This window comes from Anopheles marshallii, chromosome 2, assembly GCF_943734725.1.
Source record: "Anopheles marshallii chromosome 2, idAnoMarsDA_429_01, whole genome shotgun sequence".
In the NCBI taxonomy this organism is placed as follows: domain Eukaryota; kingdom Metazoa; phylum Arthropoda; class Insecta; order Diptera; family Culicidae; genus Anopheles; species Anopheles marshallii.
The window spans coordinates 1,548,178-1,609,125 of NC_071326.1; the positions used below are offsets into that span (position 1 = coordinate 1,548,178).

General features: G+C 43.2%; 6 protein-coding genes across 6 annotated transcripts; 3 read left to right on the forward strand and 3 right to left on the reverse strand.

Annotated features, from left to right (window-relative positions):
* Window positions 1-15,385: 15,385 nt before the first annotated feature.
* On the forward strand, window positions 15,386-32,510 carry LOC128718857 (uncharacterized). Its single transcript, XM_053812473.1, has 8 exons — window positions 15,386-15,590; window positions 20,719-21,220; window positions 29,079-29,290; window positions 29,369-29,552; window positions 29,631-29,949; window positions 30,021-30,505; window positions 31,129-31,496; window positions 31,565-32,510. Exons 1-8 carry the CDS (start codon window positions 15,412-15,414, stop codon window positions 32,508-32,510), a joined length of 3,195 nt encoding a protein of 1,064 aa, XP_053668448.1. The 5' UTR covers window positions 15,386-15,411.
* LOC128718864 (protein flightless-1-like) lies at window positions 15,759-16,933 on the reverse strand. Its single transcript, XM_053812480.1, has 2 exons — window positions 16,914-16,933; window positions 15,759-16,857 (listed from the first exon to the last, which is right to left on the reverse strand). The coding sequence occupies exons 1-2, from the start codon at window positions 16,931-16,933 to the stop codon at window positions 15,759-15,761; spliced, it is 1,119 nt and encodes a 372-aa protein (XP_053668455.1).
* Window positions 32,511-34,802: 2,292 nt separating the features above from the next.
* LOC128718865 (glycine N-methyltransferase) lies at window positions 34,803-35,794 on the forward strand. Its single transcript, XM_053812481.1, has 3 exons — window positions 34,803-35,142; window positions 35,212-35,468; window positions 35,525-35,794. The coding sequence occupies exons 1-3, from the start codon at window positions 34,803-34,805 to the stop codon at window positions 35,792-35,794; spliced, it is 867 nt and encodes a 288-aa protein (XP_053668456.1).
* Window positions 35,795-39,878: 4,084 nt separating this feature from the next.
* Window positions 39,879-41,644, reverse strand: LOC128709448 (probable cytochrome P450 313b1). The gene is made up of 4 exons (XM_053804445.1): window positions 41,095-41,644; window positions 40,951-41,020; window positions 40,309-40,874; window positions 39,879-40,228 (listed from the first exon to the last, which is right to left on the reverse strand). The coding sequence occupies exons 1-4, from the start codon at window positions 41,642-41,644 to the stop codon at window positions 39,879-39,881; spliced, it is 1,536 nt and encodes a 511-aa protein (XP_053660420.1).
* A 2,117-nt stretch (window positions 41,645-43,761) lies between these two features.
* On the forward strand, window positions 43,762-46,101 carry LOC128718860 (cytochrome P450 4c21-like). Its single transcript, XM_053812475.1, has 5 exons — window positions 43,762-43,933; window positions 44,554-44,751; window positions 44,819-45,004; window positions 45,064-45,681; window positions 45,746-46,101. Exons 1-5 carry the CDS (start codon window positions 43,762-43,764, stop codon window positions 46,099-46,101), a joined length of 1,530 nt encoding a protein of 509 aa, XP_053668450.1.
* Window positions 46,102-48,108: 2,007 nt separating this feature from the next.
* Window positions 48,109-53,126, reverse strand: LOC128710384 (inositol-trisphosphate 3-kinase B-like). The gene is made up of 7 exons (XM_053805435.1): window positions 52,296-53,126; window positions 50,166-50,342; window positions 49,985-50,057; window positions 49,515-49,645; window positions 49,298-49,438; window positions 48,732-48,842; window positions 48,109-48,663 (listed from the first exon to the last, which is right to left on the reverse strand). The coding sequence occupies exons 1-7, from the start codon at window positions 53,124-53,126 to the stop codon at window positions 48,109-48,111; spliced, it is 2,019 nt and encodes a 672-aa protein (XP_053661410.1).
* Window positions 53,127-60,948: the final 7,822 nt, after the last annotated feature.

Sequence of the window (60,948 nt, forward strand, 5' to 3'; positions counted from 1 at the left end):
GTGATTGCCCGATCCGATGGAGTGGGCCGCCTGTGCGTTACGGTGTGTAAGCCTTAGAAGGTGAGGTGAAAATGAGGCAACCCTGCGCGATTAGGGAAGCCACTGTTGGCACACCAAGCAGCCGAAGGTGGCGTAATATGGACAGTAATGCAGCGAAATATGTCAAGGTCCATAGGATGCGCACTGCAGTTACCTCGTTTTTTTCCTCTTTCTCTTTCTCCATTTCCTAGCCAAGCAGCCCTTTTCCATGGCTTCGATGAGCCCGGCGGTCCCGTTACCAGTCACCGCGTACTGTTCAATTGTGGACTGCGGTTTCGCCTGACAGGCAAACGGTACTGTCGGTGCGCTGTCGATCGAGGCATCACTTCACGTTGACGCTACCGCGAACATAAACACTTTGTTCGCGCAATGACAAGTCGGTGAATGAATGGAATGGAACATGGAATTGCGGACACGATACGGACATTACGCGACGCCGATCTAAGCCCAGGGAAGTTATTCCCGCTTTCCGACAGCACGATGATCGATGTAAACAACAGCGGTTTTATGGAAGGAACAGGGCAAGGCAAAGTGGACGAGGCAATAGAAAGGAAAGCGGTTGCGTAGTAAAATGAGGCACAGCAACTGGATCAACGCTACTCGCAAGGCTACGGAACACGAGCGGGACAGTTTTGTGCTGAAGTGCCCGTGTCGGTGTAACAATCTCGTATCGCAAGTATGTTGATGAGATTGAATAATTGATATCATTATCTGGCTGAGGAGCAGGTTGTTGGTGCTTCTTTTGGCTTGTAGTGTGTAGGGATCGAGAAGAGCGATCGTCGCTACGAACCGGAACCAGATGGAAAGTAACCTCCGAAGCTCACCAAAGGTTACTCACAGCCAGCCATAATATCGATCGCTATCAAAGTGGGCAGACAAAGTTCGTCGACGGAGTTCCCGGGGGCAGCAAGTGCTGCTTCATCTCTTCCGCTGAGAATAGACATAATTGCCGGCAACGAATCGAACCACAGCCGAACCGCATTATCATTAGTTCGGAAACATTTTCGTAAGTAATTTCCTGTACACCCACCCAGGGTAGTACGTGCAAGGTTGTCTGTAATCGGTTTGCTTACTTTAAAAACTAAAGCAGGTCAATATACTACCGCCGGATAAGAGCGAAGGAAATTATTCACCAAACCAATCCAATCGATCGAACGCTTGCCCAGCGTACGATGGTTTTCCCTACCTGCGCGCATCTGGTCGGATGAATTTTAATTTCCTCGCGCCGAGCAATAAAATCCGACCAGTTTATGCGTTTATTTTTCACCGCATTTTTACGCACCACCACCGCATCAGACGTGAGTGTGGTTGGCAGCAGCTCAGCAGTCCATATTGCGTTGGAAAAACAATACATCTCAGCGATCACATCTTCTTACATCAGAAAAAATAAAAAATGCCAAAATCGCGACGAATGTTTGTGCCTTTGGTTTTCCTCGTCACACGGAATGGAACTCACCACACGCTCATCTCACCTGCAAGAAAGCTCACCTCAGCTTCACAATGAGCAGCTACCGTCTCACCATGTCTTTCACACGTGTCTGGAGGGGGAGTTTGTTGTGGTGGAGTGGCCCGGTATCGACACGATGGAGGCAACTTTCTTTGCAGTGGTTTCTTGTGCGCAGGGTGCGGGTTGTGCCGGCTCGCCAGAGTTACGGTTGCGTCAGTCTTCTTCGAGCTCGGCTCGCGATCAGAAGCGTACGGGGGCCATTGTCGTTCGGGCCACCTTCCCTCACGGCTTGTGTGTGTGTGTGTGTTTTGTGTTTTTACCTTCCTCATTCGCATTCGCGGACGTGTTTTGGTTGTTTAGTCCCGCATGCACGCACGGATCACCTGTCAGTTGTGATGTAGGCAGGGCACTGTGAAGCACGCCGTAGACAGTAGTTTTTGTTTCGCTTCATTTAACTACGACCAACGGTGATCAGTGATCGGGTTTATCTTAACGCGTTCGACCAGCCATTATATCCGGTTGCATCAGGAGAGAGAGCCTGCGAGTGTGTATGATTAAGTGAGGAAGCAAAAGAAAACATAACAACAACCTCACGCCCGGAGGGATTTGAATATTGAGCCCTGTGTTTGTGACCGTGTATCTTGTGGGTCTTTCCTAGTGATTCTCTTGATCGGAGCAACGTGAACAGGAACTGACAACCTGCATTAATCGCTCATCGCCTCAAGTGTCCTCGGTGTTTGCTTCAGCTACTACAATGGTGCATAACGTGCTGCAAGCAAACACTATTTGTGTGGTGCAAACAAGCTGTTGGTGAAGATTTCCTCCAAGAAAAGTTGCACAAATTTCCGTGCACAACATATTGGTTTAAAGTGTATGTAATTGCAAAATTTTAGAAATGGATCATTAGAATTGGAAGTGCGAAGCAGATGTACTTCACACTGTATCAACCACGATGCTCGCAGCTAATAAACAAAGTCGTAAGTGTCGATACGAATTTCAGCTACAAATCTTTCAAATGCTCAAATTGGAAAATATTTATCAGATGACTCCTTAACCTACTTTCTCTCGCTAGAACAAAGCCCCACACACTGAAAGAATGTCAGCGATCGATTAATTAGCCTTATTTTGATCGCAAACATTCCAGCGATCGTTTTATGAGCAACATAACAAACTATAAAAAATGATGTTGACGATGTTTGAAGCGAATATTCCTATGACATCCACTCTGTTTGATTGCTTTGAACGACACGATTGAGCAGGTGGCCGCTTTTGTTTGCGGGTTCTATAAAGTTTTACTATCGCCATAATGTTGAAAGTTCCCTGTCAACCATCAGACAACGAACTGCTGCACTCGGTCCGGTGAAAACACGATGAAATCATCGTACCTTCTAATTGAATTGCAGATTGTGGACAAACGTTCGGAATGATACACGTTATAAGCACGTCTAAACAAACGCAAAACGTACTTTTCGTACCCCATAATAGGGCTACCAGCCGGCATGGCATGAAGCTGCTAATCTTAGTGTATGCTCTGTAGTTTGCAAATCACGTACAGCTCGGGGAGGAATTTCGCTTTCGTTTCTTATGTTACGATCTGATTGCGTTCCAGCAGAGCAGTTGCCTTGTCTTACCTATCGGTACATCAGCGTCAGCCGGGTTGGTTTGGAGGCGCAGTCGGTCGATAAATTCGCAGCTACTCCCAGCCGGAAACGCCTCCTAGTTCACGCCGGCGGAGGACGTTTCACGCGCCGGTTTCACTCCGGCCCACAATATCGTGCAAGGGCTTTATATTGTGGGTTCTGCTCTGGAAGCTTTCGGTCCGCGCTTTTGGACGAGTTTCGGTATTTGGACGAGGAAGGAAGACCGTAAAGCAACAAACAAAACAAAATCACACAGATCGTTTCGATTGGTGTGTTACAGCCGTCAAACTGCTTGAAGCAGACAGGTCTGCTGTGGTATGGTTAGTCTGAGCGCTTTCACGAAAAGTTGCCACAAAAAAAAGGTGGACTTTGGGAAGTTTTTTTGGGAGTGCCACGGTGGAGGCCACGAAGCTGGCCGCAATTAGCCACAGCCGTTTCCGAAACATTAAAACACATAGAAAATTGTTTCGATAGGAAAGTGTCGAAATTCTTGCCAGCGGGTAAAGAGCTGCAAATAATTTCACTTTGCCGCCATAACCGGAAACGATTAGTTGCGCCTGTCAACGTGATCGAATTCGGCCGTACCGTACCGTGAGCTGGGCGAGACTGGTCTGGTGGTCCGGTGCAGGCCGAAGAAGGTGATTTATAGATACAGCTCCATGGGAGTTGCATGCTGTGGAAATCACTTTTCCGGCAAACATTTTAATTTTCGCTGCATTATGCTTTTCGCGCAGAATTAAAACATTGCAATTAGACAAGTGACGTGAAGTTAATCAGTTGAAGTGGATTGTTTTTGCAAAGGTGGAAACATACAGATATAGAAAATACAAAATTTACAAAAAAGTCAATACTGATCTCGCAGCAAACTCCACTTTTACTTCAGTTTACGTCAACTATGAAGAAGCAGCAGCTGAATAAATATGTTAAGGTAGAAAGCCCTGTACAAACTTAACTTTACATGATTATCTTCCTTGCTTGGTGGAGGTGTGAAACTCACACAGCAATTTCAAATTTCACAACTCACCTGACCTTCATAGGAGAGTCTTGGAGTAGGCTTGGAACAACATATAATACGCGTGTAATTAGCGTGAGTGTATATTAAATTCAGAAAAATAATTGGTTGAAACAAGCTTGTACGTGTATTTGTGTTTGGCATTCTTGACCGTTCATTGATCGGCAAAAGTTTACATCAAAGCGGGGAGGTCATAGGCAACAGAACTCGCCGCGCAAGGGGCGAAACAATTACCAGCCTCAGGAAAAACTATACTGTTGCGCTTGATCTTGCCAGGCTTCCCAATGCATTCCATCCATGCACGGGTAGCGCCTGTGTACCGCTAGCTAATAGTTGCTCAAGCGGAAGGCGTTCGGATTCGGGATAATCAATTTTCCCAACAATCGATGAAAGGCGCTGAAAACAGAAGATTCATCACTCGTGGTGTGAATTTTCGATCGCGCACCTTAAAATAACTGTGGCTTGAAGAAGTAAAATGCCTAAAAGGAAAAAAACATTGGAAAGAGTAAAGAAAACATACCTTGAAGATGGGAAAATAATCAAGATCGATCAAGAATGAACGCAGAAAATCGGCTTAGCGCCCAAGGCTTTCAACGTGCCGGCGAAATCAATACGGAACGGACACAGCAAATAGATCGTCAGTGTTAATTATCGATAGTTCTAGGATGTAACGGATTAGTGTGAGAGAAAATAGGAACTTCTTTGGTGGAAAAGCAAGGAGGAGGAGGAGGAGGATTGTTGCGATTAAAAGCTCACGCTGAGATACATCGACTTTGCGATAGTAATTTGTTTACTGACCCCATTACGGAAACCACTGACGTTGAATCAACACCTTCCCCGGAAGAGTGCTTCGTTCATAAAGTTAAAGTATTTGCGCATATTTGCAAAAAAATAGTGTGCTAAATAAAGGCACTTGCTCTCTGAAAGCTGCCGTGAATAGAGTAATTTACAAATTATTGTGCTATAAAATTCGCTGTCCTTATTCATAGTTCCATTCCCCCTCACGGCGATGCTGCAAACAGGTTGGAATGCATAGGAATGGCTATTGAATTCGGCACGGTACATTACCCGGTTGTGGACAGCGGCCACAAAACCAAGCGTGGCAGACAGTCACTGCAGCGTGACAATAGCTGCAGGTGGTTAACAATATTAACACATTAGTTCGCACTAGTAGCTGGGGCGTAGTTAGGTGTATCTTGCTAGTTGCTTGCTTACACCCATTTTCCTCATTTACACGTTTTTTAACCCAACTAAACTAGATGTGGTCCATTAAGTTCCTATTTACAAAAGGAACAAACTTAGCGTCGGGCGGTAAGGAGAACTGTTATGCTTTGATTAAGGAAACATCGTTTAATCTCAATATATATGCCGGTATTCTTTGAAATCATTAATGATAGATCTTTAAAAAATATATTAATGGTATAACACAAGTTAAATAGAGCGAGATGTTTCGTAGCAAATTGTGTCCTTCGAAAGTGGCATGTTACAAGAAAAACTTAAAAAAGATGGCGGTGATGAAAAGTCCCAAAAGTATAAGAATGCCAACATCTGTACAACATGGACTATGAAAAACATCCGTTGCATCAAACAGAGGGGCTACCCACATAAGTGTATACCTCAAAATATCTTTAAAAGGGTTGACAGCAAGTTGTAGAAACTTCCCGGATCCTCGTCAAACGGCCAATGACTAAACGAACCAAACAAAACCGTTGGGTTGACAAAAATAGAGTGGAAAAGAAATTTGAGAAGTACTTTTACTTCCAACCAGATCGGAGCTCGTAGGTAAATCGCAGTAATGTAGTATCTCTCCTTAATACAAACAAAATTCGTAACGAAAGATCAGCAGTCGAAATTCGAAACCCTGTCTGTCTCGCAGGTTCATAAAATCTGTTACATTTTCTTCACGTGCGTCATTTTCATGCTCTGATACTAATCAGCGTTAGTGGTTATGAAACATTTTGGGCAACATCAATCATCTTCCACATGCGTGTCACTGCACGCACGGTACCGTGGTGGTGGTGTGGCTTAAGCAAATATTAATTAAAACGTGATGAATGAAACTAAAATAATGTATTCATTTCGCCACATGCGTCAAGCGATGTAGCGCAGCGCATACAAACATGCTGGACTCGGCGGGATATTCACTGGTAGGGGTTTGTTTCCGTTTCTCACACAGGCATGAAGAAAAGATGTTTTTTTTTTCAACAAAACCAATTTCTACCGTTGCTAATAGTTCATTTTCTTCCAAAGATATGGGTATGATCGAATATCTTAACGGGATGCTGACACCTTTTAACCATCTTTCGTACGTGTTGAGCATACGCACCTGCGAATAATTTTGAGTGAGTTTAGCAAAAATTGCTGGCAATGGGTGAAAGAAAAAGCTAATCAAACAATTTGTTTTTCGCAACGGTAAAAACTTCCGCTACCACATGTTCCCGGTGTTTGGGTAGACGTTGCAGTGTAGCGAATAATGGTTTTGATTAATGGTGTGATCTTTACGGTGCAGGTCGAAAGGGCGCTTTCTGCTTCGTCCAAAACTTATTGCACAGTAATCAACAAGATAAGGTCAACAAGAGATTTGCTGAGTGGTTGGTGATGATGGTGACTATATTAAGTTGCAAAATCTTGTGTAATTTGTTTGAATTTACTACATAAAACAAATTTGTTTCCTTTGATGAGTATAATGAAAAAGCAGTTAGACAAAACATTTGCCCAACAGCTGTGTTTAAAACGATTTTCTGATTAGATAAAACGATCTTTCATGCTACAATATGAATTTCTTCTAAAATTTATGCAACCGTGCATAAAGTGTAGCCGAAAACGGAGCCTCAAGATCAACACTGTAATTAGAAACACTTGTTAATAAATATAGGACGCTTTTTCCTCAGCCAGGTATGCAAATAGCCACATTATCCCGTTTAGTGTTAATCACCATCAAATCATGCAGTAAATTGCCTTCTCCTAAACGGATCGCTTTGCCCTTGGGCTACTTTTTGGCCGAACAGGTGAAAGGATTTAAGTAATTTGAATTTTATTCCATGATGCCTCCGAGCGCCTCAACGGCACAATGGCACAATCGATGCCGCCTGCGTTGGGTTATGAGAGATTCTTCATTCTTCTGGTCGGATGCTTTGCTTCCATATCGTCAAGAGTGGTTGCTGGGAACGGTAACGGACAATTCAAACGTAAGACGGGTAAAAAATGGAACACGCTAGAGCCACTTGCTTGCCCAATCAAGCAGAATCATCCCGGACGAATGATGAGTTTTCTCTCAAAAGTTGATCACATATGGTTTCTGCCGGATAGAGCAGATTGGGCGCCCGGCCGGGACCCGGCAGCACCGTTTGTTTTTTATTCTTCTTCAGTGTATGTGTGTTCCCTGCTTTCTAGGTCCCCCAAACAATGGAGCATCCCGATTTGGGAACTCTCCCAATAGCGGTTCGATGATAGTTGATGAACAAGTGGTCAAGAAAGATGATTTTCGATTGGTTTCTGAGAGTTGCTTTAGATGCGTGCTTATGTCCATTTTTTTGTTGATGTCCGATCCAACGGAGCCTGGAGCGAAATCATGCAACGAAAGGCATTTATACCCGCGCTACAGTGTTTGGAAGTGGGTCAAACGATTTATTTTCACCCGATCTCCTGTTGCGGAAGCGCAGGAATATATCGAACACAAATCCCCAGGCCTGCGCATCACCGACAGGTGGCGTGCGGAGGGATGCGGGATGCTTGAAGTGGTTCCTATTTGTTGTTTATGATTACACCAAATGATGATCCCGCGGATAGCCGTCTGTCCCGGGGTCGTACGGGAATTTGTTGAAAGTTAATGAAGATATTGAACGTAGAGCATGGCGAGCGCTCCAGCAGGCTACTACAGACCGAACGTAATAATGTGTTGCTTGCGAAAACAGTACTTCCTACCGTTGTGTTGGCGAATCTTCCCACCTCCCTTGAATTGTTCGGGAACCTGAAAATTGGCCAAAACCCGCAAATAACAACTGCTCTAACTGTTCAACGCATCATACTGCCAGCGCGCCGCAACATATGCATACTTTTGTTAATTTACTTTCGTCAATGCAACACCCGGTTGATGCTGCATACCAAGGCCTGATAACAGACTTTATGAAATCAACGTTTCGGAGGTGCGTTAATTAAATTTCTTTCACCTACTTCCGACCGATAGCGTAACATAATTTGCACCGGCTGGTCAATTATCACGACCAATACGGTGCCTAAGCATGATCGGAATGCATGGCTATGAGATGCATAAACTAGATTTTATTTAATTTTTCATTATTGCGATAACCATGGGGAGAGTCGTGTTACTTGTTGAAGTACGAGTTTGATCTATGTCCGATAAAAATTTTATGATTATGATAAGAAATCGTTAGGAATTGGAATCGAAACACTATAATAGTATCGCTACCTGATATCAGTGAAAAATATTTTAAATCTGTAGACAGGATTAAAAGACAGGATTCAGATTAAGGATTGTAGACAAGATTCAGATTTTTTTAATGAATTTGACCGACCCTTCCTCATTTTAACAACAGCTTTCTAAAGCTCGATTGCAACTTTGAGTTTTTTAGTGCTAAGACCCGTTTTCTGATCTATGTAAATTAGTTCTAAATTACTAGAAAATCTTAAGAGGATCTGGAAGGCCTTGAAGAGAAAAATATTGCAATTTGTAAAATTTTAGTTTCAGAGTCATTTTATAATACATAAATCGATTTACTCCATAATGTTATAAGTTACTACATTTGCAAAACCATATTTTATAAAACAACAAAAAATCGCCATTCCTTACCAAAAGTTTCCATCTTAATTTTTTTTTAAGTTTTAAAAGTAATGCCTAAATCGGAATGATTAATCAAATCCTTGGCGTAATTTGTGCATAATTAATCATATGCATAATGTTTGTTTAAGTAAATAAATATACTATAGATGCCACATGCTATACAGGCTTCATCCAACAGACTAGGCTCGCAACCATAAGAAAAGAAGAGATATCGTACGAAGAAAATATACTCATTTAAATGGATTATCTTTTCTTTCTGATTTACTTTACACGTCGATGGCTCGGCCAGTAAATGGCAATGAAAATCCTCACTTTAATCTGATCGTGACGTGAATAATTACGTTATCGACTAGACACATACATCACCCTAGCATTATCAAACTCCACGTTGGAGCGAAGCTCTGGCACGATTTCATACCTCATCAGATGTGGTGTGCCTAATTTGTTCGTGGAGAAACGCGGCTGTCTTTTCATTTATTTTGTTCATTTTTTGCTCACGCGCATTTTAAGGGCAGGAAGGTTTACATTAGCACGGTTTCTTTAATGTCTGTTGTGTGGTACGATGGTGGAAGTGTAATTTGGCTTTGTTAGCGCCGATTTGCACTTACAGCATGTTCGGCATTTTAAAGAGCTAGGAACACCAGTTGCTTATCAGCTGGCTGATGTTACGTTGTGCTCTTTCTGCGTACGATTTCCCTGAGATAGCTCCCATTCGAAGGGCGGTGGCTTGTAAATGCACAAAGCTTAATGTGTATGTGTGTGGTTTAAAGCTCAATGAAGCTATAAAAGCAAACGCGTATGTAAATCATGCGCCAAGTAGCTTCCTCAAAGAGAATCCCTCCTTACTGTCCGGTGATTGATAGTAAGCACGACAAGACCGACTATTGCATTACAGGTATTTCCGTACTGTCAGCAATTGTGAGTAAGAATGATTTGTTTGCATAATTTTTAAACGCATGCGAATTAAAAATGGCCACTTCGCGACGCAACGGAACCAAACTAGACTGACAACTTTTCTATGCTGTTTTATATGAAAACTCACTTTATACGTGACTAGGCGATGGAGGGAAGTGGGGTAATCAGCTGGCAACGGGCGACAATTAATCATCGTTTTTCCTTATCCGCCCGTTTCGCACACAATCTCACGGGGCGATTTCAAGACCGATGCACTTTCAAGCTTCACATCCGACGGAATGCAGCTGCCGGTGGTGGTATGCTTGCCGCAGTAACAATAGAACCGTGGCGCAATTTCCCTGAAATTATGCAGCAACGCATTAGCATCTGCACCGGTACCGGTCGAAGTAACCGATGCAAAAACATTGATGCATCGCCTTTCACTGCACGTTTCTCACTTGCGCTTTTATTCTTCTAGTGAGCATTCAATTCCCTCTATGTGATCACGGTGATTATTAACGTAGTAAGCGTGTAAGTATGCGTAGTGATTCGTTGAGTATGTGTTTTTTTATTTGGATTTGAAAAGCTGCGATATAAATGGAAAAGAAATAAGAAAATGATAGTTTCTGTGCCCCGTAGGCTATTTATGTTTTCCACCATTAAACACAGTGACATTCATGGGATGTTTCACAAGTTTACAAGTATGATAATTATACATTTTTTTGGGTAAAGTTGTTCTGCAAATATTGCGTGCTCATTTCAACATGACTGCTTTATATTATCAAAAATACACGGTGCTAGGTGATGTTCAACCTGTTTATAATACTAAACCGCCCGGGGAAGTGGTTCTCTTGGTTAAGAACCAGTTCCATTAATACGCAACTTGATGTTGTTCTGCCAGATTTTACAGCACAAGCTATGTTTGACTGGTGAAAGGCGATGAAGATGCTTGTGTTGTAAAATGAGCTCAATCGGTCAACGATGTGATTATGTAGTTTATTAGATCACAGCCAGCATGAATGCAGCAGGATTTTATTCTGTTTGTCTGCAGAAACACATACACTCCTGGTCACATCAATGAAGATGGTATTTAAAGTAAGCGGATTTTATCCTGAATGTCATAACCAGTTCAGAGCAGCTTAAACCTGACATTTTGAAACTATTTTTATCGCAAATTATTTTACAAAATTCAGCTCCAAGTAATTAATGGCAATGTTGGCTATGTTATCTTAATGCTCCTTTTTTGGATACACTCCTAGTATCAAAGTTTAATTAGACCTGGATGAGATTACAGTTAAATTGTCAAATAGATTTAAGCTGGACAAAACAGACCAACCTCACAAATTTGTCCTCCCTTTTTGTGTCCTTGTTGTAATATTATACAAATTATTTATAATTTTCATCCACCTTAACCATCATCACACATGACAGTGATGTAGTGTTGAAACGTATACACAATATAATAATCATTATAACTAATTACAATACATGTACTCCTCTCTATGAAAGCTTTAAACAACAGCTTAATACGTACTAACCCACACCTTTCAGCTGACGATTTAAAACCATTATCATTGTGATTCGCAAAAACTCCGCCAAATGTGGACTCTGCCACTGCGGTTACCTCCAATTGTGTGAGGCTGTCATGTGTAGGCACGTTGCATAACGCTTGCGGCCACGCTTTTTTTCTTTGACAAGCGCTCACTTTAGCAATCGTGAAGCCATTTCACCTGACGCGACCATACGCACGCGTGCCGATAGTTTTCGCGTCCGTACGAGCGCAGCAATTGTTGCAACACAACTGGACGGCCACTGCCAACAGTCCGGCCAACAGTTCCGAGTTTCTGAGCACAAACCCTTCTTGAGCAAATCCAGGGCCTGATGCAATTCGAACAAGAAAGCCATGCAAGCGTAGCCACGCTGGTCATGGAAGGGAAACTGTCGGTGAATTATGCATAAGCCCTCAGCCCTCTTCTAAGTTGCACACCAACTACTAACCTACTATCAGTGGCGTTCGCTGCACCGCTCTGTCCATCGTGAAGATATTAGGAGCATTCAGAACGGGTCTACGAACCGACCGCTACGATGTTTACGTCTGGTTGCCTCGGCAATTCTGATGAACGGTTCACTACAGTCATAAACGGTCGCTGTATAAATATCTAATTAGTACGCGAAGACACACGCTCACCAACCGTGCGTTGATCATCTTCGACTGTCCGACGATCCCGCTATGGCACCCGGGACCAGCGTTCCGATATGGTTCGCGGATCAGGTTGCTCCATCAGCGGCATCTCGTTCCAGTTGAGAAGCGCAACTGCGCATTTTGATCATCGATGCCAGGAGAAAAAAAAACACCGTTGGCTACAGGGGTCATTTCTAACATGACCGTAACTCTGGTGACTGTGCCGTAATAATCCTTAGCCATTCCCGAGTGACGGAGCTGACCTTGGATGGCTAGCTCTTGAGCACACAACGAGTATTCCGACTGACAGGAAGGAATATCTGGAGTGCAACATTGGAACAATTTGAAAGTTTTCCCCGCGAAGCGTAGCCGCTGTTTGGAAAATGTCCACATTACGCAAGGACTTTCTTTTTATTTAGCGCTTGCTTATGCCCCAATCGCCGGTCACCATCGCGATGCAGGTTGTCCGAGCAGCAAAGTTTTTATTATGCCTGCAGGGCCTGCGATAGTAAATGAAAATGTTCAGCATCTGCTCTGTTCGCCCCACTGCTCGATTACACAAATTGTATTCGAGTTGATAGCCGTAGAAATCCAAATTTCGTCGTAGCAGTGTTTGGTAATAACGAACGCATAGCGTCGCGGAACCATTTTCCAAGTCTCCGTTCCGAACTGGCTGTGGAGATTATTGGTTGGTCGGTTGTCCGTGGAGTAAAACGGGTGAGTAAAGGCTTTGATTGTTTCCGTCTATTGACGCCATCTAACTGGTTGCTCATTAGTACATGGAATGCATATGCACGACATTGCCGTGCACCCATAAGAATGGGTGAAAGTAGGCGGACAATCAGAAACCCGCCACCCAGCCAAGTTGCATCGGTATTGTCTGTGGGTCGATAGATGAGCCTCTTGTCGTAATATGAAGCGCGCTCCAGACATGGCTCTGTAAGCTGACTAGCTAAGCGATCGTGCCCGAGGGGATGTACTGGTACTTTCAATAACAACACAACAGCTTTCACTGTAGGAGGAAAAAAGTAACAATGCGGATCGCATTGTGCTACTCCATGTGTCACCTGCAAGAAATTACCCGCTTCACGATGAAGAAATACAATGTCAAACACCACTTAATCTCCCACCACAGTCTAAGTAGCATGCACGTGTGAAGGCTCAAAATAGTATAATGCCCAACGTAACCTTACGGGAGGCACGACACGAGTCGCAGTAGTGAGAACTATTAGCATGCAAAAGAAGGGCTATGATAGCAGATACGCGATAGACATCAGAGGATAAAAAAGTGAGTCTTCAGATCTCTATTTCACCAAGCGGTGCGGACTTTCGTTTTCCATGCACCGTTTGTCACGTCTACGTCCATCGATTGGTACCGATTATGACCTACTTGCCAGGTTCTACATACCTACGCGGTGTGCGGATTCTTCCGCCGGGGCATAAAACTGGTTCTGTGCGCAAGTAATCGGAACCTACCTTAGACGCGTAGTTGCGCCATAAAAAATCAAAACCAGGCTAAAACGGTACTTGGAAGGGAATGATCGTTTGGTCAGCGTGAAACTCGTTCCCGTGACGTAGGACATGGGCGTTACTGCGTCTGTGGTCAACCAACGGGACGGTGTGTGAGTGTTGACATGAGAAGGTATGATAGTGTTGGAGAACAGACCTATATATTCGATGTTAAGGGATTGTTGGAATGGTCATAACAGGGGTCTGAAATGGAGGTTGCGCCATGTATCGATTTCTCTTGAGAATGAAATCATAAAGACGGCGACTATAAAAGTGTTCCATTAAATGTTTGGTAATACCCGTTACTAGTACAAGTGTATTTTGTAGTACTTTGTAGAACTTTGAAGTAATTAAAATATATGATACTGTTACTGTTCCTATCAATGAAACTTGTTAGTATATTTTCACCACGTAACTGTTAAATTTTATCTTATAAAAATGCAAAAAAACTCAATTTCGCATCAATTTCACAAAAACCCTGAATGTTCACGATTCCAATTACATATGAAACAACGATTCGTAGTGTAACCTACAAATTTCATCAGATGCGTATAACACAATTCTAGAAAGCTGACTAATTTATTACCCAATCATATTAATGTTTCCATCGTGATGCAGGCACAACTTCCTTTCCTGACATTGGAATCAGTGGCAGTTAAATGGCATCCGATTCCGAATGAAGAGAGCTCCATTTACTTCCGCTCGCAACACTGCTCACGGTCAGCGTGTGCCATTTCTTCTTCACCAATTGATTTCATGCAATTTTCCATTTTCTCAAAATTAACCACATATTGATCGGTGGAGCCAACCCAAACAAAACCCTCTAACCCAAACGATGCGGCTGACCGAGGCACAAATTACGAGCAACAATAGCCACCCGCGCCCGGCTCGTGCGCATCCATCAGACGCAACCAATAGTAACCTTCTTCTTTCTGGCGTTTTCTCCATTTCTCGTCCATTTCCAACAGAGGCCTCCATCATCCCCATCATCATCATCATCATCATCATCATGATCCACTGTCAATAGTTTGCGTCATTGAACTTGAAAAAAGAAGTCTAGCGTCGATCGATCGAAACTATGTGTGTACGCTTCGTTGACTGTAGCCTGTTTGATCATCACCAACTGATTGGATGTGCTAGTCGACTTAGCTGTCCAATGTTAGCCGTGTTCCAGAGGTATGAATTAACAAAAGGGCTTGCGTTGCAGAGAGGCTAAATTAAAGAACACAGGTAAGGGAAGCCCAATACCCCTTCGCACTCCAACTTCTCCGGAAATCATCAGTAACGATGGTCAGCATCTCGATCGCGACACACTAAAGTTCCGTTACCTGTGGAGCATCATTACCACGGTACCGGCATTTGAACAGTGGCCATTTGGGAAACAAGTGGACCGCACTGTAAAATCTTCATCGTCATCGGTCATTGCGGTGCAGCTGCTCAGCCCCATCAGCATAAGCCAGCACATGACCGACTGATAGTGCGACCTCATCGCGATCAAACATTGATTACCGATCGAAGCAAGCGCTGCACGGGAGCTGCGGAAGCGGAGAGAAACAATCGAGCAATCCCTAAATATGGGTCAAGTGCAGCTGTACAGCATGTCAAACGAGACGTCGATGATCCTTTGACCGATAAAAAGTTCAGCGTTTGAGTTCCGAAAATTGTGAAAGTAGTACGATCGTGTGAAATGGATTTTTAACATGCTTGACACAATTATTGTGCCCACATTAGTTTATATATGCTCCGAAAAACGATAAGATAAGGTGCTACCTGCTTTTGAGCATAGTTCGAAGTTATAAACCATGGTCGAAACCACTAACGCCACCTGTACAAGTGTACTGTGCTGTAACACGAAGTGTGCAATGTGTTAAAGTCAGCAGAATCTGAATGCAAGCAATGGTCACGTACAACATGGATGGTTCGCAAAGAATGAGCCGCCCTCGACGCGGTTCGAGTGTATCCTCCGGTTTCCGGCTGATGGATGCAGACCACCTAGACACGATGTCCAGCATTAGTCGAAACAGTATATACAAGCTGAAGATAGATGCAATGTTTGACGATACGAGGTGAGTACTTCATGCCCTTTCGTACTGTAAAAACTCCTTTATTACAATAACCTGGTCAAAAATAATAGCGTAAACGTACTGTTTTAGAGTAACAAACATTCCCTGTATTTAGTAAAATACGTTTACATGTATGGAAAATAGTAACGATCATGTAACGTAACGTATCACTTATAACACTATTTTTAAGTTTTGTGCCCGGATTGTGTCCTGCGCCTCTGTTAGTTCCGCCGTTAATCGTTGCACAGTCCGCTCTAACTCACGCACCGTATTAATGAATCGCTGCTCAAGCTGTTCCTTCTGTTCTACCAGTCGGCGATACTTTTGCTCCAGCACGCTGTATGATTGTTTAAGAAGCACATGTTGCCGCTCTGCTTGTTTTTCTACCACTGCTGTCAAACGTTCTGCCCGTGGAAAAGGCTCGGAATGTCTTTTATTATCGAAATATGTCACCTCCGCTTGCTCAAACTGTATGTCCGTGTTATTGAGCGGGTAACCTTCATAGCAGCAAAGGCCTCCGTCTAATTTATCCGCACACAGATACTCTGCACCGTACACCTGAATGACAGAGTCCCAAATGGATTGCCGAACTTGAGCTACCCATTCGCAACTCCAGTGATTTTCTACAAGCCGGACGCGCCGCAAGGAAGGTGCAAAGTTTGGGAAAAATGGTACATTCTGCAGATGGTTGTGATTGATCCAGAAGTTCTTCAGTCGTGCTAGTCGCAGTGACGGATGGACGTCTATACGCGCGATCCTGTTTCCCGAAAGGTCGAGCACCAGCAGGTTGTCCATCGTCTGAAACCAGCCAAGTTTGACGTACTCCAGCTGATTGTTGGACAGGTCCAGTATGGATAGGGCTGTAAGATATCGGACATTCGGTGGAATAGCCGACAAAGGGTTGCCGTTGATGATGAGCGTGTTGAGGTTCCGATTTTCGTGCGGAGTTACCGCAAACTCCCGCAGCCCCGTATTATCGATGCGAAGACAGTGTAATTCATCCGAGCGAAAGGTAACCGTCGGTATCAGGCAGCCCTTCAGCGTTAGGAACGCCGTCTCTGCAAGCGCATCAAACAGCTGGGCCGAGAAATGTAGAATTTCACTTGATTCTATAATTATGTGAGATGAGGTTGGAAATGCGGCAAAGTACTCCTCCGTTGGGGATTCAAACGTTACGCCCTCGATGAAGCACGTTGAATTACGTTGCACCCGCGCACACTCTATCGTCTCCTTAATGATGGCTAATGAACATGGGATCGCTAAAAGTAATCTGAACGCAAGGAGCTTTACTGAAATTGCTACCTTGAAGCAGTATGCATTACTTACATGAATATTAAAGAACGCATCTCGGAGCCTTCGCAGTCGGTCGACCAATTGATCATGAACTGAGCAGCACCAATCTCTTATCGTTACTGGTAGCATGGAACATACGGCATCCTAATCGGAAGACGTACTCTCGCATAATAACAATCTATTTACACAGCCCCGATGGGATCTTGCAAGTACACGCCAACGTTTCGCATCTGCATCCCAATCACACCCTCGACGGTCTCATTCTCGAACACTTTGAGCGTTATCAGCGGATCTGGCGACTGCGCATCAGTGTTCACGTCATTCGTCGCTGCATTCAGCTCATCGAGAGCGAAGAGCAAAGCTTTGGCGATTGCTAACCGCGCTCGGAAGGGATTTGCATACGAACAGCATAGTCCACCGTTGTTGATACGATGAGCACAGCGATAGTCCGTTCCCAGCACTGTGATATTGTTGCGCCAGATTTTATCACGCACCTCGCTGACCCACTCGCAGTCCCAGCGGTTTTGCATCATTCGTGTGAATTTGAGTGCGGGAAACATTTCCGGGAATCGATCGATTCGCGACAGTTCGTTTTGCTGCACATCGAACTTGGTGAGGGCCCGTAATTCGACGCGCGCACTGGTTTCGATCTTGGACAGCTGATTGTCGGCGAGGTTAAGGACGCTCAGGGAGTTTACTAAAGTCATTTCACTCAGGTCGATTGTAGTCATTGAGCAGCCTGAAAGATCAAGCAGTTGCAGCTTCCAAAGGTAGTTCAAATTCGTGGGCAGCACTGTTAGGAGTCGTTCGTGTATAACAAGCGTCTGCAGGGTGAAATCATACGCGGGCACCTCAAAGCGGCTCAAGCCTGTATCACTGATTTTCAGATGGTTTAGCCTACTCAGTCCAAACACTATCTCACTCACATTGCCCTTGCGAAGTTCCAAGTTCAAGGTTGCTTCATCAAGCTGACGAAACAGATCAGCTCCGAAGCTGGGAATCGTTGCATGGAACAGTTCTACGTTTCGTTCTTTCGGAAATGTCACTTCAATGTCTGTGCTGTTAAGCTGGGCACTCGCTATGATGCAAACTTCCTCGTATTCTTTCTGCTTACGCAGCGTACTGTTCATCGAGTTGAAAATTAGACGCTCAGAAGCAATCGGAAGTAGATGAATTATACTGCAGCTCAATTCTACCGCCACTGTGGATGCTGCAAACAACAACAAACAAATTCCGCTAAACGAAAGCGATTGTTAATCGAAAAACGATTGCAAAGATTTACAGCATCTCAAAAATTACCTCGCTATTGAAAGCAACATTTTGCCGCCGCTTGCCGTGAATGTTTACGGTTGATAACGAACTAAAATAGACGAATGGTTGAAGATTGCTGCTACTTATCTAGCGCGTTCGCGAGGATCTCAGCTGTGAGTGGATTGTTTTGAATCAGAGTGCTCACAAATACGCAAGCGTTGGAGCGTGTGATTATCAGTCTTCAATAGCAATGTATTGTTGCCATGAAATTCCTAGAAATAGTTTGATTTCTCGGTAGTGTCAGTATTTCAAAAATCCTTGTTCTTTTCAAGTTGCAAAATTGAAGTAAATAAACTAGGCCTCTTTTTGGTTCCCATTTGTCTAATCAACTTTTTATTACTAACCGATTACTAACCTGGTTGCTATCGTACATAAACTAATTAGATTTCATCACAGATCGATAAACCATTTCGCAACTGAAAGTAGTTTCAAACATTGACAGCGGTACAGATAAAGCTAACGAGATGATAAAACTCCGGGGAACACGAGATTTCATCCGCAGCCTGCCATCTATCCGATACACTTTACAGCTATCTCCGCAAATGAAAGTTCCATTAATAGCTTTACTTACTTGGCTAAACGTTCCAGTCGGTGGAAACTGCCACCTCAGTGACATATGTTTATCGCGAAGTCCTTAACAGGAAAACCGACTGCTCCAGCTCCGGCATTTGGGTCACCCATTTCCATTACGCTTGTGTTTCAATGACACTTACTGTCACTTCGCGTGCAGCCTTCGACCAACGACCAACTGCACACTAGATGCATCCCGACGATATGGGTCAGCGCAGATAACCCGCTTGAAGTAGGGCTTAGATCTAGGAGAACGACATTTTTTGCTTCCGGCTGGTAATGCAAGCAGGGGAAAACTAGTTACATTCATCCTCACGTCTGTTGCTTTCGGTAAATCGATGACGCGCAAAGTCGAGCGCTTCAGTAAACCCCTGAAGGTATGCAATCGCTAGACATTCAGCCAAAACACCGTAAAGCGCAGCTGCTCGAAAGCTCGAACTCCAAGCATTAGAAAGTAGTTTTTCTTGTATCTTCGGGATGTACGCGGTAGGAAGGAACGAAGTGTGCGAGCTGATACGGAAGAAGTGTACATGCGAGGGTACGCGAGGAAAAGCGAAGCACGAAAATCTGTTCGCACCCTTGGTTCAGTGGTGCGGCCGTTCGACGCTCAATAGCTTGCTGTACGCGGTACCGTCCGGGTGTGTTTCCCAGTTTGACGCTCGAAAGCAGCAGAAAAATTGCATTTATCTGGCATTCGGTTGCGGTTGCGAGTGAGACTTTTATTTATACCCAATTGTCGTGAGAAGTTTTTTTTTGTCACCGGAAAATTGCGGAAAATTCAGTGGGCATCAGCATTTTTCCTACGTGCTGTGATATCATTGCTTGAAGTACGAATATTACTACGAAATGATGTGATGATTTTGTGACCATATCTCTGGAGCACAGAGTCATCGTAGCGCGCAGTGTGGAGCGTCCAGTTACGGTTTAGTGTTTCAGCTTGAACTGGTCGCGCATTTCATTGACCGAGATTTGGCCCACCTCCCCCGAAAAACGGCTACGTGATTGCTCATAAATGTTTAAAAGTTTTCCCGACACAACCACGAACCGAGCGGATCGGAAGCAGCATTCGCTGTGTGCGCTTGTTAGTAAGGATTGGCATGTGCGAAAGTAAGGCTGTAAGTGCGTTCGGGAGTGCGTAGTACAGTGCGTAGTGGATGCAGAGTGTTCTGTAAAATAATGACCTGTTTGCAGTTCGAAGTTTGAAGAAGAAAATGAACAATTCGACTCTACGTGTTACAGTGCCATAGTGTCTAGAATCGTTGGTTTGCCCGTCAGTATTTTCAAATTGCACAAGCTGGAGTAACATTCCGTGTTGTTGTGGGGACGAATATTTTTGTCTAAGGAAGAAGGGCTCTCATCAATCCCAACGATCAAGTGATAGTGGATCGAAAGAAAGTCTCAAAAATCATCCAAACATCACACTCTTTCTCTTAACGTCGTGTATTCGGAAGAGCTCGCTTTAAATGTGCAACCAGCAGTGCGTGATCGATGAACGTCATCCGAACATTTCGGTTCAATGTGGCAAACAGTTAGTGATTTTTTTGTGTACTTAATACACCAGCTATGCTTTTACGACCATAACAATAACAGTAACGCCAACGGCTGCGATCATAACTGCGACAGTAGCAACCACTATCATTGCGGCTGCGGCGGTGATCATATTCACAATGGGTACGGTGGAAGCGGTAGTGTTGATCCTCTACTAAGCTTACTAATACTCCCTATTTACACCTAGCGTAGCTATACTAATTGCTGTGGCAGGAGCGTAACGTAGTGGCAAAACAGTAGTACAGTAATGGCAGAATATTAATTGTCAGCTATTAACCAAGCTTTCCATAGCGCAATGGTAGTCTTTTGTTCACGTGCGTGATGCAGCCCATGTAGCACGGGTACTGATGCAACCTTCTTGTCCTCTTTTCTCTTGATCCTCGAATTCGCTTCGAACCACTCGTTGCAGGTCGATCATAAGTCAGCGGTTAGATGATCGCAGCTCACAAAACGGCCGTCGCCGCTCATCATCGATCAGTGGGCTGAGTCGGGGCAGTCTCGCCGGTGCCATCATAAACGATCGTGACAATCTGGACATCAGTGCGGTGGCAAGCAGTTTGCGCGATTTCGGTGGTGCCGGCGGCGGCACATCGGTGCTGAGTCCGGCCGGAGCTGCGGCAGCTCCAAGCGGTACGGCAGCAGGGAACGCTGGAGCGAACGGTCCTGGCGGAGGCGCCGGAGTTTCGCGACATGGCAGCGATGCACGACGGGAGATCAGTAACAGCGTGCAGGCTCAGATCGAGCGCATGTTTACGGACGTGGCAAAGGAGAACGGTGGCTCAACCACGGCCAATGTACAAAGCTTCAGTGTGCGATGTCTGGGTTCGCTGCCCCTGAAGGATAAGGTGACGAGTCTCGTTGGACTGCAGGAGCCCCTCAGGCAGCTGTACTTAAGTGGCGCCGGGCATGGGGTAAGTTCATTATGCGGGAAACAAAAACCCAAACCCAACAGAAAAACATTCGAAAAATCACATGTAACATTGCTGGAAACGTTGATCGGATGCTCACTCGATCGCTCGCTCGCACCTATTTCATCGCGCACTGTCATTTTAGCTATCGAATTTATTAACACAAATTTAAACCGATCAGTTTCGCTGCAGTCTTTATTACGGTCCCGATTACCTAACTAATCCACCGTAGCCGGTTGGTGCCGTACCGTTGCATCAGCCACAGCACACATTTCCGGAAGTAAATCAAAACACATTTATTAACACTCATTTCTGCGCAAAAGATTTTATCACCCCGCCCGTTAGCTCCTAATGAGGAAAGCTATTTCGGCAGTGTCTATTTTTACATGTGAAAAGCCTCACAGTGATTGATATAATCGCAAGAAATCAACAACAAAACAGCAACCAGAGCACAGTATTGATTGATCGGGAAATTTCCTTTTTCAAACAATTGATCCAATCACTCACGTATGAGTCTTTTGTTTGGTGGTTGAGAAGCATCGGTAAGCCTTTCTCGCCGCACGATGGAATAATGTACGAAGCTGCATCAAAACATCCACGGATCATCTCGCGTCGAAATAAGCGTCGCTTTCGAGAGACATTCACAAACACTCGACTACTACTTGTGCCGGTTGTTGTGTCTTTACAACATGAAGATAGCGTTTAAGAGGCATTTGTTTAATGTAGGATGGTTTTTGGAATGAGGAAGATGCTTAAAATCTCTCCTCGAGAAATGAGGAAATGTAGTGAAGCTGTGGTTCATGGTGGAAGCATTGCGTGTCAATAATCGCGTTTGTTAATTAATACGAGCGTTTGACTAGGCATTTCTTTTGTGCAAAAGGTTTTTTATAGGATAAGTTCACTAAATTATCTCAACCCAAAATGGCTACGTTAAAGCTGTTAGATCTTAATGTTTTATACACTGCAGAAGCAACATGATAGGAGTATTGAAATGTAGCCAATTCTAAAGTGTCTGGAATTTCGAACCCATTTGTCTAAGGAAGACACTTTTAAGTTCATTTTAACGATTTGAATAGAGATGTTTAAACATTTTCTCACATTCCCCACATGTGCTGATCATGCTGGGATCATACTAGCGAGGAGAACTGATTGAAATATCTTTTGCACTATATCTTACACTGACCGATCGTATTCCAGCCCGCAGAGATAGATAGTTCCGTTCGTTGATGTTATTCGATGCGCTCGTCGCTCGAACACGGAAAAAGCAACCCAACTACATTCGTTTTCGTAGAGATTGACCCCAAAGTTGGCTAACAAAAAATTACATTAAAAAATCCGTGCCAAGTAGTTCCGAGGGCGCAGGTCTCACCCGGGCAAGCACAGAAATCCATCTGCCGTAACGGCAACGGGTTGAATGTTGTTTTTTTTCAAACCATCAACCTTTTTATGAAACCGTGGTGAGGTTGATCTTTCGCCAAGCAATTAGCGACTCTAAGTCCGGTGAAGGAAATAGCTGCCCGGCAGGAATGCATAGGCAACGGCATAATCCGCATAAACTTCGAGGCTACACATTCTGGAATGTTTTATGATCGGACCGTGACACAAATGGCATGTTGGGAGTGTGTTGTACTACTTAAGCCACCTTATCGTATCATTGATACAGCAGTAGTTTTGAAGGGGTAATGTCCATTCCAGATACTTTGAGAGTTTACTTAATGTCCATCTGCTTGCTAAACATAGAAGTTGTCGGATTTGTTTATTTATTGGTGTTTTCTACAATATTTTGACTCATATATGTTGGAAACCATACTTTTAATTGCATTTCTATATCAGTAGAAAAAAGTTCTGATAGTTGAGTATGGAGTCCATTGCGGTATTCGATTAATTTATTTCTCTTTCACCTTTCTTCATACAACATAATCGAGTGGTGAAACCAAAGGGGGAAGCGCTTTAGTCGTGGAGAGCTTCTTCATCAGCTTTCCCGGAGCAAGCCATTAAAATTCCCCAAACCGATGCGATGCAAACCACGAGCGGGACTATTTTAAATAGTCATAAAAGCCATAAGCAAGCGAATAAAACAAAAAAAAACTACGCCAACACACGATCAAAACCGTCGTGAATATATCTTAATGTTTTAAGCTAGCTTTCCGTTCGGACGGGTAATTTTTACTTTTTCGCATATTCATGTGCGCACTTACACTGAGCCAATCTCATTTGCGCACCTTATGCGCATGCGAATAGAGCCGATGCTTTAGTGGGGGAGTATAAAAAAAGTACTTACAAGTCGTTGGAGAGAAGTTAAAAAAAAACGAATAGCACACTCACGCATAAGCTACGTCACCTTCACGATTCACGACTTGCGTCGTCACGCTGGGTCGCCACACTAACGCCCGGTGTGGCGAGCGCCGGAGTCTGGCAGGTGAGTAAAATTGGTGGAAAGTGAAATTGCCTGCTGCACGCCTATCACCCACCAGCACATTTGCTTCAACATTGGAGCAATCGTGTGAAATCCTATCGCGCCGGCAGGATTTTTGGACAGGCCCCCTCAGAAATGAGAGCCTCCGAAAAGAAATCTCATAATGCGACTAATTATGATCGTTGGTAGCGCTGCCCGATTATGGACGGAGGTGCAGCTCAGAGAAGACACTAAATGCACACACACACCCACGAAAGGCGATGGTGTAGGCGCCAGTTTTTGTCTAACGAACTGTGAAATGTGCATAAATCACCGCTCGTGTCCGTAACGTTGGTTGACGCAAGTGCCATATTTAGCCGCTCCTACCGAGCAACAGCTTGAAGATGTTCAACCAAAATGGGAAAGGTGTTATAGTCATCATACAAAACATCTGAACAAACTGGGAGTGATCCATGACCAAAGTTTGGAAAAAAGGTTCAAATTGTATCTGGGTTTTAACCGGTGACAACCTATATCTCCAAGGTCTGATACATGTCCAAGAGGTGCAATTTTCAAAAGCAAAATGCTTTTTCCAGCATAAAAGCAAAAACTATCTCCCAAACGCGGTCACCTTAGCATTTGAGCAAATCTAGCCGAACCGTAGAAAAGAATTAGATCATGTTGCGCACCACGAGTGTCCTCAGTCGGCCAGAATTGACCCACATCCTGTGCGTGCTTTTCATCCGCCTGCCTTTGGTCTTTGTGCTCCAAAAGTGGGCCAATATGGTGTGGGACTGCAGGTTTTTACTGAAAAACACTCCATCTTCCAGTTGTGTACATCCGCGCACACTAGTGCTCGAACCAGTTCCAGAGCCTGGCGTACTGTTTACCCGCATTGCTCTGTCCAGTAGCTGTTAGTGGGATAGACCCCTACACACCGCTGTTCGATAAAACTGGTTCAGTTTGACACACTTTAATTGCAACAATTTTTCAATTACTTTTCCCTCGGTACGAGATACCATCATCGGACACGCGCTCGTCCTAGACGATCGGCAATGGCATTGAATTCGTGGAAAAACGGGCACGACGTAGAGTACGACAAAATGGCCCAAGTCCGTGTGTCCGGAAGACCGAACTGGTCGGGTCGCACCGGGAGGTTGCCTACGCGCAAGAAAGTAAGCGATCCGCGCAACTCGTGCCGTACGACCTAGTTACCGACCGCTGTTGGCCTAGGCAGTAAAAGGAAACGTATTGAAGGTTGGGAAAAATGGAATCGAACAACAAATAAAAAGCACACAGTAACAGCAACACCTGCAGAACTAAAAAAACACGAAAAACGGCAACCTTTTTCCCGGGTTCCCCAGGCATTCAAAACCTGTGCAGTGCGGGTAGACCGGCAGGGAAGGTTTGGTCAGGAAAATCAAGATCAAAATCAATGCAAAACCAGTTCCGTTCGATGCTCCATTAGCGTAGGTTGGAAGACCGATGCAAGCGAAAAGCTTGGATCGTGGCTGCCTCTAACGGAACGGGCAGTCTAGTTTTCGTTTTCCCGCAGGTTTTTCTGCCAACCAGGAACCATTCGGTGCAGCTCTGGTTTTTTTTGCAGGTGCTCTAATTATAGTATTTGCAATGGTAATCACATAAACTGCGGAAAGATTAGCGCGAACGCGATTTGTGTTCCAAATTGCAGATGTTTCTTCCTTTTCTAATTGTGCTAGATGTTTGTTGTAACAAAAACTGCTCCTTGTTAAAGCACCTAATGACATGTTCCGTTGAATGTAAATCTTTATCTTACTGTAACCAATCAACATTAACACATGTTTGTTAATAATTTGCTGTTTTATTACTACCACACAAGCCAATTGGTTTAATCCAATCGAGCCGAAGAATGTTGAACAGATCAGTTGATCTTCCTTACCACCGACAAGGAAGATATCGACTGGGATATTAAAAGCCATCGGAACTCAGCATGCTGCGAGTTTGGGGTCCATTTTCCGCGCCTTTTTGCTCCACCAGAGAAAAAAAAACGACCGTTTCGACTGTACACTCTGATCTGCGCGTACTGATTAAATGGTATAATAGTTACGGAGAGAAAGGCGACCGGGTTTTCGGCGTGGGGGTACAGGCTTCGACGAGCGAAGGTTTTTGGATTTGAAATCCAAAATTTCACCCAAATACGCATCGAAGCGCCACCGAGTGATACGTCGATCCATCGCGTTGGTAAGCGCGTACTGTTGGCGCGATACTGTTTTATTTCATTACGGTGCCGCTGTGTTTTTCCTCCAATTTTTAATTCACCGAGCTCAATGCCTCCAGCGTGGTCAGGACTGGCTGCAGCATAAACGTTGACCCGAGAAGGTAAAGGAAAAAAGCAGCATTGCTTCATTACTGCGGTGCATGATCAGATTGCTTTACTTTCGGCGCGAAGCTATCAAAATTGTTTCTCACTCAGTAAGAATCACTAACAAACTGGCAGGCGATCGTTTAGCTATCAGTGACGAGATTTTCTTGTATGCTTCCATCTTAGTGAATCTTCTTTACAATGGTGTATTCATCAATGGTGTCTGCAAATGCAATGCAAGCGGAAATTATACAGACGAAGTAGTACAGTGTCTTGTTAGCCTCATTGTTTGTAAAGATACTCATTTGGCTATTCCTGAATTCGTGTCAACAGTCGATCTTCAAAGTTGGAAAACACTCAAATCTTTGATTTAAGCAACGGGGCGAGATTTCCCTTCCAGAACTGGAATGATTCACCGCTCACGATAAGCTCCCTTGGCCCAAAATACTGCCAGGCGGTTTAACGTTTTTGGCGGCTAGGAGGCAAACAATTTCCCATGCCCCATTTGCATACGATCGAGATGATCGTGCTCGAACACAAACTTACAAAAAAAAAGCAATCACCGTAACTAACTTTCGCCTTAGTCTGCGTTTTTAATGAGAAACAGGTATGGTACGTGCGCGTTTTAATTTGGTGCATAACCTCTTCTAATGAAACCAACTAACCGGTGACGTTCGACATCAGGATCGACCTCTACGGGGCGGAAATTGCGTACCGCAGGTTGGGTTTTGTTTTCCAGCGTGTAGTATTCAAAGCTTCTTCGAACACCTTTTGCTACGGTTTAATTGCCGATTTTGCACTAGTTGGTAAGGGTTGTGAAAAAAGTGAAACCAAACGCTAACTGATGGAAAGATTACCATTTCATTTCCTTCAGCCCACACGTATGGGCAATGTTTCTATCGTGTGCCTTTGAAAAGAAGGTGAAAGTGCTGTTTAACGAGACCCACCATTATAAGGTATCGTCAGTGCAAAACATAAATGATTTAAAGTTATCTTTCCCTAATTGAATGAGTTGCGAGTTGCGGCCGCTCATTGTAACGGATTAATGACCATCGATTGTCACCTCGAATGCTTAAAAGTGGACAGCATTCGAGCCGCAAAAAAAGAAACAGAAACAGTGTTTTGTTTTTCAGTTCGTTTTGGTTAAATTAAAGGAGCACATTAGTATTATAAGTCCTTCTACATCGTCTGTAACACAACATGTGTAACTTTTTGATAATATTCTCCCCAATCTGAAAAAATGTTACAATTTTTTTATCAACTTTATTATTATGATTTGAACGTCTTCACATCCTAAATGTGAGCTTTACCTCGTAAGTACACTTTTGTATGAAAACATACTTATCTTCACTTTCCACCTTAACCTTCCTGGGACCATTGAAAAGGTTTCGACAGAAAGAGTGACCTACATTTTCATAACAATATCAAAAAATCCACTGGTTATCTTCAGGAAATGCTCAACTCTTTTTTACCTTTCTTGATCGAAGCTCAATCTTTAGTCCTAGGACAATCGAACGCATTATGTTCTCCGCAAGTAGCAATTCTGTGTTTCGATTCACCATTTTTTTTAAAGTATACTCTTCACAAAATTGGTTTTGAACGGCAGATGAAGACTGGTCCCGTTAGGCCGCTCTAACCAACGTCTAGCAACTACCTCCCTAGTTAGGCGATAATAGTGATTCCTATGTTGCGCGAAGAATAGCATAATTGTACGGCTTCGTAGGTCAATATCAGGCATGGTAAGGCCAGCTGCGTACGATGCACTATCACAGACCCCAGCATCTCTCTCTCGCTCTCACAGACATTCATTTCAGGTGCTTACATTGAGGGAAAATTGAGAAGCAGACCAACACAAAAAAAAAACACAGTTATCAAAGGGGCCAACCAACTAGGGGATGCGGATCAGGGCGGGAAGATAAATTATCACTGGTCCGAGCATACAAATTTCACCTTCCAACACGAACGCTAGAAAGCGTACACCTTTAGCTGCTACCGCAGCAGCATGCTAATGGCGGCGCATTATCTCACAGTTCTGGAAAGCTTCCCAGCTAGCTAATTAATTGACCGATTATCAAATTAGGCATTTTTTGTGTTATTGTTGCAGGTGGTAGCTAACCAGCTCATCATCGCTCCCAGGTACGATAGGAATCGCAAAAAAAAACTGTTAACTTGATAATGGCGGACTGTTCATTAAAGATGCTAACCGCCTCCGCGCATTTGCCAAATTTAAAACCGTTTGATTTTTGCTCAGAATTATTAATCGTTAGTAATTTGCACTGGTGCGAAAACGGGGTTTTCCCAGTGATTGGCAAGCTTGTATGCCCGAATGTTTTAATGTGGAATAGTGTGAGGTGCAGGTTGCAATGTATACTCGCTTGTCGTAGCATTTAAATGTATTTAATTTCGCATCACTAAACATGAACATTGGAACGTTCATCAATGTGTGGTAAACTTTACTCCACAACTCGTGTTTCTGTGGCGTGTGTCCGTCTGTAATGCATGTTACAGCAGTAGACTAATTGAACGGAAAACATTACATTGACGGGCAGCGTCTGAAGACAGGCCTGGCCCGGAGTGTATTTGTGTTAAACGTTAATTATCAAACTGTGCCACTTACCGTCAGAGACCCAAAACGGTTCGACGCTACCGTCGATAGCAAAGCAGCAAGAAGAAAACCCCAAAACCCCGCATCCATGAAGTGAAATTCCACCGATGCGCATACCGGACGGATCGATGCGTTTCTTTTCCGCGCTTAACGCTCGAAACAACCTGATTCCAACGCCAAATAAAGTCGAGAGATTTGTGGTGGTTTTGGCATTTTTGGAAAATTGTAGGGTTTTCGCGCACTATATCTCCAAACATTTCCTTCCTCTCGCCATGTTGCCTTTCAACCAATGGCGTGAGGTGCTTTAGCCCTCCCTAAGCTTCGTATTGATGAATCGTTTACCGTCTAGCACCGTACTATTCACGAGATAAACGTACTTTCAAAAATGGGTCAGTTCGTGGGGTCAAGTGATTTCGAAATTGAGGATGAAAGAGTAACATCCCACAGGGTGCACCGTGCCTGACGTGTAGCTGACGATCTTTACAATTGATGGCCTTTTTCCCATTTTCCTGACTTCCAGACGCAGACGGGTGGATCGCTTGACATCAGCCCGATTGGGTTGCGTATTAGGGCGGGCAGTGGTAAGGAACCGGCCGTTACACCCTTCCAAAACATTGCCGTCTGGTCGGCGGTAAAGTTCGTCGTATCCGGTGCTGAAGGTGGTGCCGCCTTTTTGCCACTCATCACCGATCCGGAAAACATCGACAAGAGCTCATTGTTCCGTCCGCTAAGGTAAGGCGTAAGCACTCCATTGTCGTTAACGAAACGATCAACTAATCTTACGGTTAATGTCCATCTCATCCACAACAGTGCCGCCGATAAGCGTCGGCTTTCGTCCGGCATTCACTCGCCGCTGTTTGCGATCGTGATGCGATCTACGACCGTGCCACGCCAGCTAGAATGCCACGGGTTCGTCTGCCAGACGCCGGAAGATGCCATTGTGATTGCGGCAACGCTCTACCAAAGCCTGATGGCGCACATGAGCAGTGGCGATGTAAGCATCGAGTTTTTTGTGTATTTGGAGCAATCCATTGAACATATTAAATACAACGTGTTTCCATCTCGCGTCCAGAATCAACGCCCGAAGCGTCCCAAGAATCGAAATGGTGTCAGCTGCATGAGCATTGCGAGCAGCACCGTGACCACCAACACCCACCTACAGAGTGGTTCCACCAAGCTGTCCTCCAGGAGATCAAGCGCCAGCCAGCGAAGCATGCTACCGCCACCACCGAGACCGCCGCGCATGAAGCGCAGCGCCACGAGTTCGCTGAGCGGTGAAAGTGATGCCGTCGTAGGCGTCAATGATGATGAGTCGTCGACCGAGGAACGGCGAAAGAAGAACGTCAAGAACAAACGGCCACCACCGATTCCACCAAACCCACCGCGGGCAAGTAAGTGTGCTCCTCAATATTGTGCCAACTCCATTGTCCGTCTTACTAAACCTAAACCTTTGTTTCCTCAGTCTCTAACAGGCCGATGCTGGACGATATCTACACCGATCGTAGCCATTCGAATGACGAGAATGGTATTGCTGCCAAGGAGGGCCCATACCCTGCGCTCACCGATAACTCGACCGGGGACATACTGACCCGGGTGGCCATACCGCGCTCCGGCAGCTTCCTGAATACGGCCGGCCTAACAAGGTACAAATCGCGCGCCACCCGGCGGCACACGGGCAAGGTGGGCGGTGGGGGCGGATCTCCGCTCGGGTTCAGTGAGCTGTTCAACGAGTTCCGGCTGCAGGAGAATCTGCACTCGCTGGACGAGATCCTGAATGCCATAATTAACTCGGACGGTATGTCGTTCAACGATCTGAAACCGATCTACAAAGAGTTTCTGCTCAAGCTGGCCGTCACGCTGACGAAGGACGAGCTGTACCAGCGCTCGAAAAGCATCATGCGCCGGCAGAAGAAGAAAAAGTTGAAGCGAAGAAACAGTAACGTGCAGGTAAGCTGGGAGGCGGTGTACGAGAGTAGGTATAGGTTACGCATACGAACATAACACACCTTCTGCACTGATACCGAAGACTTTAGGGTAGGGCCCCATCCGAGGCAGACGGCAGATATGCGGGACACTGGACACATGAGAGTACAACAATGTAATACGCTATCGACTATCGCACCGATTGAATGCACGGGTAGACTAGACTTATTAGTAAACTAGTAGTGTAGGATACAGAGGGACTGGGTTATGCATGTAGCTACTAACGGATAGGTTGCAAACATTTCTCAGGCTAACACACCATCATCATCTTCTCAATTTCCGCAATAGAGCAGGACACTGTATGAAACATTACCGAACCCAACAAACACTGCCGACCGTTTGTAATGGTAGGAAGGACTGCGTGAGACGCGAAACGGGTTCTCCCAATGCACACTGTTGAATAGCCCGGGACATTGATGTCGCTGTAGAAAAGAACAATAGAAAACTAATAAATTCACTATCTTTAAACTAAACCAACCACTCTCTGTTTTCTAACCTATTTCTGTAGAACTACGCGTAGTTAAGTGCGAAACGTCCAATGGCACCAAACACGAACAACACTAACAATTTTGCTTTCATCCCTCCAGAACCAGCGACGAAAACTTCTGATTGGGGCCAAAGGTCTCAAGAAGGTGTTTCGGTTCGGTAAGTTTCGCAGCAAAAAAAGCACGGGCAGCAACACCGGAGGAGCTCATACAGGGGGCGGTCATGGCGTCGGCAACGGGCGAACTGGTGGCCACGGAAACGGAACTGCTGGGCACGGTGGTGGGCACGGAGCGAGCGGGCACGGTACGGCGACGAGTGGCCGGGTCCATCAGCTCGCAGACCAGCTATCACTGGATCTTAAAGCGGCCGGAAAGAAGGACCGATCACGAATTGCAACTAGTGGTTCAGAAGTTTCAGACGCTCGACATGAGCATACACTGACCGCGCACAACAGGAACAGCTCGAGCGGGTAGGTTCACATCCACGGCCACATCCGGTGAGAACCAATGTAGTCATTTTGCGCCTTTCTACTTTCAGCTATGTGTCGTGTTCGGAGTGTAGCTATGATTCGGATGCATGTACCTGTACCTCGGCCGATCGCTGCTACTGCAGCTTGGGCGGGGATGACATCAATGCCAAACTCAACCAGGCCAGCAACCGTAGTTCGGCACCGAGTTGTCGTAGCGAGGACAAGTGCTACTGCTCGATGGGCGAAACACCGAACGAGGAAGGCTCGACGACCTGGTGCGATACGGACAGTTGCATCAGTAACGAGAAGTGCTACTGCTCGACACGCCACGGACAGGTCGCTAAGTGTGGTGGCGGTGGTACGGCCGGTGTTCACAGTGTTGGTAAGCTTTCCGGCACTAAACCGACCAAGGTGGACAAGTTGGCATTGGACTATGAGCTGTTCACCGTTGGCGGTAGTGGGCGTCCAGTAAAAGCCTCCGAAGCGTTGAGCGTTAAGAAAACGGTGGAAGTTGCGGCCGAGTTTGCCGATGTGAAGCTTAGTCAAACGACTGACATTACGAACCTGAAGGGTGATCCGCAATCGAGCGCCACATCCGGCAGCTCATCGTTGGCATCCACCACGAAGAAGTCCAGCGACCATCGGAATGCTTCGAGTCGTCATCACGGCCATAATCACCATCATACGCACATCCATCGCGATCAGGAAAACGACCAGAAACGATCGAACGGTGCTCAGGTTGGTCAGGTGACGAGCGGTGGCAGCAGCAATAGTAATCTGCACTACCATCGCCATCACTACAGCACTAGCACGAAGAAAAAGAGTCTACCGGTCCAGCTTCCGGGCAGCGACTATCAGTACATTCACTCGACGCAGTCAGACTTGATAGTGCGCAGCGGTAAACAAGAGCTAAAGAATCCGAAACGCTTGACCAAGTCGGAGAGCTACTATCAAGCTGGCCGACCCGTGAGTTCTTCGCTCGGACTGGAGGATTCGTTGGGCTATCTGCCGTAGGAGCCGCAATCTTTTTTGTGGTGGCTAAAACCAGTGTGTTATAGTTTTCGCTCAGTAAGCACAAGTATGATTTTTTTTCCTGAAAGTAAACGGCGAAATTCATCTCGAACCGATTGGCCGATCCGTTACAAGACCGGCATCCGTTTGGAAGGACACAATCTGTTTACTCTCAGCGAAGATAAGCATTTCCTCATTTTGTTTTGGTTTGTTTGCCCACCATTTCGATCTATTTGCTTCCAATATAGCTTAAGACACTCCTTGCGGCGCATTTATAAGGTTTGGAGCATTGCAGCAGACTGATGCTTTATCAGACGGATAGAGGGGGTTTTTCTGTTGCCTGCAGCAATTTAGTGTAATGTTTGTCATTTGCGGTGTTGCCCAGGTATACAATTGGACGTTGTGACTCACCAAGATTATTGTCTTTTTAACATACAAACTAAGAAACAGAAACACTTTGGACTCGGACTCGTTGGATGGGCGTTGCTGCAACATTTTCTTGGGATGCTTTTAACCGAATTAGACAAACTGTAAGCTGTACATTGTGGTAACGGTTGGGTAACTACTAGCAGAGTGGATTTATTTTAAAGTGAAGAAAACATAAACCTACGTAGCGCTTACGTCCTTCACACTAAGCTAAGAACACGGTAAGGTACAACATATTAGGGTGTCGATAATTTTCCGCCGTTCATCTCGAACTCTTGTTGTATCCATGGTTTCGACGCATCTATTGCAGTTGAATAGAATACCCTTTACCTAGCTACTCTTGCACTACAAAGGAACTGTCTACATAATGGCTCGTTGCACTTGAATCGTTCCAGCAACGTTAGCATACTTTAAGCATCCTTTTACAGCACGACTGAACGAAGGAATATACCTACTATTTATTTTAGGAGTACTTCTTTTTTTAAACAACACACACACACACACTCTTCGTGCAATATCAAGTTCGTGGTAAATGGAACCCCAGTGCAATAAACAACAGGACGTAACGTATTGTGCAATCAACGATGCTATTCGCAATCGAAATCTATGATAAGCTGTAGGAACAGAATGGGAATATAGTGATAAGTATGGAAACAATCGTAGTGCAATAAAAATCTTTAATTAATAAATCTTACAACCAATATTTTATTTTTCACTTTCATGGATAACAAAAGCGTCGTTCGATTAATAAGGAATGGCCGTTTAATAAACACCACACAACACAAAAAACAGCTCCTGTGACTGTGGGGCTTTTTGTAGAGTTTCCATACGCACGTAGCGCAACAAAACATATTTTTCAAAATATCACATCCAAAGTTCATAGGGTATCTCCAACAGCTGACTGGTTGTTATTATCACCGTTTGCGAACGAAACCGTCTACAACGGTTGTTTCCTTAGGCTTTTTTGTTGGATTTGCAGCGCCACATGTTTATGTTGCTTTCCTGTTTTACCAGACACTACAGGAGGCTCGAACCAGCGGGACCGAAATCTGCTTATCATCTTATTTGTCTCGGATGCTTCGTTGTTGTTTTGTGCGATAAGGAATAAGGACTAGTAGTATGTGCGCGCTTGATGATCATATTTGCTGGTGGTTGTATAATGCCAAGTTCAACAGCACCACCGTGGCACTATTCCCAAGAGCCATAGTACGGATCTTTTTACCTCAGCAGTCAGCAAGTGTCTCTTGCCGCGAGTGGTCTAAATTTACAAAAGGTAACATAGTCTAAGCTTCTTGTTTTAGGAAACAGCATGTGATAAGTATCATGGAAAAGCTATAAACGACCAACAAAGCAGTGAGAAAATTATAGCATAGCGCAACTATGAAAAGAACCTTTGCTTGGAATTTCCTTGACCGTGACCACGAGGGTTCCATAATTATTTCTAAACCACTTCGCACAGCTCGGGGCCCGGTGCTTCGATGCTGAGGTGCGGTTATTTCCGGTGCGAACGAATGGATCGTGCGAATGACGAGCGTACGTGCGCTAAGGAATCGTGAGAACAAGTTTCGATGAAGTAAACTACAAATGGACATGATGTGGTGTTTTCGCTTATGCAATCCTTGCCCCTGAGGGAGTTGGTTCAAATAAAGAGCACTCTACTGATAAGTCAGCCTACAAAGCGAACCATGTTTGTTCTTTGGAATGCCAATATTTCTAAATAGTCAAGGAACAGTTATTTTATTATACAGAACAAGTCTTTTTATGCTACACTTTTACTTAATCGTTAGCAAAGTACTTCGTCACTAATAAGATGTAATTCTCCAATCTATTTCATCTGTTTGTATGCCACATAGAGACTAAAAGCTTAAAATGTCTCAAGCCGACACCGTTTTCCAGTCCCGATCGGACGGTATCTCAGCCGAAGGTGTGCGCGATCAGTATGCCGATGGAAAGGCAGCCAAAGTGTGGGAGATTTTCATTGGAGACAAAAAGTCTCGCACGGAAAATTATCGCAATTTCCTGGTTGAAAAACTGCGCCAAAATGGGGTACGACGCATATTGGATGTTGCTTGTGGAACGGGTGTGGATTCGATCATGCTGCTGGAAGAAGGATTCGAAGTCGTCTCCATTGATGCTTCCGACAAGATGCTGAAGTATGCGCTAAAGGAACGCTGGAATCGCCGCAAGGAACCCAACTTTGATAAATGGGGTGAGAGTTTACTTTTAAATACGTGCGCTACGAATATCTTCCATTTTTATCCATTTAATTCGCTTGCAGTTATTGAGGAGGCAAACTGGCTCACGCTGTACGATGATATAAAACATTTGCTTAATGGAGGCTTCGATGCCGTTATGTGTCTGGGAAATTCGTTCGCTCATCTACTGGATAACTTTGGCGATCAGCGCGAACAGATTCAGGCCATTCGTAACTTTGAAAAATGCGTTAAGCCTGGAGGTTTGCTACTGATCGATCACCGCAACTACGACAACATCATGGACACTGGGGCAACGCCCGCCAAGTGCATCTATTACAATGTACGATTCGGAGCATGCTCTTACTACTCGAAATTAACATTCTCTTTACCTTACAGAGCAGCCACACGACAGACATCAAAACGTCAGTACTGTACGTAGCCTCAAAGCCGACGCTCGTCACACTGGACTATCAGATTAGCACGGGTAACGATGTCAGTGAGTTCCGATTATCGTACTACCCGCACAAACTGCGCGTGTTTGAACAAATTCTTCAGACTATCTTCCGAGGCAACAAGCTGCACGAAATCAATGGTGACTTTAAGCCACTAACCGGAGTCTCCAATCCGGCCTTTTACATTCACGTTGTCCAGAAAGCTTCATCCTAAGTACCCAGCATTCCCACTCCTATCGCAAGACAAATTGTACTCCAAGTGATTTACAAGTCGGAAAACGAGTAAGGAAACACCGCACGGACCACACAGCATGGGGCACGACGTAAGCATAGCGTAACGATTGGCGAAAAAAAAACCAAAATAAAGTGACTCACTGCCTAGCAGTGGTTTTTCCAACAGTAATCCGGCAACAGCTTGGTTAGTACAGCGTGAGAGATGGCGTTCTTACTCCAAGTAGCTACTGTTGAACCATTCGACGTCAACGTACCGAACATGTGGGAGCACTTGTTCGCCTTGCACTCGATAGCAATTATTAGTTTCAGTAGAGCTGAGTGGATTGCATTCAAAAGATATGCTGTATTTAGATCAATGCTGTTGTGCATTTTCAAACATTTTTGCGCGTAATGTTACGCGTTTCAGTAATTCGAAATTTTCTAGTTCAGCTACTTACGATCTTTTACAAAAACAAGGACAACATTTGAGGTAAGAAGTAGAAGAATTATCGCCATTGTGTTCAATTTATTTCATTTGCATCGTGTTGGTGTTGGTAACACATCAATATATGAACTTAAGTAAGTATCTTATATATTGAATTAATTTCCGTAAGTATATTAAGCTCTAAGAAAATGGTCCGGTTGTGTATTTGGTATCGGTATCGATCCCACACGGCACGATCTAGACAAACCAAAACGTCTGCACCATTAATGAATAACCATATCTATTTTCAATAAGGAACAGGTCTGGAAAAATTGGATAACAACCCTACAGCCCGATGATGTTGTCCATTTTTGTCAATACGTTCAACGAGAAAGACTTCATCTTCGTTCTTCCATCGCTCGAAGTTGTGAAGTTTACATAATTACGTCACCAAACGTACAATGTAATGTAATTTCGCGGATAGTCTTTCTAAACTGACAGAACACAACGCTTCCTTGAATGAAGATCGTGTAGAAGTTCATGGCTAAAAGATCATAGTTGCTATGATCATGGCTGGACACTGTTCATGCTGTTCAAGCTTGGCATGCATCCGGAGGTTCAGGGCATGGTCTATCAGGAGGTGATGAGCCTGTCTGTGTCTGTCGCGGTTAGAACAAAGCCGGTGACGATGGAGGAGGCAATGGATCTAGTGTATACTGAAATGGTATGCAAGGAAACGATAGGTCTGTGTTGTTTGGGGATACGCGTGGCAGTCGATGAAAATCATGATTGCTCATCTGGTTCGATACTATCGCTTTAAAGCTACACTTTAAATGGAAGTAGTAGCATTGCCTGTTAAAATTCGCCATCGCGCTACGAATCATACATGGATGTCTAGCGATGAAAAAGAATCGCAACTAGTATTTAGTAGTTTAAGTGTAAGTTATGCTTAGAAATTTTACAGAATTTCTTCGCTCACAAGCGTTCACAATTATTTAAACTAGCCACTTTTAGTAAAGAAGATAATTTCAGCAGCTTTTGTTTGTTAGCTTTGATTAAAAGCGAGATTCAAGTTGTGTTCAATCACTAAACGTTCCACTCACCAACGCAAAGATCACAGAAAAATCATAAAACTGTGCTCATATGCCCATGGCCAAGAGAATTAAAAAAATTGACGGGATACCACCTTTTACCGTTTATTTACTTGCTTATCCTATGCTACAATCGCTTCGCGGCCTTGCTGTCACCTTTACCACAATCTTCTTTAAATATTCTTGTCTTAAGGTATGTGGCATTATGAATTCTGAAGATCAACGAGTTATTTTAAGTTAACTGGTTATTGGAAATACTACAATTCTACATCCTCCAAAACAGTAAAATTCATAGCTCACATCAGGCGAAATATGAACCGACGAAGGTAAACATGTTTGTGCATGATAATGGTTTCTCCGTCTGTATACTACCGTCTATATATTGCACAGTCTATACGGCATTACAAGGATGCAAAACAAACAGAGAATACGATAAATTATTGTCCTGCATGCTGTTCCACCAAATTCCACCAGTCGTAACTTACCGCACAAGCACACGACGAAACAGCACTTCTCAACACCTGAGAGCACGCGCTCAGGCAACGATCCACGTTACGGCTGGCAACGCTACTGGCTAATGAGTGGTTACCAGAAACCGTGGTGTGAGCACAAAATGAATAGTTGTGGTACAAGACTACACGTTTCACCGATGTGTTATGTGCGTTGGGATTTTTTCGTCACGTTTCTCCGCTCATTGACGGGTGGCTGAACAGTCGCGGGACTTCCGCGAGTTTCGCGATGCGCTATGATAAATTCATTGAATGTGCACGCTTGACCAATCCCACCTGTCTCACCGTGTTCACATGTACTGGCGATAGTGGCAGCAGAGCTACTGATAAATTCATCATATTCGCCCAGGTCCCATCAAATAAGACGATGACGAGGACGATAGGGCTAATAAGTATAATAGCTACCGAGCGAGCATTAGTTTTTTTTTACTATTTTCACTACCTTTACCGTTAGAAAGCGCTACTAGGCATCAGGTTTCGCCAATAACTTGCCTTTGTCGCTTAAACGTGAGAAACATGATCGTATCTTCTTAAGCTGTTCTGATGCGTTCTGTTCTGTTGCGCGCCAGGCACACGCCAACCGTCCTGCAACCAGCTACAACTAATTATGATGGCGCTGTTGGAAACACCGTACGCAATATCATTATCTAACTTTTCTAAACCGTTCCAGATTTCCGCGTTGAAATTCACTTTTTCCTCACTCATCACACATACACCGAGCGGCAAACAATAGCATGCAACACTTCGATACTTTCAATCGGACGTCCACAAACAATTAAAAAGCTTCGCAGCTATTGTGATGTAATTACAGCAATAATCTAAACACGGGAAGAATATTTGTCTTAATAGCTTTACGCGGAATGTGCGCTTTATTATCACAATTGGCAAACCGAGTCAGGTCAGTGCGGCGCGGGCGTGTATAAAACCGAACACGAATGCATTTTACACTTTGTTTCATTGATGTGCTCGTCATGTTGCTACATGCTAGACAAGTTGCCTGCCAGCCAGAACAAACGTTTTACGTAAATACACATTCTCACAGCGTTCTCCACGTGTGTGCGGCTCGAACTCACCTGAGTATCGTCCCGCATCGTTGAAACCCAAAAAAATATAGACAAATCATCAGCACGATAACGAAGATGCGGTCAGTGCTAATATATTTGATCTCAATTCCCAATATTTGGGTATGATTCTGAACCTGGTGAACCTGAATTTAAAAGATAACAAAATACCCTTATTCATCTCCATTTGTATATATTTACAAACTTCGTTTAAGCTAACTAGTCCGCTTTATTGACGATCTTATCTGCTTATCATACCAGTGCTGCACGTCCTCAAGGAAATCCAGTGTAAGGTCTTCCTAGAAGCGATAACCCCGCAGGTATTTATGACCAATCTGCCGTCCAATCCACCTCAAATCCTTTCGCTTATCGATCGAACACTTAAAGCTATGGCACACGTTCGTAAAACCAAAATATGTTAGCTGCAGCACCGCACTGCAGGTGTTTCCTAACGATCTAGCCAGTTTCGATCAGATGAATGATTGGTCAGTGGGTCGTGTGTAAGGTTCGTATCCTCATAGTAGCTATCATCGCCGCCGAACTTGTACGAGCATGTCAACCTTGCACTCGATGGCAATTATTATTTCACACAGCTAAGCGGATCGCATTGAAGAGCGACGTCGAAACGCGTGACAACACGCTTTCATCACTGTTTGTCTTGAAGCGTTTTGCGTGTTGCTAACAATTTATTTTATCAATATCCACTAGACAACAAGCGAATTGTTGAAGTTATTTACAATTTGTTATTTTGTTTGTTGGTTTGAAGTTCTTTGTTCAGTGTAATGAATAATATTTTGTTGACGCAAAATAGTATTTCAAAGACATGGAAAAGAAGCTACTTCAACTGTAATTTTATTTGAACAGAAAAAAGGAAACCTAATTTTACTTAACATTTGTAACATTATCTGTCAACTTTTTTTAAGAATATTTGTTTTATTTCAATAAAACCATCAATTCTGTCATAACTGGTGTTAAATTATGTTGAAACAAACGTTTGCTATTAAGTGAGCTTCCGCCGAACGACACGAACAAGGTGCTTATTGGCTATCTTTAGCGTAATGTCTAGTTTCAATACTAACTGTTCCATGGTGAGGTCCGTCGTAAACCTGTACGCCGTAAGCAAATGGCACAGCATTACCTTCATCGACATTAGGCCATACTTGTATCCGATACAGTTGCGCGGCCCTGCACTGAACGGAAGAAAACAGTACGGATGTCGATGAACGTTGCGCTCTGGTAGGAAGTTGTCCGGATCGAATGTGTTTGCCGCCGATCCCCAGTGTGTTTCACTGCGCTGCACGTTGAAGATCCCTAACACTACCGTCACTCCACTCGGGATAGTCGTCTTAGCTGTAGGGGTTATTGAAATAAAGGGAAAATCTCACAAACCTTTCATTCATGAGCGTAGTTCGACTCGTCTAAAGTATTACAAATTGTCGTATCTTGCGTGCATTGCCGGGCGATGATTGGACCGACGGGAAACAGACGCATTGTTTCCTTCAGCACCATTTCCATGTACGTTAGACGAGAAAGATGATCATTTTCCACTTCTCCGACGGAACCACCTAGAGTCGAAACAATTTCCTCATATACTCTTTGCTGTACATCTTGGTGAATGGCCAACATCAGGACAACATGTGACAGTGTTAGCGCGGACGTTTCGTTTCCTCCCAGAATGATCGTATCGATTTCGTCTCTGATCGCACGCTCATCAAACACGCCCGTTTCCTTCGCGAGTCGAAACAGCTGATCGATGTATATTTGGGGTTTGCGATAATCATCTGTGGTTTGTTTTTCTTCTGGGCCAGAGTTCTTTATGCCCGTACGATTTTTTATTTCTTCCAGCTCGTCACCTTTCAAGGCAAGCACTGCACGCGACATTTTGTAGGCAGTGGCATAGCATTCCTGTTGAATTTTGTAGTAGGACGTTAGACGATAGACCCACTCTGGATGGAGCCACACCTTGTACAAACGATGATTCAACAATTCCGATGCTCTTTGCAATTTGTTAGCAGAGAAAGATATATGTTCCAATTAGTGGAATAGAAATAAATCTATATTCAAATATCTACCTTTCAATAGCCCCAATGTACTCATCCCCTTTCTCATTCTGTAGATTCATGTTGGTGCCTAGTGTTGTAGCTGTATAAAGATGTGTTGTTACACAAGTATCTCGATTTTTAATTAAAGATAGTCATTCACCGAGCTACTCTTACCACAAACCATATCCAATGTGCATTTGGCAATGTACTCGTACACGTTGAACAGCTCCCTTTCGTTCACCCGCAACCCAAGCTGATCCACTAAGATGGCACTTTTGGCATTGAAGACCGACACGAAGCTGGCCAATATTTTTGCATTAAAGCAGGGGCTAAGGTGCTTTCGGTGCACTCGCCAAATGCTAGCAGGTGCGGAAAACAGTCCCGTTTCACACTGGAAAAATCGATACACATCTGCCTTCTCGAGACAATGGGGCGAGTTGAGCACTGTCTGGAGATCGTCCGCATTGTCGATGAAAACGAACAGCTTTGGGCCGAGCCAAATACGACATGGCGATTGGTATGTCTTAGTAATGTCCAATATACACCGAAACTGCTCCTCAGTACTTTTTCCAAAGAAAAGATGCGCACTCCCGATCAAGGGATAATCACGCGGCCCGGTTAAATCACTTGACAGTTTGTAGTGTTTCCAACTTTTTAATCGCCACACAATCCAATATAAAACCGATAAACCTAACGCTATCACAACAGCCACGGACGCGAACATATTCGACAGGGATGGAAAAGGGAAGTACAACCAAACTCCACACTCGACGTCCCACTAAACAGTGGCATCCACTTTATCGCGACTTTTATACGACGTTGCAGTTTTACGAATCAAAAAGTTCCCGGAAGTCAATCACTCATGACATTTCATGTTGGTGGTTTAGTTATCCCTACGGGTAACGCACAGTTGGTGATGGTGCAGTTTCCCTTCGAAAGCCTGCAAATTTTGTCTACTCATGTGTTCTTATTGGACTTGTTGAAGCCCCACACCGATCGTTGCAATTAACACCATCCAGGTGCGATATGTTGTAATACGGTCGACAAGTCGAGGATTATATCTTTATGACTGTTACACTGCTGGAAATACAATTGTCATGGGATATTTTATGTTAACTCGTCCGATATTTTTTCGACGCCAAAGAACATTGGATCCTCAAGATGAAATTAATCGAAGAAGATCACAACATAATTTACGAAGGCAGCATGATTATTTCGATAGCCACTTAGAGCATAAACTGAAATTTGTAGAACGGATTACTATTTGCTTTCATTTCCATTCGACCACACCCGCTCATTGAACGATGAAATGGCAGTTTTTGTGCTGCAAGCTAGCAAACACTCAATTAATGGCATGTGTTTGAAAACACGATGCATAAACTAACAGAGCACTATTTAAATTGCACATTCTACGCATGCTCAATTGCACGTGCTTCTGCTTAAGCATCCACTCAAAATTGTAACTGTCTGTTAAGCATGTGGTTTATCGCTTCAACACATGTTTTGGGGCTAAATTGCTCCGAAAACACTCATTAAAATTGGATGAAAAGAGGGACGTTTATGCTAAACGTGAGGGGAACAGCCTTTTCGTAACTAATAGTAAGTTATATTTTTCAACATGTGTGTACAAATCTATGAATATTAAAACGAAACGTATGAATAAATTTATACTAAGCTTGTTTCAAACTCCGCTCATGCAAATTTCACTTCAACTGTAGATTATGATATGATGCTACTCGTAAAATTTTCATTACATTCTAGCAACCATAAAAAACCACAAGCTGTTCAAAAAATACCACAAGCAATCAACAACGTCAGGCTTGCATCTTCTCGCTGTAAAACCTAACATTGCTTTCTTGATTTATGGTTTATTTACAATCCTTCGTCCAACTCCCTTGCCAGCGGAGAAGGTGTGAGAAGTTCATGTTGTTCGACAAATGCAATTAACCATAAAAACTTACAATCGAAGGATGCAGATTATACGCACTTCGTAAGATTGTAAGTTTTGTCTGATTACTGTGCACTGCTGTGAAGCTAAATCATTGACCTTGGTCCTTTGTTTGCATTTACGTTGAGCTCACATTTTTAGTGCTTAATATTAGTAATTGTGTTATAAGCTAGAGCTCATAACATAAAATTCAAGCTGATCTACTACTTTGTACGTATGTCTAGATGGAAATAATTGATCATGGTTATCCTTCCTGAACTTTCAAATTTCGATCAAAACAATTTTTAAAACTCTCGGCCCCGTTTGTTTTAGAACAGGTTGTTCGTTCTAGAAATTGATCATCTGTAAAGAAATTCTTCCATTGTGTACATAAACGCATTTTATTGCTGGAATAATTCCTCACTAATTATCTACCAATGTTTGCCTATCAGCAAACAGCTTACCTATTCGATCTACTAACAATCCACTACGAGAGAGAGAGAATAGAATTTATCGTTTGTTTCCTAAGTTATTACAAGGGCTAGGCAATGCTCAAACCATTGTCGCACGGTAGACTAGACAACCAGTAAAAGTGTACGATTCTGTGCCCCTTGGATGCTATCACATTGAAATGCATGAGATCAGCTGACGCAGTCGCGAAACCACACACATTTTCGCTGTGATTTCGCTTCGGATCGGAGTGAGAGCTTCCTTCCATTTCAGGCTTCTATAAATTGAGGTTCGTCGCCGTCCACGCGGTTCAGTTCTTTGTGAGCCTCGGCAGGCGTGCGTGCGTTGTGATCGGTGTAGTCGGCGGTGTGATAGTTCTACGCTCTTAATTTGTGTGTTCACGAGACGGTGTGACCAGAAGTGATCGTGTACATGGTTGTTTTGGGTTCACTACCAGCATAGATATGGCAGTGCAGTTGGTGCTTTTATACATTATCGCGGCATTGGCATTGGCCACTTTGGTGTGCGTGCGGTGGAAGCGTCGGAAACTGTACGCCGCAGCGGCAACCATGGATGGGCCACCATGTTTGCCATTGGTTGGTCATGTGTATCTAATCTTCGGTAAAAGAAGTGGAGGTGTGTGTTTTATACCATCAGCTATAATTATACCAAATATAATGTTATCATGTTATGTGGACGGGCGTGTGTGTTCGTTTGTAAAATCCGTGTCATATTAAAGATGTTAAACTTGTGGTTGATGTGTAGACTAATAACATGTAATAACGATGAAAGTGGAAGGATTTTCAACCAGTTGCGTAATTGTAGCAACATTCTAAGGAAAGCCTAAGATTACATTTATGAATTAAAAAAAGGCAGCAGGACAAAGTCTCTATATAATTTATCATTAAATATACGAAAACAAATTGTGCTGGATGGGATATGGTTCTGCAGTACTCATGTTGTGTATTTTTTATTTGTGACGGTGATTGCTGTTTGGGTGTTGTAGCAATCAATAATAAACTAAAATTGGTGTATCAACTATTCCAACAACAAACCTACATATAACAAACCAAACATCGATCGATCATTGAAATTCAATGTGTTCCTAGTTTCTGTGAAAATCTTATAAATCAGAATGGAAAAACAAATAACTCTTTCTTTTATAATTTTTTGCATAATAAAAAAAAAATTGTGATCCATTGATTTAACAGAGGACCACAGTAAAGCTTGCTTTTCTTTTCTTTCGAACATTGCAGAAGACATTCTACAAGTACTAGACCGATACGCTCCCAGATATAAATCTCCCATCGGCATTTGGATGGGACCGCAACTAATCGTCGGTATCAAGGACAATCCCGATTACTTTCAAACGGTCATGAACTCTCCACACATGTTGAACAAGATGGACCAGTATAACTTTTTCCGGATTGTAAACGGACTATTCGCTGCTCCAGGTAGATCAAATAACAGTATTCTGACTTAAATACTTACAAAAGCGTCACGGAATTTTTCTTTCCTCAGATCATGCTTGGAAAAGCGAAAGAAAGTTGCTCAACCGATCGTTCAGTCCTACGATGCTGTCCAGCTTTGTCGATACATTCAATGACAAAGACTTCATCATGGTGGAAACCCTGCGCAAATTCGTTGGAAATGGTGAAATTGATCTGCATTTGTACATCGCCAAATGTACAATTGATTCCATATTTGGTACGTTAAAAGTTACCGCAACGATTTCGATTGATTTTTACACCTTTATGATAATTTAGGAACTGCTTTCGGTAAAGACCTCAACACTCAAGGTCACGATGGAGCCGATGAGTATCTGCACTGCTTAGACACATTTTTCTCGCTAGTGTTCAAGCGCATGCTCCACGTTGAACGCTACCCAGAAAGCATCTATCGTCTCACAAAGGACTACGAACTTGAAACGATTTGTGTGAACATTATCAAAAACATGTCCCTCGATCTGATGAAAGAGCTGAAAGAAAAGTCAAAGCAAGCTAAGGCCACATTGAGCAAGGAAGCAGCATACGAAGGCAAGCCGGCGCTTAACTTTGCAGAGAATCTGTTTGATTTAGCGGAACAAAATCCTTCCTTAACTGAGGAGCACGTTAAGGATCATATAGATACCATGATCGTGGCTGGACATGATACGACCGCTACCACCATGTCGAACCTATTACTCATGCTAGCCATGCATCCGGAGGTACAGGAAATGGTCTACCAGGAGGTGATGAGTGTGTGTCCGGACAACACAAAACCGGTGACGATGGAAGATGCAAACAACCTTGTCTATACGGAGATGGTGTGCAAGGAAACGATGCGCCTGTTTCCCGTTGGTCCTTTAATAGGGAGAAAATGTGTTGCGGACGTAAAATTGGATGGTAAGCGATTTAAAAACATATTATGTCCAGATATGTTGCTCTACTGTCTAATTTCACATTTCAGATAAACACACTATTCCTGCCGGTTGCTGTGTAGCACTGGGAATCTACCAAATACATCGTGATCCTTCAATCTGGGGTCCCGAGTCAAATAAATTCAATCCTGATCACTTCCTTCCCGAAAAGGTGGCTGAACGACACCCGTATGCTTATCTTCCTTTCAGTGGTGGACCACGGAACTGCATCGGTATCCGATACGCGTGGCTTTCAATGAAGATTCTTATCGCTCATCTCGTACGGAACTATCGCTTTAAAACTTCGCTCAAAATGGAGGATCTAAACATAAAGTTTGCTATCATCTTAAGAATCACGAATGGGTGTCTCGTATCGATAGAGGATCGCAGTTGTAGTCCGGTTTAGTTGAATCGAGTGATACCTGTATTATAAACTGCTCGAAATTCCCATTTACAAGACTCTACTAAATTATATAGAATAAGACAGGCTCAGTCCAATGTAACAGAGGATAAATATATGAGTTTCTTATCCGCCAATGCATGATGTAGTTCTCAATAAGGAAGAGCAGCTAGGCTAGAATACATTCATTGACTTGTAAAGTAGTAGTTAAAAACTAGCTACTAAGATCGGTTTTGGATCCTAAGCGAATATAAAAGTATTCCAAAAAGAGATAAATTTCGCTCAAACTATGAAAAGGTATTATTCATGCTGATGAAAGATATGCTAAAGAATTTTAAAATAAATTAAAATAGCTTTTTGAACATCTGTTTTATATTCGTTCTAAATATTTTACATAAATTATGTCTTTTCGATTGAATAAAATTTCAAAATACTACTTGTGTTGCTCATGTTCCGTTTTTGAATGTGTTTCTATGAGAATACAGGGCTTTACAATAGATAGGACCATGGCAAGTCCAACGTACTAAATCGTGCAAACGAATAACCGAAACGAGGAGGTTGAAAGTGAAACACAAACAAATATTGCACATCCCTAGCACTTAGGAAGATATCATCAAAACATGACACTAGTTCATCGAAATCCCCTCATTTCATACAATATTGTTTCCCATGCGATTTGAACAACTGGAGTTATAAATTATTAACGCCAATAGTCATAAGCAATATTTATTCTTAATTATACAGTTTTCTAGAGATAAGCAAATAAACTTGGATTTTTGTGTTTTGGACCACAGTTAAACTGTTCCAAATGTGTCATTAATTGCCACATTGGCAATTCTCGAGTCTGTAGCTAACTGTACACATGACTGACTATCCAGCTACGTGCAAATAAAGGCAAAGTAAGAAATGCCCGAAATGCAAAAAGATCTCTTGAGGTATTGGCACTTATACATATGAATTTATAAGCATAAACACTTAAACACTTTCATATCATGGAAGAAAATTTAATTTAAACCGTGACTTAAAAAGACTTTCATTACTATTAAGTAATGTTGTAAATTTATACTGCATGTATTAAAAACAATCCTCACTCTACAAATAATTAGAGTCTAGTTCTTCTATTTCTCTGCAGATATACGACGTAAGCTGATCGACCAAGACTATTCTATGCTGGCTTGAAAGACTCATTTCATTTAAAGATAATGCGCATTCAGTGTTGGTGAAGATTGAATTCATCCCATGAGTTCGTTAAGACGCTATACGAAACCAATGTGATATTCATTTCCCAAAGGTATGATATACGTTAGTGATATAAGTGAGATCAATATTTAAAAAAATATATCAGTGCATCTGTTTAAAAAAATCTCCCAAACAATGAATGTTCGATAATACATCTTCACCTTACGATATGTATCTTCATGTACGTTTCTATGACTGAGTAAATAAATATCAAGGCTAGGTAAACTCATTGAAGTCCAGATAAAGAATATGATTGATTTGTTGAGTAGGCTCTAAATGCTTTAGATTTTTGTTATGAAGATATGTAATCTTATCGTATATCTTATCACTATGCAAACCTACCAGATCCAATCTGCTGCGTGTTTTACCCGAATGAACGTGATATAGTAAACAAACAATAGTAAAAACAGTTAGTTTCATAATAATTTTCATAATAGATATGTATTAAAATGTGCCAACTTTAGCTATTGTAAATAACGCTATAATTCTATACTAATGCTCATAGTGTTTGATCGTAGTATTTTATAAATTAAACAACCGATTCTCACTCGCTAGGTTAAACAATGGATAACGAAGGAGCTCAACGCGTGAAGCTACGCGCCTTAGACAATAATTCGACAACGATGTATCATCCATTCCTTATATTGCTAGTCTGCCAGCAACAATTGCCTTGGCTGGAATAATTCTCAAATGTTTCACAGTTTTCGCTAAGACATTTTGCTGAGAGTTTCAGTCCTTGTTTGACAGCATATGTCCGTTTGCCGGTTGCCCCTATCAGCCCGAATTGGAGCCAACATAGTCACACAAACCCGTGCTGTCCGAAGCGTTGCCACCCACCGACTGCAGATGTTGGTCATCTGGTTTGCAGTCGTAATTGTTGTTGTTATTGACGCAGCTGATTTTATCGCCACATCGGCTGGAAACGGCGGGCAAAGTGGTAGGTGAGATCTCTTCATTTAGATTACATCCGTCGTGGCGCTGCAAGTCCTCATCGATACCGTTGCTGTCGTCGGGCAACGAAAGCCTAGGTATTCGCTCCGTGAGCGATTGCACTGTTTGACGATCGTGCACCTCGCTGAAGATGTCTATTAGGTTGTTGATCCCGATCAGGTATCCATCCTCGTGGTTGCCCACCTTCCACTTGCTGTCATGCGTAATTGCCACGCTCTCCGGCAGTGCGACCGTTTTGGCAAAATCAATCAACCAGACGCTTGCCTTGTGCCGATCGTGGACGAACAGCAATGAGCTGCCTATCACTTCGTGGCTTTTGAAGAACTCCGAATATTCCAGCGTCGCCCGGATCGCCTTTAACCGCTGGATGTATTTCGGCTGCATATTATAAGAGATCGTTCAAATTACACCATTCAGTTCGATATTAAGGTGCTTGAAAAGCTTACCATTGAATGAGGAAACCCGTCGGCGAATTCACGGAACGCTTCACAGATCTGATCACGCGATTTTGTCGTTTTGAAATCTTTCGAGCTGGTTCCATCACTCTTTTTAATACCCTATAATAAAGAAGTATGTTATTAGTCAGGTGAAGTTGGATCACAAACATTAAATATCAACAATTTTTTTTTGAAATAAAACAATCACAGCTAGAAGTATGTCTGTTGGTCTTTTTATCTAAATTGTTCCATCTAAAATTTGCAAACGATAAATACTTCACTTTACTCAGTACGGAGTTCGAAATATGAAAAGAAACTTTTTTATCCCAATTTTAAATTTTGCTTCGTTTTCAAATAGCTCTTTCAAATATGTCTTATAAACAACTACACAAACAGTAATAATTTACTTTCCATACCAAACTACGTCCGAAATAGATGTTTCTGTGCAAAACCCCCAATCGATATGATCACCTCTATCGCCGAGAATCAAACAAAACTGTTTACATCCTGGTTCTGTACGACGGTTCTACCTAACTGCTGTTCAATGGTTTGATTGATGAGTAAGTCTAGCGTACCTCTATTCGAAATCCGAGCGTAGACGTACTGGAAATGGTTTCCCTCCACACCATGTAGCGTGGCTTTGTGACACCTTTAGCACGGTGCTCTTCATCGGTGGGGGCATTTTGATCAATTTGTATCATTTTTTCATACATATCCTGAAAATAACGAAGACAATCATTAAAGCGATCTGTTCGCACGTTCGATGTGTAACGGCAACCATGGAAGACCTACTTTTCGAAGTTTCGGCTTCTCTTTGGCTTTCGACAGTTCCTCCTCCAGGTAGGTTCTGACGCCTATTTTACAGTCCATGACACACGGTTGGTAGAAGTCACTGAGTAAATCCTGCAGCTGTATATACGTTGCTGAATGTAAAAAGCATTATCGTTAAGGAATTTTACATGAATTGTACACAATTCTTTGTCATAAAAGTTTCACATTGCTAGATTTCATTGCATAATTTCATTGCATTGTAGATTCAAAAATAGAAAACAAAACACAAAAGTAGCACACATTATATTACAACCATAGTAACTGAGCTTTGATAGATTATCAATAGATGATCGATTATGAAAATAAATAAACAATGCAATTCCTGAATAGAACCCTTTCATAATCTCCATTTCTTTGTTCTAATCATGTTTCGTTTCTGGAGTAACAACATCGAGAAGTAAGACATAGTTTTTCAGGTTTAAAAAGGATACATTCTCCATCCTCACTGTTCACTTGTCCCTTATACTCGGGAACGTAAGGTCTCAAGACATCCTTCATCAGGACCTGCAAAACAAGGGAAGGAAGGAAGGAAGGAAGATGGAAACAAATTAATTTTTTTTAAATATAATCCAACTCCGCAGGCAGATTTCAACTAAATTTCGCATCACTCACCTTAAAACATTTTTCCTCTTTGGGACATAGCTTCTTGAGTACCGTTCCTTGGTCTGGTCCAGCTTTGAAGTTTCCTTGATGTCCGGCTAACTGCACCCACGGGTAACGTTGCTTTTTGTACGTCTGAAAGAAGGGTGTCCATTGCACGATGTTACGCAACTTGCGCCATCCAGAAGGCTGTCAATCAGGAAAGAAAGATATAAAACAAAGGTGTCAAATCGTTTACCAATACTTTATGTCACTTCACGCTGTAGGTTTATGTAATAATTAAATATCGTTTGGAAGATAAAAAGGTTGAATATTGAACCACTGCGGTGTGCACACGACAGACGCTAAACTAAATGCAAACCTGCAAATAATCGTAATATCAATCAGCAAACCGCAAGTTATGTCCCTTTCGTGCAATAGTGCTGTAAGTAATATGGGGCCGCTTTTACGCTTCTGGCAAAGGTGTCGCCTTCAAAACCGCATCGATCAGTATTCGTTACGGTTCGCTGAACAGTATGGGATAAAACCTATTTGATTACAGGTATATAGAACTGGTTTGTTTTTCGAAACTCTAAACTCATCAGATGCCTTCTCGACGGATGGTTAAAATTTCCGACAATCATATGCGAATTTGTAATTATCATTTCTAACCAATGTTGACGTCAGTGATGCTAAGATTATTGTTTACTACATTCGCTATAGAATATACAGTTTTCGATTTGATTTCGACGCTGTTTAAATGGTTCATTACACATAAAGCATCTGCGCTACAAATTCATTTCATCGCATGAAATAAAACCTCATTTATTCACTCACATGTTTCACCCCATATCAATTGTGTGATATTTTTATTAACAGTTAGCTGTCGCGCCAATTTCTTACCCAGCTCCGCGAGGGCACAATATGCGTAAGCATCGTTGTTACGTAAAATACCACTTTAAGCTATCACATTTCTTCACCAGTGACGCCGGTGTCTGAGCCTTTTGTATGGTTCGTTTAGCGTCGGCAAAAGCGAGTGGGGATTGTCGTGCGTAGCAAATGGCATGTCAATTATTATTGTCATCGCATTCATTCGACAGACCATTTGGGAAACTGATGGGATTTTCTCCACCCCACGTAAACTGAGCGCGTTAGCCTTGGTCGGAAGTTGTGCGTCCAAAACTGTTGATTCTAAATTTAAACTCTAACGAGTTTTGGGTTCGATCAGCAAAGCAAAAGTTGCAACGCGATAAGTTCCAATTTCCAAGCGAATTATATTGACAAACGTACACTCGTTGTTTGTACCTATTAGCCATACCCTGAGATACCCGACGTTCCATCTTTCTTGATTACAACCGCAGCACGTGTTGCTTTCAGTTTGATGAATATGTGCTTTACTTGCTTTTCCTTAACGAAACACAAACCTTAGCTCGTGACCTGCATCCAAACAGATATCATGACTCCTATCTATCATGGGACGTATCTACATCTTCCGTCGGTTGTGCTAACGCTAGCTGAAAGAGATACGTTAATGATGTTTTGCATCCAGCTTCTAAAGCGGAATTCTTTGTGCACGATGCCATGTCCTCGTTTTACTGATGATGAATCATTGACACTATTCACGGCGGGTCAGAATGGTTAAGTGACTCTATGACATCTATGACGGTCCACTCTAAGCATTCATCACAATCATCCTGCACTGCGCCTTTGGTCGGCGCTGAAATGAAGCTAGCACTGCTATTTCTACACAACAAGAAGTTTTGCATTGGATGCTTATCACTGCACAGAGCTTAATATTGGCATACTAAATAAACATCACTGTGGGTAGCAGTTCCAGCCATTAATAGCTTTACGATCAATGCACATGCCTTCGAAATGGAAAGTGATTCTCATTCTCCAGCTAGACCGCATAGTCGTCGGGATTATAATTTACGTCACAAGTCTGACGAAATCAGTGTGGTATGCGACATCGACATGACGACATCTTAGCTAAATGATTTTTGCAAGTAAAGATAAACCTTTTTTTCGTTGAAAACAATTCACCCTGGACGTGAATCTCGCGAATGAATTTCACAATGAACATCAGCTGCATTTGAACGATATTGTGCGCAGCGCACTGAGCGCTGCAATTTTGCTATTCAACGTGCGAGAATCTCGGCTTACCTTCGCTCCAGATTCATGTCGAACGTCCGGGACGTCCGAGTCCCATTCGGAGCTCAAATCATCACTCGATGCATCGCCATAATCACGTGGCATCGGTACCTCCAGCAGTGACATCTGGTACTGCTCGTACCCCGGACAGAGACTGGCGGACTGGCGTGGTGAGGGTGACCGATTCGCACCCATCCGGTAACGCAACGAGCCACTGCCACCACCACCCACATGCTCTGACCGGCCACCAATTCCGGCATCTGCCGCCGGATGCTGCAGTATTGGCAGCTGATTTTGATAGTGGTGTTGCGAATGAGACGAACTCTGCGTTCGGTGCCGCTGCTGAAGCGACTGCTGATAATGTTGGTGGTATGCCCCGCTGTTCTGATGTGCCTTCGGTGGCTGTTGCTGCTGATATTGATGGTGGTGGTGATGATAGTGATGATGATGATGGTGATGCTGTCCGCCCATATGCTGATTCGGCGCGAGATTTGGGGCAATGTTCTGTGCGGTCAGATCAGCGTCCTTCGAATTCTTGCGACTGGTAAGTGCCGAAAATTTGCGGGCATCGTTCGAAAGTTTGCGGGTGAAGGATTTCTTCCGACTGCGCGGTACCGTTTCGCTGGACGATCCTGCACCGGCGGAACCCCCATTCCCCGCATCATGCTCGTCACCGCTGTCCGACATGGTCTTCAGATGGTCCTGCTCTTCGGGGCTGAGGTTGGGAAAGTGCAACAGCTTGACCGTCACCTTATCGCCCGACTCCGTGAAGTACACTTCCTTGGCGCTAAGCTTATCAAAGTCCTCGTAAATGGTCACCGTCGGTAGCGTGCAGATAGGCATCGTTTCTTTATCCTCGGTTCCGAATTTTTATGCGTTTGTAGGGTGTGTAGAGTTGATTGTTCGACGAACTCTGGTGTTGCTCTACAGAGCACTGTAAAAGTTACGTAAGATGACATCTGATAAAACAGTTCCCTCGCGAAACATCAGGCAAAATGAGGTGTAACCATTGAATACTCTCTCTCTTTCTCTCTCTCTCTCTCTCTCTCTCTCTCTCTCTCCTCTTTCTCCTGTATACTTCAATATCTCTATATTCCTTTCTTCGACTTTCCAACAGTTTCCCATACATTAACTCTTGAGAGAACAAAAGCGAATTCAATCGTGCCAAACCCAACTCCAACCTGCTACCGAAGTTAATTTGTCTTCGTGGAGGCGCGTCAACCATCATCAATCGGCAACAAGTTTCCTTAACGGTAGTCACCAATTGCAGGACCTCGCCGAGGATCTCGGATCGTACCAGAGCGTATGAACGCTCTTCATCAACAGTTCCTTGCATGCACGGAAACTGTATGCCGTTCCATTGCGTACCCTGTTTCCCCTTTTTCGACCGGAGTGTCCGACCGCTCGAAAGCGAGGGAAATTTATTGCGGTACTTATGGGGACATATTTGGAAGTCGGCTGCCCCGAACCGGTTGCTTTGAGATGCTTATGGACGTGTTTACTTGCAAATAAAACGCTCTGGCGCTGGCTACTGAATAATGGGTGGCTCTCTCAACCTGTCGCTACTATTCGTCGAGTTTTGACGAGTGCAATTCCTTGGGTAATCAGTGCTGAAAACCGAAGGCATACAGTAATCAAGTTTGCATTATTGTAACTCACCGCAATAACCCCACAAACGATTATTAGGGTGGCACATCAAAATCAATGTTATAGCATTGTTTTGACATTGTTGAATGGCGAAACATTCCATCTAAAGTTCATATTGGGAAGTTTTTGTTTGTAACTTTTATAGTGGAAAGTGTCCAGCCGCGCAGTCGACAGTGAAGTGAAAGGGTGTCTGCTGTTTTATACTATTAATATGTTCAACTCAGATGTACGGAAAGTGCAAATCAACTAATTGACTCCTTTCGAAAGATGCCTCGCCATGATCTACAGCTAGCGTGTAGGTGATTCTAGCTAAATGGACATCTCTTCTTGCTTTCACAATCTTGATGACATTTTTCACGAACATCGTTGCAGTCACGCCATCACGAGAAAGACACACATTTTAGCGCGTGTGTGTATGAATGTGGCCAGATTTGCTAAGGAAGAACAGGTTGCGGTTGCTGCACCATATCGCAATTCCATTCCTCTGCAGTTGTATCGTACGGTTTGGCAGTCTCCAGTCTGCCACCATCTCTGGCCCTCCATTTGGAGCATTGTAGTATTGTGTAACAGTTGGGACAAGTGGGATGGTTGGGGCAATAAATTTATATTTCCCAACCGGCCATGCACTAAAACCTACCGTCGTCGCGTCGGTTGATGTATGGTTTCGTGTGTTTAGTCTAGGAGAGGATCTGAACTTGATGGTGATAAGAAAACCTCAGGGACGCCATTAGCGACCATTAGAGATGACAACCAGTTCAGGTGCGGACTGTTGCATGCGCTGCAACTATTGCAAGTATGAACACCACGTAAGCTGGCCCTTGATTTGAGTTTTGTGCGTTCAAATGGCTATTTATGAATTAATCTAAAGCATTGCTCAAAAAAAAACACGACATAAACAATATTGCGTTCTTGATCGTTCGTTCGTTTCGTTTTGTGATCAATCCCGCATGTAATCGGACGCTAGCAACAATTCCCTGTGCGTCACATACTAAGAACGATTGAAATATTTTGAATTTTAAAACACCCTTTGACGCAAGCTTTTCGCTTCAGAAACGAAGAACACGGCCAGAGAAGCGTATACCAACGTGGTACGGGCAAGCCATTCTGTGTCCAAACCATGTTTCAGAATGGTATTTTAATAGTCAACCCCCTAACCAAACTGGTTATTGGCGATAGAGTGTGAAAATTGCTAATTGATGACGTCGTCTTCAACGGGTTCCTCTTCTTCATCGTACACTGAGCACATTGACGCCCCTTTTTAGTTTGAGGTGTATGCGGACTGAATATGACGGTAAACAGTCAAATGAGTGTAGTATTGGCTTGGCTTATTGTTATTTACAGAAATTTTAATTGAACTGTGTCTAAAAAACCACCTGGAACATCTCTAACAATCAACACAATCAACATTAGTCATCACCATCTTACCGATCAGCGTATGATCGGATGAATTTGCAGAATAAGCAGGCATTCGAATGGTGAGCGACGTTTGAATAGGAGCAAATGATCTTGCTTCCAACGCACAAAACTTTAGAACTGGCCAGACAGAACTGAAGAGTAAGCACTTCTCTTCATCAGTAAAAAGGTTAACCCGTAGGTGTTGTTGTGTCTGTGATTCGCCCGGTGTCGACACAATCTTTCGACGAACGCGATCGTATGGCGTTTGGGCATCTTTTATATGAACATCTACGCATTTTCACAACTTGAAAAATGTACTCTTTTCGGAAATACGTGGATGAGCAGTGACATTGGGAAGTTCATTCGCACGGAAAGTTGATGTTGTAGGCTGTGATGTGGCTGTGAATGTTCGAAAGTCTCCATCATTAATTAAAAGCGGAGGAACCGATTGGATTTAATTATGTTTGCATACACGTCACTTAATTTGTACATTATGCTGATACGAAATGAACATTTCATAAACAAAACCTTCAAAAGTTGATAGAATGCTGTGTTCTAGAGCACGTAAACTGCGCTTTGCTTATCATTCAATCAGGTGTATGGGGCAGAATGTTTTCCAAAACCGTAACCTCATTTCCTCAGCATGCAAACGCCACCGACGCTGATAATGCGAGCGTAGTTTCAACAATCCAGCATCCAAGCCATGGCGCCAACTGTGTGGGATTTTTTGTTGTATTAAAATTAGCTTCTTTTTCTCACATCTTGTTCCCTTTCCTTTTGAGAAAGATAATCTTTCTACCCGTGGTACCGAGAGGGCACGTACCGAAAAACTCGGTCGACAGACGGCGTCTCGCAAACCGCAAAATAAAGGGAAGTTCCAATGTCCGCCCGGTGCGGGAAGCTCGTAAATCTTAGCACGGCATTCCCAGCTTTGTAGCACCGCACCTTGTCTATTGCGATGTAGATTTTTGCAACGGAGAGAACTACCGGTGCGCAACAGCATACCGAACGAGGCGCGATCCAGCCTCGTGTATTGTTTCGCGCCAGTCCCACCCTAATCTCGAGATCAAATATTTAGTTAGGCCGCCGTGGCGGAGTCAGAGAGGGAGGAAGAGATGAGTTTCGCGTGGTGTCTGTGTAGCGAGCAGTGCCCAGCGCCGCTCGCCATTGCAGCTATGTTTACTACACCACTTTTGCCTGGTTTCGTAGGTGTACGAGAAATTGCATCTAAACCGCAGCACAACAACACATTTCATTGATGTTCGCTCCGCTACGTACACAGAACGACTGCTCCGGGGTTTTAACTTATGCACGCGCGAAGATCGTCACTGTCACTGGCGAAATACTGGAATGTCCATTTCACTACTGCCCACTCGCACAAGCCGCTCACACAAAACTAACAAACCGGTAGCGTGGCTGTCGTCCAAATTTTAAACCCTTTTTTCGAGTGGCAAAAGTGAAAGTTTTTCTTCTGTCGCCCCTAAAACCGTTGTCCCACGGGCTACGCACAACAGCAGCGGGAACCCCTCTGGACGATCGAGATCTCACCACGAATGGCAGCGAATGTTCGATTGAATCGATATACGCGAAAACTACCACGGTTGTGTCCACGGTGACACGAGGCACACGAGGGTTTCGTTCAAACCGTTCGTTCTCCAATCGCCGATCGAGTGACGTGCATGCAAAGCTCCACTAGTGTAGAATTAGATTCGGTTTCAGGCCACACAGCACAAACACTGTTGAGGCTGTCGATCGCGACGGCAACGGTACGGGGTCTACTCAGGCCAATGCCGCGCGGAGGATGCCAAAGCACAAAGTCTACCGCGATAACGTGCGACGCACACTCGGTGCGATCGGTGGTCGGAATTAGACTGAAGTATCAACAATAGCACTGGCTGCGGCCAAGCACCGCGCCAGTTTTGCGCAGGCGGGTTTCGTACGCGGCCGTCGTCGGAAAGCTGGGTGGCGCGAACGTGGAGAAGGCGAACGATCGCGATGGTGACGCTGATCGCCGCGTTTGCTTCGCACGGTTTCATATTATCAGCAATAGGGAGCAGATCTGTCGACGGGTGTGTTTGTGTCCAGAAGCTGTTTCACGCTCACCGACCCCGCGATTGCTCTGGGGTGCAAGTGTGTTCGTATTGCACCGTACGTGCCCAATTCCTCCCAAACAATAGTACGTGATGCAAGCTGTCGTAATGTAGACACATGAGATTGGTACAAATTTTTACTGATTGAAAGAAAAATAAATTAAAATGTTTAACAAACTAACAATTAAACAAATTAATTAAAATGTCAAACAAACTAAGATATTTGTTATCTGAAACCTAACCACTTGGCCAAAAATAAAACAATAAAAAGTTCATTAAATGATTATACTCTAATTTAGTATATTTAATCGCAATATTTTACGCAAACAATATTCGAAATTACTTGGTCGTAATCATTTTAAACTATTTCAAAACTTGACTGGAAAAAGTTGTCTTTAAAACCAAAATAAAATAATTTTTGTTTAATTTTTCGTATCTTGTACTACTCGGTTGGTTTTATTATAATTACAAGAAGGTGAAAATATCGATAAAAATATGTGTATGAAATTCAATCTCGACGAATGCTCCACTATGCGCTGTTACTTATATGTTCACCTTATTTTAGTAGTGTGCGTATCACGAGAGTCACTCAACGAAAGCTCGCTGGATGTTGCAACAAAATGAGCTTTTTTTGCGGCAACACGGTCACAAACGCATGTATAATAGGCATCGAACATTTTACATTAGTAATATAAACAATCGATATGTATTCGCCGTTTATCCCTCTTATTAAACGTTTATTAGTTAAAACAGTATTCAGTAATATATGGCTAACAATTTGCCAAATAAGTGATACAAAACTGTTAAGAAAAGTGTTGTATTTAACTTCACTCGTTATTTTGTTAACAATATTCTGCCCATCGAAAAGGACTTCTTGTATCCCCAGGCATGTATTTTGAATTATTTAAACACTTTTCATTTGATTTACATTAAAAACAATCAACTTGAAATATGTTTTTTTCCAAATGAATGAATCATAACAAGTTGAAGCATAACTCGAAAGGGTCGTTTTCGGAAACAACATTAACCAAAACATGTTCGAATGTTTCGCATATTCACAAGACATAACGAAGCTTTCACCAATGTGTTGCAGTGGTGAGTAAGCTCTCGAAAGATTAGTCGAAGCTTCTACCAGATGGAGCAAGTGGAGCTATGCAAACGATGACGTCAAAAAGCTTACTGTAGATATTTGGGAAGCCGGATTTGATGAATACTAACTAACTAACTTTGATGAATTAATGCAAACGTTAATGCAAACTCGTTCGTTAATGCAAACTTAAAATAAAAAACGCTTTTTTAATAAATAATCTAAAATATCTTGTTTTGCTAACATCAGTCAGCAATTCGATCCAAGATTTTTCATTCAGAACCGCAAAAGAAGAGTTTGCCATAAAAAAGAAGTTCCGGTAAAAACACAACCTTGCAGCTCTAATATTCATAGTGTAAAAGATAAATGTAGGATACATATTATATTTTTTGTTAGCGTTTCAAGCTCCCAAGTGGTATTCCATCCCTATTCAATCGAAGGGATACTAATAAGACAAATTTACTAGTTTTATGGTATTGGTATGGTATTGACAGGAAATCGTACTCTTTAAAGAAGTTCACGGTTTTCTCACATCGATAAAGTTTAAATTTAACCTTAAAGGACTCAGCTATGTTTTTACATCAATTTGCCTGCATTAGTTGATAGTGATCATTTTTTAAATTTTCCGTTTTAATCCAAACATCTTACTCATATCGTAACATTCTAAGTTTCTACACAAAACAAGCCCTCGTGCTGTTGGTTTGTTGTAGAAATATAAATGAAGTGCAAATAACTAAAAACGTTTATTCTTCATTTTTATAAATATTATACGACAATTTTATTATTGAACGAACTTCCACTTAATACACGTACTAACTCAAATTTAAAATACATTATTGCAATACATTTTTAAGTTATGTTGCCTACCTTTTTAATACCACTGGCAGTTTCCTTTGGCCCGATTGTGTAAAGATCTACAATGCCGAGCAAACAATCGTCACAGCGACACACATCGTCACCGAGAATAAGCGATCCCAGCGAACCGATGCTGCTGCTCGAGTCCATCGAATCTGTTCGGATGAGCCGCGACCCACCGGGGCCCGTTTGTTGAGATGCCGCCTCAATCTTCTTCGCCAGCAGTGCCTCCATCAGTGACCGAGGCCGACTGTTGCTCGATGTAAACAGTGACATTTTGGCGATGGTTATCTGTTTGTTTTCAGACACTTTACAAAACTCACGACACTTTTGCTTTCCTTGTTTTTCTTTTGTATTAAACTCACTGCACTGTGTATTTCGAAATGCTTTAACTTCGGCACAGTGCAAATTTCTCCACACCAGCGTTACGACTCGCCGGAAGTGAATTGCCAGTGCGTGCACGTTAAAAAGTAACTCCACGAACCACACATCACACAGGCAATTAATTAAATTGTAATCGTTAACCGTCGTTGTGTAATTAACGTTCCCGGCTCTATCGGCTACACACAAGGGTTAATCGATGATCACACCTAATTGCACGTATCCTAGAGAAAGATTGGAAGCGAAAGGTATTAACACGGCCGGGAACTGGGTTGTCTCCTGATATGCACAACAATCGCTAACGGTCGCCCCATCTGATTACTAACAAAGATGCAATCCGATACACGAAACGGCAACGAATTGAGGAATAACGACAACCGCAGGCATGTGCAACGCAAATATATTTAAGACTGCCGTCGACGATGCGACTTCGCATTGCACCGACCGAACGCATGCATACCGGGGCCATAAAGGGCGGTTTACTTTTGATGGTGTAGATTGAAAATAACTTCTTGAACACGAGATTACCCCACGGGAGAAAATGCTCAACGAAACTTTGTCAGATTTGTCCTGTCTGGTGCGTTGATCACGGATGAGTTCATACTCCTCTCGCTTACGCTTGCTTCATTATTTCTGGGTTTTCGTTCCGTTGGCGAATTTTTATTCACATGTTCATGTCATCGTAAAGGGGCACGTAATCTTAGCGCATCGGTAAGACGTTGTTTGTCAGCAGCGTCATTAAATGAAACGATTTGTAGCCTCATTTTTTTAAAGCACAAAAGGATGACTGCATACGCATCAGGTGTGGCTTATGCTTGTAAGAAATAAATTCCCAATAGAGCTCAACTTTTTCACGTGCTCAGATGGCAATTTGTGATTTTATATGCAATTACATTTTAACGGCAGTTCTAAAAGTTCAGTTACACATATTGTTTTATACCGTAGACGAAGTGAGATCGCGCAAATCAATTATTTGATATGAATTTTGAAACATCCCAGTAGGAATCGCTGTACTCCGAGCTCATACAAATGAATATTTACTGGAAAGTTACACAAATACATAAGTTCAAACACGAAGACACCGCGAAAGATCAACAAGCAAAAGTTTTCATTTCTTTCTGATTCCTTAGCTGCATCACATTCAAACGATGATCGATTAAAATATCTTTCCACCATCGCCACCTTCGGAAACTGCACCCATTTTTCGTGT

Excerpts from the sequence above, each read along its gene's own strand:
- LOC128709448 (XM_053804445.1), bottom strand. The coding sequence starts at position 41,644 with ATGTTCGCGTCCGTGGCTGTTGTGATAGCGTTAGGTTTATCGGTTTTA. Across the intron at positions 40,875-40,950 it reads TACATTGGGGCTATTGAAAG|AGCATCGGAATTGTTGAATC; the intron begins GTAGATATTTGA and ends CAAATTGCAAAG. Across the intron at positions 40,229-40,308 it reads CACGCAAGATACGACAATTT|CTAAGACGACTATCCCGAGT; the intron begins GTAATACTTTAG and ends TAACCCCTACAG.
- LOC128718857 (XM_053812473.1), top strand. The coding sequence starts at position 15,412 with ATGCAAGCAATGGTCACGTACAACATGGATGGTTCGCAAAGAATGAGC. Across the intron at positions 15,591-20,718 it reads GCAATGTTTGACGATACGAG|GTCGATCATAAGTCAGCGGT; the intron begins GTGAGTACTTCA and ends CACTCGTTGCAG. Across the intron at positions 31,497-31,564 it reads AACAGGAACAGCTCGAGCGG|CTATGTGTCGTGTTCGGAGT; the intron begins GTAGGTTCACAT and ends TTCTACTTTCAG.
- LOC128718860 (XM_053812475.1), top strand. The coding sequence starts at position 43,762 with ATGGCAGTGCAGTTGGTGCTTTTATACATTATCGCGGCATTGGCATTG. Across the intron at positions 44,752-44,818 it reads CGGACTATTCGCTGCTCCAG|ATCATGCTTGGAAAAGCGAA; the intron begins GTAGATCAAATA and ends TTCTTTCCTCAG. Across the intron at positions 45,682-45,745 it reads TGCGGACGTAAAATTGGATG|ATAAACACACTATTCCTGCC; the intron begins GTAAGCGATTTA and ends TTCACATTTCAG.
- LOC128710384 (XM_053805435.1), bottom strand. The coding sequence starts at position 53,126 with ATGCCTATCTGCACGCTACCGACGGTGACCATTTACGAGGACTTTGAT. Across the intron at positions 49,646-49,984 it reads GAACAGTGAGGATGGAGAAT|CAACGTATATACAGCTGCAG; the intron begins GTATCCTTTTTA and ends TTTTACATTCAG. Across the intron at positions 48,843-49,297 it reads CGCTCGGATTTCGAATAGAG|GGTATTAAAAAGAGTGATGG; the intron begins GTACGCTAGACT and ends TCTTTATTATAG.
- LOC128718865 (XM_053812481.1), top strand. The coding sequence starts at position 34,803 with ATGTCTCAAGCCGACACCGTTTTCCAGTCCCGATCGGACGGTATCTCA. Across the intron at positions 35,143-35,211 it reads ACCCAACTTTGATAAATGGG|TTATTGAGGAGGCAAACTGG; the intron begins GTGAGAGTTTAC and ends ATTCGCTTGCAG. Across the intron at positions 35,469-35,524 it reads CCAAGTGCATCTATTACAAT|AGCAGCCACACGACAGACAT; the intron begins GTACGATTCGGA and ends TTTACCTTACAG.
- LOC128718864 (XM_053812480.1), bottom strand. The coding sequence starts at position 16,933 with ATGCGTTCTTTAATATTCAT. Across the intron at positions 16,858-16,913 it reads ATGCGTTCTTTAATATTCAT|ATTACTTTTAGCGATCCCAT; the intron begins GTAAGTAATGCA and ends CCTTGCGTTCAG.